This window comes from Ambystoma mexicanum, chromosome 9 (assembly GCF_040938575.1).
Source record: "Ambystoma mexicanum isolate Mex_15411 chromosome 9, UKY_AmexF1_1, whole genome shotgun sequence".
NCBI classification, from domain to species: Eukaryota; Metazoa; Chordata; class Amphibia; order Caudata; family Ambystomatidae; genus Ambystoma; species Ambystoma mexicanum.
In genome coordinates, this window is record NC_090931.1 from 1,425,319,743 (window position 1) to 1,425,391,831 (window position 72,089).

The following is a 72,089-nucleotide window of genomic DNA, read 5'->3' on the forward strand; positions in this document are numbered from 1 at the left end:
GGCTAGATCAGGGATGATTTTTAGTTTGTTACAGCATTTGCGGTGAAGGGCGGAGGCGGGGTGGGGTGTGGGGGCAGGGTCAGGGGAGAGGAGAGGATGGAGAAAGGGACAACAAAGCGGTCGGACCAGATGAGTGGTAAGGGAGGGGGGGGCTAGATGTACCAGGTCACGGGAGCTGAAGATAGCATCTAGGGTGTGCCCTTTAGAATGGGTTGGACCGTTGATGTGAAGGGAGAGGTTGAGCGCATCAAGATTGTCGACCAGTGAATGGGTCATGGGGTTGGTGGGAATGTCCAACCAGATATTGAAGTCTCCTAGGAGAGTCAGGGAGGGGTGATTCACTTGAATGGTGGCTACAGAGTCATAGAGGTTGGTTGCGAAGTGTCTGTCGTAACCTGGAGGTCTGTAAATGATTAGGCAGCTATGGGAGAAGGTCAGAGGTAGTGAGAGATTAACAAGGAGGGATTTGCATGATGGAATGCATGTCTCAGAATCAATGAGTGAGGCAGAGAAGTGATATTTGAAAAGGATTGCCACGCCGCCTCCTCTTGAGGGTCTGTTGAGTGCGATGAGGGAGTAGCTGGGGGGGGGTGCCTTGTGTGCAACAGGGGCAAAGTCGTTCGAGAACCACGTTTCAGTGATGAAGACTAGATCAGGTTTGTCAGAGGAGAGGAGGTTGAAGATGCTGTGTCTGTTTTTCGCTACAGAGCGGGCATTAAAAAGGATGCACTTGACATCGGAGTGGGTGGTGGTCATGGAGGTTGTTGGGGTGTGAGTAAGGGGTGCATGAGGGTTATGGGGGGAGGGGAGTGGTGTGGTTCTCACGGTCCGTAAGGCAGAGAGAAGAGGGGTGGTGCTCAAGGTCCGTGAGGCAGGGAGATGAGGGGTGGTGGGGAGGAAGGGTGTCAGTGGGTTCTGGGTGATGAAGGCTGGAGATCAAGTCCATGGCGGCTGGGAAGAGTAGACAGGAGGAGAAGGATATGTGAGGGGTGTGGGTAGAGATTAGGGGGCACAGGAGAGTGGACAGATGGTCATTGGGTGAAGGGACATTTGGGGGGGAGAGTCTCGGGAGAGCCTTGAAGGATTGGGGGGGTCTGGTGTGAAGGGCGAGAAGTCAAGAGAGAGGGGGTGGAAGCAGGGGTGAGTAGCGGGGATGGGGATGGAGAGATTGGGAGGCTGGGTAGAAGTGGTGAGGAGTAGACAGTCATGGAGGCGGACCAGGGTCGTTTTCTACTTTTCGTGGGTTTCTGTGTGGTAGGGGTGTGAGAGAGGGTGGGGGGGTCGTAGGGTGAAGAAGATGCAGCTACTGTTCTTGTGAGGGCAAGACGTGCTGCTTTTAAAGAGGGGAAGGGATATGATGGGGGTGCTGTTGGCAGGTGTCGAGGAGAGGTTAGCGGGGGGCGGTGGACGGGGTTATGGGGGGTGCTGCGCATTTCTCTGATGGGATAGGGGATAGGGTCTCTGAGGTATGGGGGAAAAAGGGGAGGGATGATTGCTGTTGGGTGGGAGGTAGGGGTTGAAGAGGGTGAGGGTTTGAGGTGTTTGGAGCGCCAGCAGGATCCTCTGGCTTGGGTGTTCGATAGGGGGTGGGGTGTCATGGCGAGTGGTATTAGGGAGTTCTCAATAGCGGTCAGGGGGAGTGTGGGGAGTGAAGAGTTTGGGTGGGAATGGAGGGGTTCAATGGGGTTCATGGGAGGAAGGTGGTTGGCGCACCAGAGTGTGGCTCTGATTTTCGAGTTTTATAGGGGGTGGTGGTAGGAGATTAGGCGAGTAGCGTTATGCTGAAGTGAGGTGGATGGGGGGATTTCGGCGGGTGTGCTCGGGAAGGAATGGTGGGGGGATCGAGAAGGTGCGAGCTAGAGCGCGGGTGGCGAACCGCGGGGACTGAGTGTGGACGGGAGCAAGGGAGCGCAGGGTACTAGGAATCTGGACGGGTGTGAGAGGTGGATATTTGCAAGACGGGTTCGCCATCTAGATGTGACAGAGTCTTACTAGATAGAATTCAACAGAGTAAGCTTTCAGTGTGCTATCTATGTTTGAGATAAGGCTAAGAGGGTGGAGTGCAACACAATATCTCTTGGGCACAATATCTAGATGTGACACAGTCACAGTAGAATACTATTCATTAGACTTTCAGTGTCTTTGGGTGCACTGCCTGGATCTGACACAGTCTTAAGAAGCAGAGCACAACACAGTCAAATTTCAGCACACAATCTAGATGTGATACAGTCTTAAGAGGCAGAGTACAACACAATAAACTTTTAGCGCACAATCTAGAAGTGACAAAGTCTTAAGAGGCAGAGTACAACACAGTAAACTTTCAGCGCACTATCTAGTTGTGAAAGTCTTAAGAGGCAGAGTAAAACTCAGTAAACTTTCGAGATTTGAGGCTAAGAGGGTGGAATGCAACACAATGGCCCTCATTAGGACCCTGGCGCTAAGTGTTTAACAGCGCCGTAAAAGGCTGCGGCGCCTTAAACACTCAGCGCCTTACTACGAGGTCCCTTTGCGGGACCCGACCTGAACGGCTGGTCTAGACCAGCCGTTAAAGTAGGGACCCGCAAAGGGACTCTCGAGGTAAGCACGGTACCACAATTTGCGGTACCGTACTTACTGCCTTCCCCAGTCCCATTGAGCCCTATGGGACAAAAATGGGAATGGGGAAGGGCCAATGTTCAATGGGTAATTACCGCCCCGCCAACCTTGGAATGGGGTGGTAATTCCCCATTGAACATTGGCGGACTCGTTACGATACCGGCACCAACCATGGTGCTAATAGCACCATGGTTTAGCGCCAGTATCGTAATGAGGGCCAATATCTCTTGGGCACAATATCTAGATGTGACACAGTCACAGTAGAATAGCACTCATTAGACTTTCAGTAGTCTTTGGGCGCACTATCTGGATGTGACACAGGGCCTCATTACCCGGTAGGCGGTGAGTCATGGCGCTATTAGCGCCATGGCTCATGCCGGTAAAATACCGGCACCGCCTTGGCGGAAAGGGGATTTACTGCCCCATTCCAAGGTTGGAGGGGCGGTAAATCCCCCTTCCACCATTGCCCTTCCCCATTTCTGCCCCATGCTCTATGGGAATGGGGAAGGCGCTAATTACGGCACCGCAATTTTGCGGTGCCGTAATTAGCTCCGAGGTCCCTAAGCGGTAAAAAGCAGGCGTTAAATCCCCCAACCCGCAAAGGGACCTCGTAGTAAGGCGGTAAGGATTTACCGGTACCGGTATTTTACCGGTACCGGTAAATCCTTACCGCCATCCGTGTAATGAGGCCCACAGTCTTAAGAGGCAGAGTACAACTCAGTAAAACTTTCAGCGCTCTCTCTGGATGTGAAAAGTATTAAGAGGCAGAGTACAACACAGTAATCTTTGAGCGCACTATCTAGAAGTGACACAGTCTTAAGAGGCAGAGTAAAACTCAGTAAACTTTCGAGATTTGAGGCTAAGAGGGTGGAATGCAACACAATGGCCCTCATTAGGACCCTGGCGCTAAGTTTTTTAACGGCGCCGTAAAAGGCTGCAGCGCCTTAAACACTTAGCGCCTTACTACGAGGTCCCTTTGCAGAACCCGACCTGAACGGCTGGTCTAGACCAGCCGTTAAAGTAGGGACCCGCAAAGGGACTCTCGAGGTAAGCACGGTACCACAATTTGCGGCACCGTACTTACTGCCTTCCCCAGTCCCATTGAGCCCTATGGGACAAAAATGGGAATGGGGAAGGGCCAATGTTCAATGGGTAATTACCGCCCCGCCAACCTTGGAATGGGGTGGTAATTCCCCATTGAACATTGGCGGACTCGTTACCATACCGGCACCAACCATGGTGCTAATAGCACAATGGTTTAGCGCCAGTATCGTAATGAGGGCCAATATCTCTTGGGCACAATATCTAGATGTGACACAGTCACAGTAGAATAGCACTCATTAGACTTTCAGTAGTCTTTGGGCGCACTATCTGGATGTGACACAGTCTTAAGAGGCAGAGTACAACTCAGTAAAACTTTCAGCGCTCTCTCTGGATGTGAAAAGTATTAAGAGGCAGAGTACAACACAGTAAACTTTCAGCACACTATCTAGAAGTGACACAGTCTTAAGAGGCAGAGTACAACACAGTAAACTTTCGAGATTTCAGATAGGGTAAGATGATGGAATGCAACACAATGGCCTCATTACAGGTTGGGCGGTCCGGAAATAACAGGGCCAATATCTCCTGGGCACAATATCTAGCTGTGACACAGTCAGAGTAGAATAGCACTCATTAGACTTTCAGTAGTCTTTGGGTGCACTATCTGGATGTGACACAGTCTTAAGAGGAGGGGTACAACATAATAATCTTTGAGTGTACTATCTAGATGTGACACAGTCTAAAGCGGGAGAATGCTACACATTAAACTTTCTAATATTCTTTGAGCGCACTTTCTGGATGTGCAGAGTACAACACAGTATAACTTTCAGAGCTCTATCTGGTTATGACACAGTCTTAAGAGGTAGTTGCTATCATTGATGAATCTGTCTGGGTCCGACGCAGGCCAAACTTCGCAAATCTATCTATATCTTTACAACCTTCATGCGAGATAGACATATTGGCATCCCCCAAGAAGTACAATGCCATCTGGGCAAAGCTAGTCCCTTCCTCTTGGACCAGTAAAATTGGCCTCTCTGGCCAAGTTCATGCTCTTCTCCAATGGGTCTGTTGTGTTAAAGACTGTTCAGAAAAACTTGAAAGGCTTTATCAATGCCTCTCTTGATATCTCTGCCATAACATGTCAAGAAAGCAGCGATTTGGGTTCTACAGGAGGAGTAAGAGCAGACGCTTATGGGCGAAGGTGCCTGGGACATTCTGCCTCCCTCTTATTATATCTGCATGCTCACCCTTTGTAGATAGAGGACCTCGGTGTTATAGGTACATATGTTGATGTACACCTTGCTCATTCCAGAACGGAGAACCCCCATCTCCGTTCGTTCCACTACGGAACGTTTTTCCTCATTCCCTTCCTGACTGCTCCACCTTCCGGGGGCCTTAAATAAAAGCTCCTCCTCACCTCAAATAATAGTCGCGCTTTATTACAATTGGCGACGAGGTTTCCCCTTCCTCGACACCTGGCCCCCGGAACTCCTTTCCCGGTGCCACAGCCCCTCTCTGGCGACAGCGACGGCTCGGCAGTTTGTTCCCTTTCTGCCGCCGCCCCCGCCACCCCATTATTGCCATCAGTGGGGAGGGGGCCCATCCGGCATGCCACCCGGCTGACACCAGGTACCAGATCGCCAGAAAAAGGTACAGATTTATTTTCATTACTTACAAACTGACGCATGCCAACAGCGTTAGAGTGCATTCTTTGAGTACAAACTAACGGCCGTTCGAGGAAAGGACCTCGCAACGTGCCCTGCGTGCGGCCATATTACCCAGGCCAGCTGTAGCTTTTCGTATCCTGGCAACCTCCACAAGGCCACTCATCATAACGCCCCGCAGGCCGCACGAGGCATTACATAACTCATCAGCTGTTCCAGTCGCCGCCTCAAGGCCGCGTCATACAGAGCAAGGCCGTGTCCTACAGCGCCCCCACTGGTGCTAGGTACACAATACTTTTAAAAAAAAATGTTTTTTCCATTCTGGAAAAGCACACAAGATGTGTGTGACAACCACAAAAAGTTCTTCCACCTATTGAAATTGACAACCGCAAAATTTCACTACCCCAACACTCCAATCTCATAAAGCAGTGAACATCACTCTCAGCTAAGCTTTAACATCGTACTCATTACAAACCCTGCAAAACAGAATCCAGTTACTTCCATTCCCCAAACATGCAGAATGTGCCGCACCCCACCAAATTTCTTCCTTGCCCCGGAACCCCAAGTTGCCCCTGGGAGCAATGGCTGGACAGTTTCCAAATATACCTCAGGGCAATTGGCGGAAGTAAATTTAACAACGACCTTAAGGAAGCGACCCTCTTAAACTGTTTAGGAACCGAAGGCCTCAGGATATTCAGGGCGCTCCCAGAGCCAGACGGCGCAAGTGGAGATGGCACCAGGAAGTTTGACACAGCACTAACAAAACTCACCAAGCAAAAAATGCCCCCCAAAGCATCGGGAGAAGTTCAAGGACCAGGAGGGGGGGGACATCAGTGTACGATAATCAAAATCCTACGAGTTGTCAAAAGTGTGGATGGTACAAACGCCATATTCCTGGGAGGATGTGCCCTGCCAATAATGTTGTGTGCTACAAGTGTGGTCAATTAGGTCACTTTGCCAAACTCTGCCGAAACACCCGCGGGAGACCACATGGATCTGGCAAAGGCAGCAGACCAGCCATCAACAGATATGGGTCAGTGAAAACAGTAGATTATGAGCAAACGCCAGACAGTATGCTATCCGTCAATCAAACGCATCCGCAGGTGCAGATCCTCACAGTCACTTCATTACATGAGGCGAATGGTCCATGGGTTAACATGTGTGTCAATGATACAGTTACATATTTACACATAGGTGAAACAGAGGACAGGGTCTTAGTTCACGACCCGGACAGGTAGCCCGCGGACATATTATTCATTCACGTGTGCGGAGGTCACCATGGCCGAAGTCTTACTCGCAATGTCATTCGGCCTCCATTTTGTGATTCGGGGTGACTTCCACACTGCAAGAATACCTAAAATGGCGGCTAAATCTAAGATGGCGGCTTACACGATTCTTTAAGGTCAAGACCTTGCCACGGAACCTATGTATACAGTATCCTTTTAGACAGCTTGGCGTAGGCCAACATACATTTAAACAATGCGATTGGGGTCACAATATTATATCGATTTCCACAGACCCTCCTTTTGGCCTATGCCAAGTGCTAAAACATAATTTCCTAATACTTTTGAAAATACACAAAGGCATTATCATCCGTAGGTTCCGCATCATTATCTGAAATGTCAATAGCCATAAATTTATTCATGAGAACTTCTTGCAACATGAACTCTTTAGATACTGTCTTCGGGGCGTATATTTTACGCCCTATTGCGCTCATTACCTGGGCACAACAACCCCCCATCATTCCGCATATACTCGGGAGGCATTGAAAACAACAACAAAGAAATAACATAATCCCTAAAATTCCTAAAATGACAGAAAGCACCTTCCACCCCCAAGATCGTAGAGAATCCCAAAACCAAGTACTAAGGTTCCAGTCTCCTACAGGGATATGAACTTCAGAACTAAGAGTGTGTAAATTCTGAATTGCTTTAAATATGGTTGGTGAAGAATCTGGTACGAAAACACAGCAAGCGGACCCTACTAATTTACATACTCCACCTCGTTCAGCTAAAATGACATCTAATGCCATTCGATTTTGAAGTGCTACCAATCTTATCGCCTTTTGCTCTAAGGTCATATTGTAGAGTATGTCCGTGGTCCGGTTGATCGTTTTCTCCAATACCCTCGCTAATCCCCTAATGTTTTCTGAATTTGCTATTTGTCCCCAGAAGGGGACTACTGATTTGGCTATATCCCCGAATACTTGTCCAGGGGTATCCCCATCATTATCTCGTCGCGGGCGAGCCTTAGATACCTCTAAGGTACTGGCTATAGATACACCTGGTAACAAGATCCCTAAATAACAAGTCCCCTGCCAATCCTTGGGCAACCAGGGAAAAGCTAAATTTCCACAAACAAAATAAACGGGTCCCCCTACATACAAAGGCCTATTTTCCCCAGTCAAATTTACAATATTCACACAAGGCTCAAAATCCCCCATTGGCCTAGTGCCATTTCTTTGTACACAGAAAGGGACAGAATCAGGACTGTGATTTACAGAATAAGAAGGAGGCATGGCATCCTTATTGCCTATCGGAGCCATCTTGAAAGAAACTAGATTTTGAAAAGGAAAAGAAAGTTTATCAGACGGCCTAATAGAAGCGACATTTGGTCTACTCCTATTTGCGAAAAGCGAGCATCCCAGGGGAGTCAATTCACGTTTCTCAAACTCATTCAGATTAGTGCCATCGAAGTTCCCTGAGATGCTATCATTCCATCGGCCAAAGAAGAGTGCTCTAAGAGAGGCATAGCAGGAAGTCATTAGAGGTAAGGGATGTATATACCATCCCAGTCCCTTGTTCCCATGCTGAGGTAAATGAGTACAAACCCAACAATTACTCTTATTAAAAATAGCATGCGTAGCATTCATCACTATCATCAGAGTGTTATTATGATATTTCTGTCTATGCCGAGAGTCCCTAGGGGACAGAGTGTGTAGGTGTACAGAGGGAGTTAAAACAGTTGGTACAATTTCGGTCGGTAATAAAGGCTTCATAGGATAAATTTCTTCAAAGTACCAAAGTCCCACGGCAGCAGTTGCAAAACTAATAATAATCAAAACAAGAACACAACAGTACGTTTTCAGGGCCCAGGCACATTGTCCATTGTTCGAATTGGTCACCTCCTTATCTAATAGTTCATTACAAGGAGTAGCGGTGAAGGCGGCAGGCGTCATAGTTATCCCGATCGACGACCCCAATGTTAGTTGCTGGCGGCACTTCGGCCGCGCGACTTCTTAGTCCTTCTCAACCCTAGCCAACAGAACCCTCCTTTTCTTTGTTCGAAAAAAGGAAAAGACAATAGTATTTCAATCACTCCTCTTTTTATTCCAGATGCACGATACTCGTGCGGCGATTCTACTTTCGTGGTCGAAGGTTGTACCTGATGGTACCCAAGTTTGCTGAATCCAAAAACAAAGTATCGTCGCTCCCTAAGGGGAGCGTCGCGTCGGTGGCGACGGAAGTCGCAGAACTTGAAGCAAGAGTTTCCGGAAGTGATTGATCAAGAGAGTGTGGAGACAAAATGGACGGCTCCCCAAGCTCCTCGGGCTCAGAGAACTTCTCCGACACACTCACAGTGCTGCCTGCTACTCCGAGGTCAGAGATCGTAGCATCAGCAAGGGGTTCTGTTTCTTCTGTAACGTGTGGCGTCGGGTGAGGGATCTTCTTTACATGTGTTGCATGTACCCAACTCTTCTTGCCTGCTACCCGTACCGCCGTCCTGGTGACCAACAGAACCTGATAGGGTCCCCGCCAGCGAGGCGCGAGACAGGAAGACCTTTCGTAGGCCTTTATCAGGATCCAGCTGCCTGCCAATATATTGTGTCCTGGGCCCGTAAACCGTACAGGTAAGGCGGCATTCACCTGGTGGTAAATGGAATACAGGTTTTTAGTCAATTGATAACAATAATCTATGAGCAATACATTCTCCACATCCCTCAGGGCTTTAGGTTTAGGGAGACCCCAAATATTAGCAGGCCTTCCCATCACTACCTCAAATGGAGAGAGCCCAGTTCTAGTCTGGGGTGTGGTGCGCATGGCTAACCGTACAATAGGTAAAGCATCTGGCCATTTTAATTTAGTATCGGCACATGTTTTTGCAAGTTTGTTTTTCAAAATACCGTTGTGTCTTTCTACCAACCCCGCACTTTGAGGGTGCCTAGCTGAATGAAAACGCTTTTCTATTCCTAAGGCAACACATATTTGCAACATTACGGCTGCGATGAAGTGGGCACCATTGTCCGACCAGATTATCCTCGGGAGCCCAAATCGAGGAAAGAACTCTTTTACCAAGATCTTTGCGGTCGTCATGGCGGTAGCATCTTTGACAGGGAAAGCCTCGACCCATTTGCTAAAAGCACAAATGATAACAAGAACATATTTCAAGTTACTACATCGTTCCATTTCAATAAAATCAAGGTGAATGATTTCAAAGGGGACAGAGGGGGGCCCGAAACTTCCCCTTGGAGTCACCGCCCCTTTACCCACATTGTGTTGCAGGCAAATCATACAATTCTGAACGTATCTTTTCGCAGTTTCCAAAATTTTGTCATTCACCCAAACCTGTTGTAATATCTTCGCAATTTGCTGGGCACACACGTGTGTTGGACCGTGTGCCATCGTGACCATTGCTAATACATAAGAATCAGGAAGCAACCATTTCCCGTCAGATGCGTCCACCCAACACCCTTCGTTATCCAATTTCCCCATGCCTTCAGCCCATTTCCTAGATTCTTCAACAGAGGCATCAGTCTGAATATCTCGCACAGACCCAATGCCTTCATCTATTATACAACCATCTCTCACTTCCCTCGAGGTATACATGTCTGTGCTAAGGTCTGTGGCTGTTTGTCTAGCTATTGAATCTGCAAAAGCGTTGCCCTTGCCCACATCGTCTATGACCTTCCGATGTGCTGCACATTTCATGATCGCTAGTTGTTCAGGGAGTGAGAGTGCTGAGAGTAGTTGTACTATTAAGGGGCCATGCTGAATCTTGGTCCCGTGTGAGGTCAGAAACCCTCTTTCCGACCATAGTTTTCCGAAATTGTGAGCCACCCCAAAGGCGTACTGACTGTCCGTATAAGTGTTAACTCTATGCCCTTGGGAGAGCTCACAAGCACGGGTCAACGCTATAATCTCTGCGGCCTGCGCAGAGTTATGCAGAATCCTTTTAGTTTCTACAATCTTGTTCAAAGTAGTAACTGCATAAGCAGCTGTAGATGTGCCATTCGGAAGTTTAAAGCAGGAGCCATCACAAAACAGCTCCCCTTCCGCAGTCTCCAAAGGAGTATCTGAGAGGTCTATTCTGCCCTTCGTTTCTTGTTCGGTGGCATACAGGCAGTCATGTGATCCATCATCACCGCAAGCTGTAGTTTGCGGGAGAGGCAAAAGTTCGGCCGGATTGAGAACACAACACCTTTTAATTTGGATATGAGGAGCAAATAGAACTAATTCATACCTGGTCAACCGGGCAGAAGTAAGGTGTTGTGTTTGAGTTTTATTCAATAGAATATCAACAGAGTGAGGTACCATCAAAATCAAATCGTGGCCTAGGACCATCCCCTCACTCTGTTTTACAGACGCAGCGGCAGCAGCAACAGCGCGCAGACATCGCGGCAAAGCGCATGCAACAGGATCGAGGGCGGAGGAATAATAGCCGCACGGCCTATTCTTCCCTCCATGTTCCTGCGTTAACACAGACAAAGCACATCCATTACATTCATGCACAAACAACACAAAGGCCTTATCGTAATTTGGTGTACCCAGAACCGGTGCTGAACACAGCGCGGCTTTGAGAAGCTCAAATGATCGTTGATGTTCCGATTCCCATGGCAGTGGCAGAGAAATGCCCTTTTTCGTCAAAGCCAACATCGGTTTTACCACTAGGGCGAAGTTCGGGATCCACATTCTACAGTAGGATGCCATCCCTATCAGGGCTCTGACTTCCTTCTGCGTTTTTGGGACAGACATGCCAGAAATGTGTTTGATTCGTTCAGGTGTCAATCTTCTCCCCTCCTTTGACAGGAGGTAGCCTAAATAGGCGACCTCCTGGCAACAATATTGAAATTTCTTAAGAGAAGCTTTGTGACCATTCTCAGCTAAATGAACAAGCAACAATATAGTGCCTTCCTTACAAGCTTTCTCAGAGTCTGCGGCCAGGAGCAAATCGTCTACATATTGAAGCAGCGTGCAAGTAGGTGGCAATTCAAGGGTATCGAGCTGCTCTTTTAAAGCTCTACTATAAATACTAGGACTTTCAGTATACCCTTGAGGTGCCCTTGTGAATGTAAATGAGCGTCCCCCCAAGGTGAACGCAAACAAATACCTGCTCTCCTTATGTATCGGAATACTAAAGAAGGCATTTTTCAAATCCACGACACTAAAGTGTGTAGCCGTAGCAGGAATCATTGTCAATATTGTTGTTACATCAGGCACGATTGGAAATTGTGGGGCCACTACCCTGTTAATAGCACGAAGATCTATAATAAACCGGTACGGAATTGCATTGTCGCCTTTCTTATATACCGGTAAGATCGGACTATTACATAAGCTACCTGTAATCTCTTCGATCACTCCACGATGTACAAAATCAGAGACAATGCATTTCAGGGCGCGCTCACCTTCAATCGAAATTTTATATTGCGGAATGCACGGTAGCTTAACCCCATGTTTCAATACTATCTTAACAGGGTCGATGTGCAATATCCCGACATCATTGTCGTCTATTGCCCACAAACATTCTGGGACAATGTCAAATTCGGGAGGTAGAGGTCGGGTCAAGTACTGGGAGTTAAGGGGTTGCTGTGGTGAAACTGTTAATCTTATTCCGTCAAGGGAACAATGGATCACTGCATTCAGTTTCTTCAACAAATTCAACCCCAGCAAGTTTTCTCCACAGTTCGAAGTAAGAAGAAAAGGGCACTGGTCTGTAAAAGGACCCAAAGAAACGGATACCGGCTCAGAAACCGGACAAACAGTTGGTATACCAGAGAACCCTATAGAAACATTTGTTTGCCCTGACAGGGGGATGTTTGGAACCCGAGAATGGTCGATGGAGCACTTCTGTGCTCCAGTGTCGATCAAGAACTGATGTTTCCTATTCCCCACCAATAGTTCAACATAGGGGCCCTTCTGAATAACGGGAATAGGTAGAGGTTCCAAACGCTGCTTCGGGCAATCCTAATAAGGCAGAACTTCATCAAAGGGAAGCTCTTCAGAAAGGTAGGCAGCGGAAGGGTGATCAAATATATTTCTCGAGTCCATACTCGGAGTCTGATTTTCCTGTGAAAAAGGTTGCTGGGGATCTTGTGGAAGCTGGCCCCTATCAGGGCCCCCTGCTCCAGGGCGGCCCTGTGGTCGCCTACCCATACCTCCGAATGTGCCTCCTGACCTCTGACGGAGGGCAGGGCACTGTGCTCGCCAGTGACCTTCCTGGCGGCAATAAGCACACTGATTAATATTTATAGAATTTGGAGGAGTATTTCCTCTTGGGATGTACTGACCTCTAGTTTGTGTCGTACCTCCTCTGGGGTTTCTAACAATTTGCTGCAACAATACCTTAGTTTTTAGGTCACCCCTTCTTTTCTCTATTTTCTCCTTTTCATTATTAACCCGATTCTCGTAATACTGAGCCATATGCAAGACCTCTGACTGAGATTTTGCCTGCCAAGCGCTCTCTGAGGACATAATTTGTGACTGGATGTCGGGCAACAGTCCACGCACAAATTTATCCACAAACAACCTCTTCCCCGACTCTGTACCTAAATCCTGTCCACTAAAGTCGGAGAACACCTGTTCGAATCTGTTAAAGAATTCAGTAGTACCTTCAGTTTTCCCTTGGACACAGGCCGTAAGCTTGTCCCAAATAATCCTTTTCTCTGGGATTATAGTTTTTAATTTGGCAACTATTCTATCGGGTAAAGTGAGTATTACCTGGGGTGGTTTCTCACCAGCTGGTCGTTCCCCATCTATTCTAATTAGGTTTACCCATGTATCCCCTAACCCCGGCACATCATCTATTGTTCGTACCTGTTTCCATATATCAACAGGTAAAAGCACTGGAAACAATAAATCCATGTCACTTAAGGTGAACACAGAAGACTGCAAAACGGATTCTATTTCTTTGTAAAACCCTGTTGGGTTCTTCCTGATATCAGGGACTGATTGTCTAATCGTGTTCACTTCCTGTCGAGAGAACGGGACGGAACAAACTGTGATACGTAATGTGCAGGGATATCCACCGCGGGAGTACCAGCCACCGCGTTGGCGGGGATTTCTACTTTTGGGACAAGGGTCGGAGGGACCTCTCTCATAGGCAACTGAGATATAGGGACCTCCGACCGCTTACTGAGTAATAAGGCCAAATCGAGCGCTAAAGCAGCTGTAGAAGTGTCGGGCGAAAAGGCTCTTTTACAAATACCTAATAACTCTGTGGGGCAACCAACCTTCCTCCTTATACATTCTTCCTGTAAGTGCTGTACCATCACTTGGATCACCTTCCTTTGCATCTCCACCGTGTATTGACTATATGTGTTGTATACCTCATCCGGCGGTATCGATGGATCCGAGATCCATCGAATCGCATCTCTAGTACAAATCCGTACTTCCTCAGGTGCTGATCTTCGGCACGAAAGGAACCGTTTCTGCATATATATCCTATCGTCCTCATCATCCTCATTTTGTAACCTTTCAAAATCCCTTCTAAACTCAAACAATCTATCAACATGCCCATATACTTTCTGCTCGGTATCCCTTGAGAGTGCCAAAGCGTTCAGATCTCTCACCCCTTGCGGGAGATCCGAAGTCTGCAGTCTACCCCACATTACACCTAAATGAATCCCCAGTCCTTCAATAAAAACGTTTTTCTCAGGAAAATCGTGCAAATTAGATAATGTTGAAAGTACATCAGTTTGATCACCTTTTTCCATGCAATGTTTAGCCCAAGCAAATAGTTCCTGTTTCCTGTCTGCAGGAACAGTACTACGAGTGACAATTTTAGACCCTGCACCGGGATCTGATTTAGTGAACACAGGGCTCCCCGGAATCGAAAGTATAGGTGAACCTAACAAGGGTGCAGGGGAAAGAGGAAACGTAACGGACGGAATAGACAGAGGAGCGGCAACCAAAGAACTAGGGGCAGTAGGCTGCGCAAGAGGAGTAGGAATAGCGATAGGAGCAATAGCAGGAATGGGTAAAGCACCCACAACGGGAGCATACGGAGGTGGCGCTGAAGAATCAGGCCTCCGTTCGTTTAATATTTTCTCAATAAACTCCTCGGAAACATGAAAATCTTTAGAGGGGTAAATTTTCTGGACTCCAAGCGAGAAAGCTCTATCCATCTTCTGGGTCTCATCTAATCGTCTTTCCTTGTCATACAACAATGCCTTTTCGGCATTTGTTTTATGACGTCGTGCATGTTTATCCCTACTTTTAAGCTGCTGTAATGCTTCCTTTTTCCAATTTTGTAACACATCGAAGGCTGCTGGCCTAGCCTTCTTTTTAAGCAAGATCGACTCTAAGTATTCAATACGGGGGATCTCAAAACTACCATTGATTGGCCACTGAAATTCGGAGGCATTTCAGGTCTGTCTGTGCCAAATGTCATTAAATACAATACTACCAATGCCATACTTACAGTACATAGTACACGCCGGCGACCCCTCCTGTGGTGCCGGACGGCTAAATTCCAAAGATTGTCGATCGCTGCGGAACAGAGCCCTAAAGCAGCTAGACAATTTCCCAGGCATTTCTCAAAGAATTGGTGTTACCTGGTCCAATAATTGTGTCTGCAGATACAATACGCCAAATTCAAATTGTCAGGGTTAAATTAAGAGCCGGGTCACGACTGCACCTGACCAAACCTAAGGAGGACCGTACGGTTTACAAAGGACTTCAACTAACAAATTTTACCTGCGTTCAGTGGTTTCGGCAAATCTGCCCGCCTCGGATTTGGACCCTCGTCAAGATGCCGTGTCAGACCGCACGACTATCACCCAAGGATCGGATCGTGCAGCGCTGCCGAGGTATCGCGTCTCGATCGGTCGGACCCGCAGAATCACACCGTCCGATCCCGATTCGATAGTCTGCGTCAACCTTCAATGATCTGGCATCAATCTTGAGGGTCCCTATTCGGGCGCCAACTGTGGAAACAGAGAAATTGACATGAGGCCGGGAAGCCCAAACGGAAACACTCCAACACAGGTTACAAAGGACCATACAAAGCGCTTTATTTCAAAGTTACAAAGTTACCAAGTTATCAAAGTCAATTGACATGCGAATAGCTATTCGGCCCTCTGACTGTCACACGAACCTTCAACGTAAGGTTCGCATTGAAAGTGGGAGAGACCGAACATCGGGATGCTCGGGTTTTTATACAGTTTGTACTACATTGGCCAGCCCTCTTTCAAGTTAACCATTCTTGGAACCATGGCTAGGGTTCGTAGCCAGGTCGAATACTCAATTTACATATGTTAGATCAGTTTCGCTGATACAGTTACATATTTACACATAGGTGAAACAGAGGACAGGGTCTTAGTTCATGACCCGGACAGGTAGCCCGCGGACATATTATTCATTCACGTGTGCGGAGGTCACCATGGCCGAAGTCTTACTCGCAATGTCATTCGGCCTCCATTTTGTGATTCGGGGTGACTTCCACACTGCAAGAATACCTAAAATGGCGGCTAAATCTAAGATGGCGGCTTACACGATTCTTTAAGGTCAAGACCTTGCCGCGGAACCTATGTATACAGTATCCTTTTAGACAGCTTGGCGTAGGCCAACATACATTTAAACAATGCGATTGGGGTCACAATATTATATCGATTTCCACAGTAGGATGGGAAGAACAAGCGGCTCTCCAAGTGAGGATCCATCCCGGGGAAGATGTCCCCATACTGAGTGTGCTAAAAAACGATACCAACATCAAAAGCAACTTGGCCGAACAATTTCCCAAGGTGTTCTGTGATAAGATCGGGTTACTCAAGGGCTTCCAACACAGAATAATATTAAAAAAGGGTGCTGTCCCTGTGGTCCATCGGGTGCGTGGAGTGCCTTTTGGGACCAAGGCGGCACTCAAAGATGAACTCACACGTTTGTGCAATGAGAACATAATACAACCCATAGAAAGTTCTGAATGGCTTGCACCCATCGTCCTTGTAAAGAAACCCGACAATTCCATACGCATGTGCGTTGACCTAAGAGATCTGAACAAAAACATATGGGTCGACAGACACCCACTTCCCAATATATCGGAACTTCTTTCAACCATGGAACCGGCAAGTTTTTTTAGCACTTTGGACCTCTCATCGGCATACCACCAAATTGCATTAGATGACAACTCGAAGGCCCTCACTTCCTTTGTCACGCCTTTGGGAGCTTACATGTTCAATAGAATGCTGTTCAGGCTTGCTTCGGCTGCGGCAGTGTTCCAGAGACTCATGTCACATCTCTTTGGGGGTCTTGATGGAGTACAGTGCTTCCAAGACGATATTCTTATATCAGCCAGAACCGAGGAAGATCATGATGCCAAACTGATGGGCGTACTACGGATAATCCAAAAGAGTGGACTCACTCTCAAGTTAGAGAAATGCAACATAAAATGCAATCAAGTCTCCTATCTTGGCCATTCCATCGATGCCAGAGGCATCCGTCCAAAGAAAAAACTCCTAGACACAATATTGAACCTGACCGATCCCACCAACAAAGATCAGTTGAAAAGTTTTTTAGGAATGACGGAGTACTACTCCAAATTCGTCAGTAATTACGCTAATAAGACAGAGAACATGAGGAAGCTCATGAAAAAAAGTAGCAGATTTCAATGGTCCATGGATTGCAAAAAAGAGTTTGAGAGTCTCAAGTCTGACATCAACCAAGCTCCAGCTTTAAGTATGTTTGATTACAAGGCCAAGACAATAGTGTCAGTGGATGCCAGTAAGATCGGCCTTGTTGCAGTACTAGAACAACAACAGAAGGGCAACATCGTGACCATCGCATTCGCATCGAGAGTGCTCAGAGATGCAGAATTGAATTATTCTACCATTGAGAGAGAAGCCTTGGCTGTCAAGTGGGCTCTACAGCACTTCAGAAATCTAATTTGGGGTCTACCCATCCTCTTAAAGACTGATCACAAGCCTCTTGTCAACATCCTTCAATCCAAAACGCCGCACTTGATATCCCCTAGAATAAGGCGCTGGTTCCTGGATGTGATGCAATATAATCTTCAAGTTCTTTATAATCCAGGCCCACTAAACCAAGTGGCAGATTGCCTTTCCAGACTAACCACCAATCAAGACAAAACAGGCACTGAAAATGAAGTTCAAGATGAAGATATCATAGCCACCATCCATTCTAACATCCCCTCCAAGGAGTGGACACACACCACCAAAGCCGACACGGAGCAGCAAGAAATCAGAAAAGCCGTAATGAATGACTGGGAACATGTCGGGCAAGACTTGGCAAAATTCACACCATTTAAAGACGAAATATCCATTAAAGACAACCTTATCTTGAGAGGTAACAGAATTATTCCAGCTGTCGCACTCGGGAAAAAATTACTTGAACTAGCTCATGAAGGACATCTGGGAAGGAGTATGACAAAGAACAGGATAAGGAGCAACTACTGGTGGCCTAACATGTGGAAGGAAGCAGAAGAAACAGTAAAAAACTGTGGTGCCTGCGCTTCCAGCGACAAATCGAAGATCTTAAGAAAAACACCTCTTCAGCTGGTAGAAGCTCCCAAACACGTATGGTCAAAGCTGGCCATAGACATCATGGGCCCTTTTGAAAATCTGGAAGCCGAAAAAATATTCATCATCGTGATCGTGGACTACACATCCAAATGGACCGAATGGGGTGTGGTAGAGAACAGCGCGACCACGAAAAAAGTCATTGACTTCCTTACAGAAATATTCAACAGGGAAGGTGACCCCAGAGACATAGTGTCAGACAACGGGTGCCAGTTCACTTTGTCGGAATTCCACTAATTTCTTACGAAGAAATCCATCAACCACATCACCACATCGCTCTACCACCCAATGTCCAATGGATTGGTGGAGAGAATGAACAGACTAATAAAAAGAGTCATCCAACTAGCCACAGCCAATGGCATGCCATGGAGGGAAACCCTCAAGGAGTCCCTGCTTGCCTACAGAACAACGCCACATTCCACCACCAACTTAGAACCATTCACCTTGATGCGTGGAAGAACAGCAACCAACCAACTGAGACCAGCATGGATTTTCCTAGATACTGGCGAGGCAAGAATAAACACAGAGCAGAAGGTGGATATGGAACAAATCCATAGAAACATAAAAGAGAAACAAGGGAAGTACAAAGACTACTACGACCAGAAGAATGGAACAAGAGAAATGACACTGCAGGAAGGTGACTGGGTCTGTGTCAGAGAACCCAAAAAGACACTCAAGGGCGAGTCAAAATTTAGATCCCCACAAAAGAATGCGCGCTGCCATGGAAAGTCAGTCACATTAGAGGATGGAAAGAAATGGTCCCACGATGATCTTGTGAAAATAACGAATGACAACCACAGAGCAAGCACTTCCAAAAACAACCACAACAACCACATTGGTAACCAGACAAGAGGAGAGGTGAAAAGAACAATCACTGACAGTTACAGACCCAGTACTTCCATAGACCCACACGTCGGCACAAAAGGGCACAGCGAGCACCGTTCCAATGATGAGAGCTCCACCACCAGAAGTCTGTCGAGAAGGAACCGCACCATCATCCAGAATTTCAAGAATGAATTTGTTTACTATTGATCTTTATATTGTTCACCCATCCTTCCCTCCACTTTTCCTGTTTTTCCCCATCCATCCCATCCTTCCCGTTTTTTTGTTTTTTTTTCTCTTTTCGGAAAAGGAGATGTTATATGTACATATGTTGATGTACACCTTGCTCATTCCAGAACGGAGAACCCCCATCTCCGTTCGTTCCACCACGGAACGTTTTTCCTCATTCCCTTCCTGACTGCTCCACCTTCCGGGGGCCTTAAATAAAAGCTCCTCCTCACCTCAAATAATAGTTGCGCTTTATTACACTCGGTCACTACAATTAGGAAGAGCCGTGGACTCCGGTCAAATGATTGGCTTGTGATTAGCATCAAATAATCCAGATGGGTCCTTAGCCCGGTTTGCCTAGGGGGTCATCATCAATAAAAATGGGCTTTGCGCTGTCATCATAATCATCCTCTAGGAATAAGGGAAGAGTATCCATGACGGGACCTCTGGGCAATGTGCCCAGAGCCACTGCACCCTCTGCTCTCCTAGCCTTCTTTTCTCTATACTCAAGGCAAGAGGGTCTAAGGAGTACCCATAGCAACTCAATCATGGACGGTCCCAGCACTGTCTACGTCCAGGGGTAACTGGGCTGAGGAAATGTACTGCAATTATCCACATTCTGCACTGGATGTTTCCTTTTTTAATGGGGCTTTCTTTCCTGCGGACGCGCACCCCGCGTCGCCTCCTTGAGCCCTGGCCTGCAATTGGGGCAGAGGATTATGGGTATTCCTTTGTGACAAAGTGTAGTTGTTGCTGTGTTGAAGGAATAGGAAACAGAAGAACTTTTTGATGAACAAGTTGTAATGCCCACTTGAGAATTGGAGACCTCTATGAACCAAACCAATTCTCCCTGCCACCCCATCTATCAGATTCAGGTTCTAAATTGGAGTCCCATGGATGGACTACTGGCTCGTGCAGAGCAATTGTTTCCATGGGTGTATCGAAAATTGATGTCCTGATTTTGTCCTACTGCAAACCAACTAAAATAGCCTTCAGCCGCTGAAGAAAGGGGATCTTCATCCCTGTCCTAGTTTGGTCTGATTCTCCAGTGAGGCTGCGAACAGCTTGTATGAGCTAAGAAAAGCGAAGCGCTGGAGGCTTTCCTCCAACCTTTCAGGGCGCCCCCTTGTCTTGTTCGCTTTCTGAACTGCGCAGTCGGGTGTGGTACGCAATGAGCTAAGGGCTTTTCTCTAGCCCTGCAGCTCTTCACACAGCAACCTGATTCAAGTCTCTCTAGAACATGGGAAAAGTACACCTGGGCCTATCTGATTCCCTTCCCAAAGCAGGTGGTCACAGTAGCTAGGAAATTAGCGCAATCACTAACATTAATGCCAATCTGATTTGACATCCTAGGTCTATAGCACAAGCAAGATTATAGGTCAACCCGTACATTAAATCCTTATTATTGTTTTTTTAATTATTATAATTTTTTTGTTCTATTATTAGGGTATTTATTGAGCCTAGACCTAGTGTTACGCTCACCTGGCTCCCACAGAGGCATCGATCTGGACTGGACTGCTGCGGTCTCCCCCAATGTGACGGGTAGGGCCGAGATGACGGACTGGACTGGCCCACCTAGCTTCGGGAACAAACAGAGACCATTACAAATCATGGGTGGTAGGACACAGCCAGGGAGGCAGAGATGTAAGGGAGCAGGGAGCTTACAGGGTGGGTAGCAGGCAATTTGTCAGCAATGGGTCTAAAATCAACCAGGGCAGGGAACCGGGGGAGCCGAGGTTGTGGACTTAGGTCCTTATGCTGTAATCATAACAGTTCCAGTACAAAAGAGGAGGTTATACTTATATTTAGGAAGGATTAATAAGAACAGAGGACTTGGGGCCCGATTAAGGGAAAGGTGCACAGAGATTCCACAAAGCCCGTTCACCGAGAACGTCTCTGAGCGCAGAGGTCTTTCTGCACGCTCTGCGTAATCATGGAATTGTTCATGCAAAGTAACTGTATATGCAAGTCGCTGCTGGAATGCCCTGACACGCCCCCACGCAAAGCAAAAACAGACAGAAACAGCTACCTTTGCGTGCTCCCGCAGGCGCAAATACATGCACCCTTTAAACAGTGCATGGGGACCCCCACAAGCAGGACTGCATCTCGGGGACCCTGGCTGGGGTCCCCCATAACCGTTACTGGCACCCCGACAACATGCATATGATTTATCGTAACTCGGGTAAAACTCTGAAAATCTGCATGCGAGCCCCCGTAAACCATTCCTGCACCCCACTATAGTGCAAACGTGCACCCCTAAGTTAGAGGGGAACCCTGGCTGCGTACACGCACCCCTAAATCTGACACTTAATCTTACCTCTGCACAGTGAATCCTATGCGCAAGTGTCTGTACGCCTGCCTTCAGGGATCGGATAGAATGAGGGCTTTGCATGGGCATTTCCCCACAAAGAGTTTGCGCGGTCGGATCCATGAACACATATCGTTCCATGCAATAGTGGGCGAGCGATGGACTGCCCACGGGCCGCCCCTCATAAAGGCCACATTTTCCCTTGTTCTTCCTCATTTTCCAAGTTCCGCCCCCTACCCTGCCCTCTGCGCAAACTACTCCCATGCTCTGTGTTGGGTCTCGTGCAAGGCACTCAGCCTCTCGCCGTGACATGTCGACCCTGCGTGAAGTCCCCGAAAAGTACGAAAAAGTACAGTGAAGTCGATTCCATGAATCGACAAATGGGATTTCGCACATGGTTTGGCGCGCAAAGTCCCTATTTTCTGCACAGACAATTCCATGAATCGGGTGTTTAGTGTTTAATTTAGAGAGTGACAATGGACTATGTCGTAACGTGAACTGGGCAAAGGACTAGAGACACTAGGGTGGTTTCGTGGGAGAGTTACTTTGGGAAAAATTCACATGTTTCTTGCAGCTGTGCAAAAAAGTAAGAGAGAAGTGCACAGGAAGAGGTGTCCAGGGGTTGGCTGGCCAGTAGGGAACTCTGGAGATTTCATGGTAGGCCTCTGCACACTAGGACTCTTTTGTGTGGTAACCTCTTTTATTTCCAAATGATCTCACAGGAAAGGGGTTGGGCTTGCTGAACATGTGTAATATGGGGCCACTTTTGAACATTATTTCCATGTCCCCTTTTGGTTCCCAGACCACCCATGGAGGCGTAAGTTCTTTTATTCTATTTAAAGTAGTGCAGTGCATAGATTCAATAACATTAAAACAAACCAGCTCATTTTAGGCTGACTTTTAAATTGGCTTTAATCGAAGGTTATTTGCTGTAGGGTGGGTTTTACAATGGTTTGGTTGAACGTGTCGTCATTTGGGGCATTTGAAGCACAGTTGAGCGTCATCACTCTAGTTGTGTACAGTCCCATTTTGAGAGGTTGACCTTTGAACATGGAACCAAAAAAGAGCCTGCACGTGGGGCTCTCGTGACCCCTATGTTGAGTAATTGCACTTCTGCTGTGGAATCTTTGTAAAGTGCCTCGACTCCTGTCAGGGCAGTTTACTATGTAAGTACGGCTAGTAGCCGTGCATGTAAGAAAGGTTAATGTCAGTGTAAACATAGGCAGCTGCTGAGCATTACGAGGATGCTGGAGCTGGGCTATCTATAGGTTTATGGAGTAAAATTGGCCTTCTGCCTGCATTCTGTTTGTGTGAAGCGTCCCTTTGCTTCACGTGACACACAGTATCAACGGAAACCATGCGGTCATGAACAGGCAGATAGCAGCGTGGGCGCTTTCTAGGTTTTTTGCTGGTAGTGGAGATCATAATCGCCTTCCGCCTTACTACAGCCACGAGGAAAGCGAGTAAAAAGCACACATTTTCTAGTTCAAGCTCTTGGCCTGGACAACGTCAGAAATACCTTGTATATCCTGGAACCCGGAAGTACAGGCATCTTATGGACGCACTGACCCCCTTAGTTATTTATTTATTTATTTATTGTAATGTGATACAGTTTTAAAAAAATTAAAACTTTACGCATTTAACACAAATTTACAGGAAGGCACAAGAAATTAGAATACTTACTTAATAATGAATACATCAGTACATCAAATGTCAATCAATTCATTGGACTTTCTCGTATAAATACATATACTTAATATGTATATTGACAGAAGAAAACCTTAGTAAAACACTTAATAAGCAAATTTCCCTGAAGGGGGTGTTCAAATTAATCAGATCTTAGGTCAGGTCATTAAGATCAGAGCGAAGAATGATACCTCTTACTGATCACAACTACTCATTTGTTTTTCGGCAATTAACCAGATGTTAAATAGTGCGATATGGAGCCTAGAGTTTAGAGTGTTAATACAATAATTCCAGAACTCATGAGATCCCAGATGATCCATTTTATGTACATAGGTTCTGAAATACTTGGAATAATGGTGACTCATCGATGGGCACTGTGTTAACACATGTCTTGCTGTTTCAGAGTTGGATGAAATACCACAAACTCTGCAGTTTTTTATAGATTGTCGAGACACATGAACCCAAGGTCTATTTACTAATGTGGGTAGATAATTGATGCGCAGGAGCAAGATGAAACGTCTCAACGCCGGGGAAGGGCAGAGATTGAGATATAATTGACTCTTCTTGAAAGTATAGAGGACATAAGTCACAAAACTATAACTTTTCAGGGTAGCCAAATGCACATAATTCTCCTGCCAGTCCCAAAGTGCGATGGACTTCTGCAGGCAGTAATACATCTTTTGGTTATCTTGGCCCCAACACGGGGACCAGCCGCTTCCCTCACTCAGCGCCAACATATCTTGCTCCAATTTAAACTGTTTACAGCCTCCCATATGATCTTTTACACATTTCAATAAGGGGTTAGTTGGATTGTTCTTAATCTTAATGTAAAGCTCAGCTCTCTTACGCAATACAACAGATTTAAGGGAAAGAAGCCCTAGTTCTAAACGTAATATTGCCACCGGGATGCATTGGGGGAGACCAAGTATACGTCTCCAGAATTTCCCCTCCAAGAGCTGAAGCCAGTCTAGATGCATGTTAGTCAATGATTCTAGCCCATAGGTGACCATAGGTAGGAAACACTGCACATAAAGTTGTCTTGCACCCCAGATTGAATAGCCACTCTGATCCTGGGTAAACCTACATATTAAAGCTGTAAGTTGAGCTGCTTTTATCTTTCTTGCCTGGATACAGAGTGTATAGTTACCTCTATTATCAAACTCCACTCCTAGATATTTATAGGAGTTTGTGTAATTAATTTCAAGCCTGCCAACATACATAGTGGGGCGTGCAACTTTACCTGCAGTGTATAGAAGTACTTCGATTTTATTCTGATTGATGGTCAATTCATTCGCCTCTGCGTATTGCCACAGCCTAACCGCTGATCACTGAAGTCCACTGAATGTGTGATAAAAAATCACAACATCGTCGGCGTAGGCCAAGATGGTACACTGGGTCTTACCCACTTATGGAGGACAATTCTGTATGCCCCGAAGGTATTCAGGTATGTCTGAGACAAAGAGGTTGTAAAGCAGGGGAGCAGTAATGCAGCCCTGCTTAACACCCCTTAACTGTGTAACTGGGCGTGTTAAATTACCTGTATTATCTAAGCGTAGCTGTACCAAGGTGTTTGTGGGAAGTAGCTCTAAATAGTAAATGAGAGCTGGAGGACAAGACCAACTTTTAAGTTTGTGCCAGAGTAGAGCTCTATTGACTGTGTCGAAAGCTGCCCTAAAGTCGACATAAAGAGCATATAAAGGTGGACTATTGGGCTGTAATGCCTTGTTCCTAAATGAATCCATGACTAACAAATTGTGTGACGTTGAGTAACCAGGTCTAAAGCCACTCTGAAAATGGTCTAAGATCCCCGTTTTTTCCACCCATGCTTGTAGCTTTTTTAGTAGGAACGAAGCAAATAATTTTCCAGTGCTATCTAGCATTGAGAGGAGTCGATAATTAGAAGGGTCCAGTCTGTTACCCTTTTTAAAAACTGGTATCAGAATGGCCCTTTGCCATGTGGTCGGCACTCTACCGTCAGCTAAGACTTTCTCAAACAGTAACTTCATTAAGTGTGCCCAAAATAGGGGATTACTCTTTAAGACTGCGTTGGAAAGTCCATTGGGTCCCGGGGCACGAGAAGCTTTTAAGTTTTTGATGTTACTTAATAGATCATTAATAGTGACTGTAAAGGGGGAAGGTATTAGGGAGATATAACCAGATGACTCTTCGAACCCAGCGCCACTTCCATTACGCATTTCAAGAAAGGAAACCCATTCCTGGGCACCTATTGGGTTCAGCATTGGGATTCTCCCTTTACTCTTTGCTCCCCCTAGGATTGCCCATATATTACGGGAATTTCTGGAGCAAAGCACACTTACTGTTTTACACCAGTTGCCCAATTTCAGATTTTTTTTATAGTGTTTTAACCACGTATGGTATTTATTTTTTAATTTTCGAGTATTGAGGGCAATTAGATTTAAAGAATGGTTAGTGGTTCTGAGTTTCCTTATATCTCCCCTAAGTTTACGTTTTGCATTGCGAATTATCTTATCAAATGGGGGATTCGAGGACATTTCCTTCAGTGCCAATGGGCGTCTGCATATCGCATGTTCCCCCGAGAAACTGGTTATCCAGTTTTCATTTTCATCGGGCGACATGGCACCTAGTTTTGTTGCATAGTCTAAGTTCCACTGGTCAGTAACCCTAGAGGCCTTAATAATATTATTGTCAGACCAGATAATTCGGTTTGCTGGATAGTTTACAATTAATTCACCGCTATGGATATTCTGAGGAATGGAAAGAATAGTTTCTATGGTCAAAATAAGCGGATTATGATCACTCCAAGGGCTCTGGGTTACTGACATATCGAGGACCTTATTTGCCACTTCGGTACTGGTGTAAATATAGTCGATTGTACTCTGGTACAATCCCTGATGCCAGGTACTCTTTCCTGGTCTATCACTCTGGGTTCGCCCATTCATTATCTCCAAGTCCCAACATTTGAAGAATAGACGCCAGCATACACCCTCAGTATCCTCTAATGCAGTCTCCATTCTGCTGTCTTGGTGTAGGCCAGACCCCCTTACGTATAGTAAGATAGTACGCAAATGCACACATGGAGCTATTTTAGGTCCAGCTAGAGAGTGCCTGCTCTCTCTCCCAGAACTCCAGCAGAAGTATGGAAGTATGTTTGAGGGATCAGTAAGATGGCCAGCGATGCAGGTAGTGCCTTTGATTGGCAAACTGCAAGAATTCTTTCACGTACAACTGCCATAACTTACAACAAAAAACGGTTCTTTTTGTGAAAGTGTTTTGAAATGGAATGTTTCATCTAACGGAGCCAAAGGATGAGGCACCTGTGATTGTGAAGGTGCCATCACCGGATGCCCCAGACTGTTTTTGTAATGGAGTCAGGGCAAGAGGAGGTAAGGCGGTGAGCCACTCAACCACCAGTGGCTCTTTGTGTAATTAGGTGATGTGATTGGTGGTGACAAAAGTGTCTTCTATGCCTTCATTTCGGCTGCAAAATGTTCAAGATATATATATCGACTTAATCATTTTGTATTCAAAAATTTCGAATTTCCCTATATGTTAAAATGCACAATAAACAGTTGATGTAAAGTGTTGGAAGTCAATTTTATTAAAATTGTGCATTTTCTAAAAGCACACTCGAATCTGTTGTGGAAGATGCAGTTGTCGGGTTCGCCATTAGTATGATGTTGCTTTAAAATAGTATTCTAGGGCATTCCAAGGCTTTGTCTACGTCACTGGGCTGCATTAGCCACGTCTCAGCGGTTTGACCCCTGAAGTCAGTTCCAGTACTATAAGGAAGGCAGTTAACATGCATTTAAGAATGTTTTGTAATGAACACATGTTCACTGGGTAAGAGGTTCTGTAGAATAAATGCCACTTGAAGTACCCCAGTGTGAACACAAAAGGGGACATTTTTTTAAATTTATATATTTACAAATATTACAATACAAAACACATCATTTGAAACATATAACAATTGTCACAAAAATGCATATAATGAGAAAACATTTAGGCTGAAAGATGAGAAAGAAAAAAAAACACTCAGGGGACATTTATGAAAACCCTTTGGCACAGAGATACAAAGGTACTTTACTGTCGCGTCTTCCCACCCATAGAATTTTATGGACGTGTCTCCAATGCACGTAGTAGACTTTCAAGGTGAAAGGGGGCATGGCTGTGTATACAAGGGACCCTCAGCCAACCACTTCAGGCATCTTATTATTATTCTTCAATTATTGCTAATTTCGCCATAGCCCACAGGCATCAGGGTGCAACATTTACTCAAGGACGAATCAGAGACAAGACAGAAAAATCAGGGCCAGGAGGTGAGAGGAATCAACTTCCGGGGCACCAGTGGTCCAGAGATGAAAATCGGTTTCTAAAATATCAATCAGCCAACACCTCTCGTACACCAGAAGGGATCCGAACAGATTGGAATGAAAGTGAATTATAAACCCCCTTGTCCGATTTTTGGTAGCGCAGATGGAATGGCAGGCTTATCTCTGCAAGGTGGTGGATCGTTGGTTAGCTGCAATACAACAAACATACAATTATTACACAATGATAAAATGGGCTGTCCAAACAAGGTTTTATAAAAATATCTACTTTATTATTAATACAACAGACAGTTCTAACACACTACAAAATACAACCAACCCTGCAAAGGAACCCAGAGGACAGACAGTTTCACGAAGAAAAGGGATGCACTCTGGATACTGACATGAGTCGGTAAAGCAATCAGTGTTACCTGTTCAAGGTTATTTGGTTTCAGTGCCAAGGGAGCAAGGGGTAGCAAGTGTCACTAGGGGCCTTCGGAGAAGTACCAGGGGGACAGAACTACAAAGTACTTGGTGCTTGAGATGTTCTTGATGCTCGACAGCGTTGAGTCAGTTCCAGGACACTTTGCAGCTTCTGCAACAGAGTTCAAGATTTGTATTTGTATTTATTTTATTTATATAGCATTTTAATTCAAATCGCTTTAATGGGAGACAGCTGTGGGTATCAAGCAGCAGGTAGTTTGGCAAGCGAGGCTGGATGGATGGCTGCAGGCTGGCCTACACAGCGGCTTGAGATTAACAATCGCTGTCTCTGTGCTGGTTGGCGGCTTTAGTGACTTCAGTGTAACAACAGTCAGTGGTGCAGCCGGTCGGGGTTCGAGGGCTCGACTGCCTTGAAAATGTCCTTAAAAGATGGACTCTGGTTGATACTTGTGTGGCACTCCTCCTATCTTCTTTGCAGTGCGCCTGGTGTTCTTTCAAGGTGACTGGCCCAAAGCTGAGGAGAGTGTTTGCAGGCACTGGACTTGTCCTTTGTTCAGAGACTCTCTGGCACTTCCCAGCTAGGAAGTTTGCTGCAGAACCTAGCAGGGCGCCTTGTGGGCTGGCTGGGTACCGGTTGTAGAGCTGCTGGATGGGTTCTCTGAGTCCGGTATCTCCCTATTTTCCCCGGGAGATGTTTAGGGGAGGGATTTTGCTTCCCTCTTGGAAATCTTGGCTTTCCTTCACTGATGGAAGCTGTAAGACAGACTGTACCTTCAGCCAGGGTCCATATGAGTCCTTCTTCTAACTCCTTTCAAAGTTGTCAGATGATCTGCTAAGTGAGGGGCTCAGCCCTCTTTTAAAGCCAAATGGGCCCCAGTGATTGGTGCAGGCTAAGCCTACCTTAAGGAACGGATCTGTTGTCCCCACCAACAATCTTCTGTTATGCGTGAGGTCAGCACCAGAGTGCTTTGCAACAGGAAAGGTAAGAGGTGACAACATGTATTCCTAAGTCCCACCCATCTTCCTGTCTGTTGTAGATCAAAATGTCTCTCTGGTTAACTAAGCCCTCTGTGGCTCTTGATTAAAGCACAGATCTCCCTTGACGTTTGTGGTGAGAACATACTTCTGTCTCCCTCAAATCCCATACTTCGTCCCTCTGAAAGAGAGTTTGCCTACAGTATACAGTTGTCCCAGACATGGCATTCACTGCCCTTTGTGCAGGGGGTGGGAGCTAGCTTCAAGGCATATCAAAGAGGTGTTAGTTTTCCTGCACATTCTTAAGTTCTGTGGCCAGGCCTATTCACAGGCCTGCTTCAATTAACTCTCATCAGTATGCGCTGCCACCACACAGAACTTAGACAATTGACAACAGAACAGGGCGGATCCATGGAGCCTTTGATATTTAATTAGGCTTGCCATGGGAGGAGGAAGGTGCTGCCCTTCTTCATGCAACCCTCGCTGTCACCTGTCAAATAAATGTGACAGGGAGGACTGCGCATGTAGGCTGTGTCTCCAAGAGTACACTGGACTATGTGTTTGTTGTTAGGCGAGCAAAAAATCCAGAAAGCAGCTACAAGGGAACCAGTAGGGCTGGAACTAACGCTACATGAAGGGGATGAAGCGGGGATGAACTATACAAGTTGCTTGACAAAGCTCAGTTGAGTGACACCTTCCCATATTTGGATAACTGGGCGAAAGACATAGGCGAACCCATCTCTGAGGAGGAATGGTCCCAAATATGGACAAGAGCACGAAAAGCCTCCACATGCACAGCGGTTAGAGAAACTGCACACAAGATTTGCTTTAGGTGGTACTTGACCCCCCCACAGGCTGCACAAAATGAACCCCGATTACCCTCCCACATGCTGGAGAAACTGTGGAGGCAATGGAGATCTATACCACATGTGGTGGTGCTGCCCGAAGGCGGCAATGTACTGGAAGGAAATCCTGGGCCATATAAAAGATATCACAGGGAAGCAGCTGCCAGCAGCACCCAAAACTATACTCTTGGGCACAACAGTGGAAGACATATATGCGGCAACAGGTAACAACGCTACGCTCATTACCCACCTGCTAATGGCAGCTAAGATGACTCTGGCACAGGCATGGAAAAACCCTGAAGGCCCAATAACAGCATGTTGGTGGGTAAAGTCATGGAATGTAATGGCCATGGAGAAGGTGGGGGCCCTGAGAGACGGCAAGTACCTAAAATTCAGAGCTATCTGGGAGCCCTTCTTCGACTATGTTAGAGACAGAGAAGCATACTTCTTCAGGCCAAACCTGCTGAGAGCAATTCACAACTGAAGATGGACAAACTAAGCACAGGAGCTGCGATGCTACGCAGTGGTCCCCCACTCAGAACACAACGACTCTTACCGACGTCAGAGGAACTGATCCATGCCAATGGGAACTGGGAGGGGAGAGGGGGTTAGGGGAGGGGTTGTACGGTTGCAGTTACGGTTAAGTTATTTTCTGAAGCTATACCAAAATTGTAATTCCTAAAATGGAGATTGGGCCACAATAATTGACTTGCACTAAGACATACCACTGGCCTAAGATAACGCCTGAAAAGAGGGTATCTTCTTTCTTTCCTTCTTTCTGTTTCTTCTCCATTGAATAAATAAAGTTGGCTGGAAAAGTATGGGATCTACAAGGCCTAGGAAAACTAATAGCTATGCCGGAGGGAAAACTCCCAAAGTTTATGGAAACTCGGAGCCCATTTTTGGATTATATTTCGCACATAGAGCATATGGGTTTATTTTTTTTTGGTTTTTTTTCTCCCTTTCTCCTTTTTCTTTTCTCCTGGTCGTATCCCTTCTCTTTCAATACTTTTTGCCAATTAATTAATTCTTCCTTTCGTCAATTGTGGTTGAATAATGAACTTTGGGAATATCTGATATGTTTTATGAAATTAAAAGATGCACTGGGAAAAGAAAAGGGGAATGAATTACGAAGGAGTATGAATTGCTATATGTTATGAATTTATTTGTTTAAAAATCAATAAAATAAGTTATTAAAAAAAAAAGAAAATGTGTGTGGATTAGCCCCACACATTGTCAGAGGTTGATCTCCTATCATTCCATTTCCTAAAAAAACATTTAAAAAAAGCCCAGGCAAGCGCACACTCCTCATGCAGATGGTTGAATTCCTCGCAGGAGGACTAACTAAACAGTTCCGTTTTTAGCTTTTTCCTGAAAACATTCAGCATTTCCTCCTTACAAAGGCTCTCCAGAGGGCGTTCCATGCCATAGCAGCTGTGAGTAGGTGTGCTGTGCTGGATCATAATGTTGCGCTTGGTTTGTGCCTAGTTAGCGAATCTATTAGACATTCCGGGGCCTTGCCATATAGGCATTTATGGGTCAGGGAGATGATTTTATGTTGATTCCTTTTTTCAACGGGCCGCCAGTGGCGGTCCCTTCGATAGCTGGTAACATGCTTTTTCCTGGGGATCTTGTGTATTACTTTGACTGCGTTATTTTGAATTATCTGGAGTCTACGTACATTCTCCTTACTAGCCCCACCAAGAAGAGCGTTGTAATAGTCCAGGCGAGTCATGATAATTGCTCTGACCAGAGTTTCACAATTCATACATGAGACCAGGGGATTTATTTGATTTATTTGATGCAACACTTTAAGGTGCTATTGAGGGTTTTTAATGACATTGTTGACATGTGCATCGGAGCCCCATGCTGCTTCCACCACTGTGCCCAGGGTCTTGACTTTTTCCGCCAGTGAGATGAGGCCGCTGTCTACTTCAAAGTATGCTATGCTTAGTTTGTCCCTTGCTTATTTTATGCCAAAGATCCGTTTTTGATAAATTGAGGCACATCTAGTTTTTAACCATCCATTCTCAGATATGTGAGTAAATGGAATTGAGGTTGGCGAAGTCGGTCAAGTAATCTCCACAGAGGTCCATTATCCGCTGGAAGTCATCGGCATAGTTGGTGAAATGTATGCCCTATGTTTCCAGTTATTCACATAGTGGTTCTAGAAATATATATTAAAATGGGCTGGTCAGATGCACTCCCCCCCGAGGAACTCCGTATTTGATAGGGACTGACTTGGAGCGAGCACTTCCCCAACACATTTTAGAGCATCTCTCACTCAGGAAGGATTCTATCCACTCAATGGCATCCCTGTACAGTTACCTGTAGATGCTAATGCTCTGAACAAGTGGTGGTGGTCCAGCAAATCAAAAGCAGCTGAGAGGCCCACAAGGATCAACAGCCCATTTTTGCGTTCCTCCACCCTTTACAGCATCTGGGATTGTACATTAATCAAGGTACTTTCTGTCCCGTGATAGCTCCTAAAACCTGACTGTTTAGGGTGAAAAATCGCTGATGCCTCAAAATGGGACTGCAATTGTAAGGCAGCGACTTTATCTAAGATTTTCAATAGCAATGGTGTGTTTGTAATTGGTCTCAAGTTTCCCGGATCCTTAGGATTTAGAATGTGTTTCTTTACCAGTGGGGTGACTGCCACTTCCTTACCAGCTGTTGGTACAATGTTATGTGTAAAGGAGGCATTGACAAATCTAGTCAAGAAAGGGGCAAAAAGTTTCTCGTTGGCTAAAACTATTTTAGATGGTAGTATGTCTCCAGGGCAAGAAGTGGGTCTTAATTTGGATACAATTGCTTCCATTTTTTTAATAGTGATGGGCTGAAAGAGGAAACCTGGGCGTATGCCTTCCTTCCTGAAGTTAGCCAGGGGGTCTTGTTCGGGTGATATTGCTACCTTACTCTGCCAGCTTTGAATCTTATCGCGTGCCAATACGACTTTATCCTGGAACGCTTTTTGAACATTTTCACAGTCTATTGTCTCTGGAGCAAAAGACTGGGTTAGGGACATTGGTTTTTCCTCAATTCCTGTACATTTCGAACAGCTTCCTGGTGCAGTTGCCTGCCTTATTTTTTGCTCATCCCAGAAATGTTTTTTTGTGTCTAAGATTCTAGCTTTATAGATTTTTTGCCAGCATTTCCATCTCTCTCTGTTTCCTGCTGTTTTACCTTTGCCCCAAGTACGTTCAGCCTGTCTTTTCTCTTTCTTTAGAAAGCTTAGTTCAGGGGGTAACCCAGTTTTGCTGATTTGGACGACCCCGGACTGATAGAGGTCTCAGAGGCCTATTTTTGTCCAGTAATGTGGAAAAGTGCTGCGAATAAGCTTCTACTAATTGACATGGGTGATCCACATCAGAAGAAGATGTTATGATAGACTTGAGGCAGATTTCTAAGTCTATAGCCTTCAGCTTGTTAAAGTTTCTGCTTACGACTTTTTTTGTAGGGGCAGGTTCAGGACCAGTCGTCTCTGGAAGGCTCCCAGTACAGTCTAGAATGGAGTGATCTGATGTCACTTATGTAAATGTTACACGTTACACCCAGTCCAAAGTAGGTCCCTTTATGTGTGTAGGTTCTTTGTTATCCAATTGAAGTTCCAGTTCAAGGGCATCTTTATCCTTTAAGTCTCCTTTCCATCGTTTTAAATTCCCTAGAAAATGGTGGAAGTTTTAGGTCGATTCAATGGGGCTAGAGGACGGCATGTCAGATGTTTGGGCGGTAAATTAGGACAAAATGCACCCAGGTATTACTAGTCGGAGTAATTTTTACATGAAGAATTTCACAGCCTGTGTACTCGATACTGGATTCAAAAAGTCCAAGTTCCTTCTTACTTATAATTGCCATCCCTCCCACCTGACTATATCGTCTTTTTTTTACAGAAAATGATGTACCTTGATGGAGTAGCTAAATCGGTGCTTGCGCCATTTTCTTTTTGTAACCAAGTGCTGGGCTTGCTCCTGGCACCTAAGTATGCATAGGTTTACTAACCCACGTGGCTGAGGAAACATGGCATTGTTTCCTAAGTAAAATGTATTAACCTGCTCTCAAATACATTGCCCAAATATAGATGTGACAGCAGTCTAAACAAAGCTATGGCAATGTTACCACAGTAAAACCTATGTTCATGCTAGCATGATCATGTGTTTTACCGGGACAACACTGGCATGGCATTGTTTTGAATAGGCACCACAATTCTGTGGGGGCAATCTAGGAACAGCTGCATTGTCCCATGAAACGGTAAAGCCAACCACATTAATATTATGCCTGCAGTGCCACTGTTAAGCACATTGACAAGACAGCATCTATATTGTGGCCAGAATTGCTGCATGTCGTATCTCATTGCCTCTGAATCACCCATGTCACTCTCATCACAACAATAGCCCGATATCGTGTCTCCTTGCCCTCTGAATTGCCTCAGGGCCCTCACATTGTCCCTACAACTGCCCTGTGTCACATCCCATTGATTTGCCCCGTGTAGCTCTCTTTGCTCCCAGGTCTTCCCTACTCTGCCAGTACAGGTCAGTGGATGTCGCCTGGGCTCGCTGGAAGCAGCATCAGGCAGATTGTGGCGGAGGTTGTGGCACTGGGTGTGAATGCAGAGGCACCCGTTCCATTATGATTTGTGCTCCCAGCAAAGAGCTGGATCTGGCATGCACATTGTACATTGCCCTTTAACATCATTGATCTCTGTAGCCTCAAGGTAAGGCTTGAAGTGCAGCAACATGCTGCTGCGTTGATGCTTGTTCTTGTCTTGCACACAGTCTTGAGGTCACTGGCTTTCTTTCCAGGGTAATGCTACTCATAGGTTCTTCATCTTCCATGGGATGGAGCCAGGCAATGCTTCCTGTGCACCCACAAAGTGGTGCAGCAGTGCTTTCCAGCACCATTTGATCTGCTCACCCCCATCGCCAGACAGAAGGACAGTGTTTTTCAGGTCTCACGTTTGAAATCCTAAATTCTTCCCTTCTTAAAGGAAATGGCACACACAGGGTTTCCAGGTCCAAGTGGATTCCAGTGGATTTAAATGTGAAGCCTCCACACAGGTCAGTTACAGGAGGCCTCAGCAATCAGGAGACTGACACTCCAAGCTCTGGTAATGGACCCATAACTCCACAAGGTCATTGCCAGTTGATCAGCTTCTTTTGACCTTGAGACTTACGTCTCCAAGAGTTTTCTGGGGGGGGGGGCAACGACCTTCACAGTTGTGCCAATGGCTGGCTCACTAGCTTTGAAGTATGCTAGTATTTCTGGCCACGTGATTGGAGAGCTTACCAGCCTACCTTACTAAGTAAAATCGTATGCCTACAAATTGCCACCCACATGTCGCAACAGAGTGCCACCAGGTAATCTGGAAATGGTTTTTGACCACACTAGCCTGCAACCTTCTCAGCGTGCCTCTCGTCACCATGTCAAGCAAAGTGGAGTCAAAGCCAGAAATGTGGGCATTAGACCAGGTAACAGGAAATCCGGAGATGGTTGCCTAGTGACATGCTCAAATCACTGGCTTAGACTCCTCTTGTCCTAACATTGTGACCAGAGGCACGCTGAGAAGGTTGCCCCCCTCAGTGCATTATTTGCCCGTTGGCACAATGAAACGGTCAGAGTGACACACATGTGGCATCTACCGTCTGCTGGCTAGTAGCCTGGAGATTTAGCAACTCACCATCTGTCTGCCCTTTCATAATAGCCAAATCCTTTTTCTTTCTATGGGGGGAGGGGTCAACAACCCACTCACATAGGGGACCTGGTGCTATAGGGGCTCGCACGGGACTCTGACCTCTGATTGGCTATTCCAGACAGCCCAATGTACTTCAGAGTGAGTCTTGTGGGAGCAGGTTATTCATACTTGCTTGCCGGGTACAGATGCATTCCATACAGTACACACCAAATCCGATCTTTATCATTATTCCATCCAGTTACCTGAAGGATTCCTGTAAGAGTCCTGCCAGCCTCACTTTTTTATACCAAGATCAATGTACAAGCAGAGAAGGGGGCCAAGAGTTACCCTTCTCGCTTCAGCTCTTCGTGCACAACAGCGTACATGCAACGTATGCAGATCTCACACCTTGCTGAGTGGATAGCACAGTGGCCTGCAGTAGGACAGCTGGCCATGCCCCCTAATTAAGTTGCTACCATGCTTCCACCTAGAAGATACTCGGTATCTGTGCCGGCACTAGAGAGGACCAAAGCCTTCCCAGCAAAGGCCTACAGAATTGTACACATTTTCAGTGTGTTCGCGGCTGAGCTCAGTCCCCAGGGGTACATAGTTTCCAGTCCATGGCCAGGGCCAATCAATGGATGTTTTCCATCTAAACAATTAAGTTGCCCTTTGTTGTGCAGGTGGGTTTCCTTAACATTATATCAGAATGATAGCCAGCTCTCCTTCAATATTCAAAGAATTGAGTTTATAACCATGTAACGGAGAAATCCTCTTTCCTGACTATTCACAGGTCTAGGAGTTTTCCTGTTCCTCAACATAATCATATTTCTTTTCATCAGCATTTTTATTTGCCTCTCTTGAAGCTGTTTGCTCCACTCCCTGTTACAAGGAAGCGGCTCATCTCCCCAAAGATCTTCCTCTAGCACTGCAACTTTGGGCAAGCTTGAGACTTGGCTTTATTTGAAGGTCCTTCAGCACACCCAAACCCTACATTGAATATCTTGCAAGATGGCTCAACTTTGCTTTGAAATGATAAATGAGAGAAGACAAAGGTGATGGTAAAACCATGAGCCAGTGCTTCTTAATAAAGATGGACAAACCCTCTTGAATCTAGTTCAGACCTGTCTGGACAATGGGCGTTCAAATTAGTTTCTCTAGTCATTTGGAGCTGGAACTTGCAATGATGTAAAACATGTTCCCATCAATTTCAGAAGTTTTAGTAGACAAGAGTACGTTTGCTCTCCACCCAGCTGGAACTTTTGTCCCATGTGTATGTTTTCATTTAATTTGACTTTCTATCGTTTGTATCTGGTTTATTAGACTATTAATCAATTAGGGTGCATTTAATCAGGTGCAATCGATTCAATTTGATTTGAACCAATGCCTGCTTATTGATCGAATTCAGTTGAATCAATTCTAACCATGAACTTGGTAAATTGGGCATTTTGAGGCTTGGTGCTAATCCAATCAAGAGTCAGACTTAACAGGGGCTCAACTGATTCAAATGTATTTCAACATTATTTGAAAGAGTCAAACCATTATTAAAAGATATTTTCCTCTATTTATACAATCAGAAAGTGTGGTTTCCAGACACTAACCACAGTAGAAACCTTGAGCTCATGCTTTCCTTTGGTCTTCTGAAAGCTTCCAGTGCTCTACCCAATCAGGAAGCTTGAAATGGGGGCACTAATCACCTGTAAAGGCTGCATTTCAAGCTTCCCGTTGTGATGTTTTCACACTGGCAGTGGTCAAAGAGACATGGACAAGCTGTGTCACACAGTCAGTCTCAGGCGAGGCTTCCCTTTATTCCCCCTGCACAGTAATGGTGTTAAAGCCCTTACCAGAAGGCAGAGGGCTCTAGTGTGTGCAAGGTGACCTTCTTCCTCATTAGAGGCCCTCGGCTTTGGATCGGGAACACTTACTTTGGTGGAGATCACCTCCTGAACAATAGAGCCCTCTGCTCTGGACTCGAATGCTTCATTAAAGTCAATAATTCGAATGCTCAACTATCCCTAGTTTTTAACCATTGACTATATATCATCTCAACAACATTCACTAAACCTACTGAGCTACCTATGCAGCTCTAAAGAATCCTTCTCGGATGTGAATCCCTGATACTGCCAAAAATAAAATCACTGCCTTAGGAATGGTTCAGTTCATGTACATGACTTACAAGTTAATAGTGTTTGATTTCCAGCGCCTTTATTTTATTTTTTGAATTTGTAAAGCGCACTGCAGCCCATAGGCATCGAGGCGCTGTTGTAAGCAAATGACTTAGTTACAGTTTTATGGAGGATCGCTCAAGGGTTACAGGGAGCCAAGCCTGTCATAAAGAGCATGAGACTGATTACATGTGTAGGAGAAATAGCGAACAACATATACAGTAATGTAACAGTACTGGAAAGCAATTTGCAGTGAGCCAGTGGCCAACTAAGACCAGGGGCAATTTATACGAAAAGCCAGGTTTTGACGGCCTTCCTGAAAGCTGTGTATGACTCAATGCTCCTTACGTTTGCGGGTAGTGCCTTCCATTGAGAGGTGGCAATGAAGGGGATGCTCGAGCCACCTGCGCGAGACCTGAAGATTGTGCGAACTGTGACCATGTTAGAGTAGGCCAATCTGGTAGGCCTGTCCGAGATGGGTTTGGCAAATCTCTGGGACAGATATAAGGGTGCCTTGTTGTTGAGACATTTGTGTGAAAAGGTGAGAATTTTGTAGGTGATGCGTTCCTTGATGGGGAGCCAGTGAACTTGTTTCCTGGTGGCAGAGATATGTTCCCTTTTAGATATGCCAGTGGCTTCACAAAGGGCGTCATTCTGTATGGTTTGAAGTTTTCTGATGTTTTTTCCAGAGGTGCCAGCCAGGATGCCATTGCAGTAATCTAGCCTTGATCCAATTATAGCTCTTGCTATAGTGAGGCAGTTCTCTTTGAATAAGAACGGTCTCGCTGCATTGATTAATTTGGCGTGATATGACATTGCGGATGTAATTGCATTAACTTGTCTGTCCATGGTGAGATTAGAGTCTAGGTAGACCCCCAGCGTTTTTACCGCCTGCAGCACCGGGATAGGCGTGCTGTCAATGGTGAAGGAGTTGTATCTTTCCTCCAGTTTCTTCAGTGTTGCTAGGGATCCAATAAGAAGCAGTTCTGTTTTTCCCCGTTGAGGCAGAGCCAATTTTCTGCCATCCATGTTTGAATTTTAGAGTAAATGGAGTTTAGCTGTTCCAAGTCAATATCGTAGTCACCGGTGAGGGGAATGATTACCTGCGTGTCATCCGCGTAGTTGGTATATGATATACCTAGCTCGTCCAAATATCTGAACAGGGGATTCATGAAAATGTTGTAGAGGGTGGGACACTACTACTAAAAAAAACTAACCTTGGCCCCGCCATACCCACTAATTACAGACCTATAACCATGGTCCCTTTTTTATTTGAAAATCCTGGACAAAATATCGAATAACCAAGTCCAAGCACACCTAGAACAGAATCAACTCCTTGGCACCAGACAATCGCGCTTCCGCCCCAACCACAGCACGGAAACAGCCCTCCTGGATCTCAAAATGCAAATGAACGCCATCAGAGATTCAGGAAAGCTCTGTATTCTACTCCGATTAGACTTATTGGCAGCGTTCGATTTGGCGGACCACAATAAACTCTGTGCAACCCTAGACAAAGATTTCAATTTTTCCAAAAACGCCACTATGTGGATCAAATCTTTCCTGGCCGAACGCACATCTAGAGTGTCCATAGGCAAAGAAGCCGCCGACCCCATACCAGTCCCAATAGGCGTCCTGCAAGGGTCCTGTCTATCACCCACACTCTATAACGCTTACACCAAGCTGCTATTCTCAGCATTGGATAACATGGGTGTCAACTACACCAACTTTGTAGATGACACCCAGATCCTGATCGCTCTATCGGGGAACTATGTACAAGACACACTAGCCATAAAGAAAATCTCCTCCATAATCCAAAATTGGATGGCCTTTAACAACCTCTGTCTTAAAGATGACAAGACAGAGATTCTCATTGTGGGCCCCAACCCAAAATAAATATTCTTCATCCCGACTACGCTGCCATCAATATAGACGGAACCATTATTCCAGTGCTCAAACAGGTAAAAACTTTAGGAGTCTATCTGGACTCTAACCTCACACTAACCCAACACATCACCGCATTGTCATAATCCACTTCTTACACTTCAAAACGTATCTGTCTCAGCCGTCAATTTTTGACACCCAACAATTGCATCACTTTAGCCAGGGCATTGATCCTATCAAGACTTGATTATTGCAATGTACTACTCCTTGGCACCTCCACCACCAACCTTAATAAACTGCAACTGATACAAAATAAAGCATTAAGGGCTGCCATCGGAATACGTAAATCGGATCACATATCCAAAACTAGAAGACAGCACCATCGGCTACCCATCAAAGCCAGAGTCATATTCAAAACATTATGCATTACCTTCAAATGCCTCCATGAAAATGTTCCCATCTACCTTAATCAGGTAATGTCTAGAAAAACGAATACCAGACCCCTAAGATCCAACAACCAGGCACTACTGGCTTTACCTCGATTTAAGAAGACTAGAGCAAGTGGCACTGGCTTCCATCACCTTGTCCCAAAACACTGGAACTCCCTTGCACTCACCATCAAAAATGAGCAAACCCTTACATGCTTTAGAAAAACTGCTGACAACTTCGCTATTCAACCAAGAACAATAAATATAGCCAGTTCAACACACTGTAAATAAAAGTTATACCTTCCTTCTACTATGTACATATATTACCCTGCTAATATGTTCCCCTGTGCTTCTCTGTTCCTTTTATTGTAATTCTGCTTTGATCACCCTGCGTCTATCTCTTATAACTATTGTCAATGTAACTTTGCCACATCGGCTCATTTAATGTATGCATGTTTAAGCTGTGTGTAACCTCGCCATGATACCTAAGGGTCTGGGCGAGTAACAAATGTAATAATAACAAAATAGAGATGGAAGCTTTGGCGTAGGTTCAGTTTGTCAAGCATGGCAGACTGGATACTATTACACCAGTCTACATTTTTGGGGTAGAGGGTGGAGCGGGTGCTTGTGATTCCAGTTCTCTGAAGATAGAGAAAATGTCTCTGGACCCTGATTTAGAATTTGCTATCCTTGTATTGAACGAGTTACTCTTGGCTGTGATGATGGCTTTTTTGTATTCTTTGGCTATGGACTTAAATGATGCTTCGGTGGCGTGACACGAATTGGCTCCCCAAGCAGAGTTGGAGGCTCTCTTTCTGGGCCGCATTTCTAGTAGATCAGAGGAGAACCAAGCATTAGTGTGTTTTTTCTTTACGTTTTGGCTTTTCTGAGAGTCAGAGGGGCAATGGCATCGACTGCATTGGTGATGATGGTGTTGTAGGTAACATCCAAGGTATCTCGGTCTTTGGGAAAAGGTGCCTTGGGGGCAGGGGATTGGAGATAGGGCAGGAACCTTTCTTTGGGTAGCTGTTGAGAACTCCTGCAGAAGGCTGGCTGAAGTGGTTGAACTGGACGCAGTGGTTCTTTGTTGGTGCTCAGCTTGAAGGAGATAGAATGATGGTCAGACCAAGGGATGGGAGAGATGGTTGAGATGATGGGGGAGTAGTTAAGATGGATGCCCCAGTCTAGGATGCAACATTTGCAATGCGTGGGGAGTTTCACCGCTTGTTGGAATCCTAGGGAGTATAAGGATTTGTTAAGGGCAGTGGCTTGGGAGTCTGCCGGGTCATACAGGCTTAGATTGAGGTCCCCAAGCAGGAGGTCTTTGGATGTTTTCTTTAGGATGTTGGATAAGACATGAAGGAGACCGTCTTGGAATTCTGTGGCTGGTCCTGGAGGTCAATATACTATGTGGAGGGTGATAGTGCAACTGGGAGACGGCTGAATTTTAAGGGGCAGGTAGTCGCTGTTGGAGCCAAAGTCTCTGCCTTGCACCTTTCAAATAGGGATGGTCTCTCTCGCTATAAGAGCTACCCCTCCTCCTTTCTAAAGGGGTGATACTGCCTGAAAATGGTGCAGCCTTGTGGGAGGGCTAGTGATAGAGCAGGCCCTGAAGCTTTGTGAAGCCATGTTTCACTGATGATTAATAGGTCGAGGTCCTGGTCAGTAATGAGGTCATGACTGTCTAGGGCATGGGCAGAGAGTGAGCGGGCATTTATAAGTGCGCAGGAGAGGGGGAGTGATGGAGTGTTCAAGGGTTTAGAGTTAGCAGTGGGCCCTTTCCTAGGTTTAGTTGAAGGGGTCTCTGGCAAGGGCCCTGAAATATAGGCAGAGGGCACAATCACATTGGACCTAGGCACATTGGTGGCAGTGGGTACAATCACATGCACATTTGACCTAGGAACATTGATAGCAAGGGGGAACAGTCACAGAAACTTTGGAGCTAGGCACAATGGTGGCAGAGGGCACATTCACAGGCACATAGGACCTAGGCACAGGCACATTGGACATAGGCACATTGGTGGAGGCAGATGGCACAATCACAGGTACATTAGCGCCAGGCATGTAGGTAGGGTCAATGGGACATATGGCTGGTATATTGGACCCTAGCAAACTGAGAGAGGTCACTGGCAGAGTGTCAGTAAGGTGTCCCAAAATAGGAGGTGCAGTAGTCGACAATCTGGAATGAGCTTCTGGCCGATGTGCTGCAGGCGAGTAAACGTCAGGGGGTGTCTTCGTAGCAGGCGGGACAGTAGGGCCGGTGAGACATGTGAGGCGGGGTGAGGCCTTTGGGTGTGCTCTCGAGGCAGGCCAGCCCTGCATGGTGACCGGTGGCTTGAGAGATCTACATGCTGCATTAGCATGGGCGCCGAGCAGCCCAACTCTCCCAGTGCTGTGCGCTCACTGCGCAGGAGAGAACACCAGCCCTCGTATGTGAAGGGAACAGGTGAGCAGCGCTCTGGTACGATCTGGCGGCGGGCCCTTGGAGTGGTGGGAAGCATAGCGGGACCACTTCAGGAGGGCGAACGGCGGGTAGAAGAGCCGCGCACCCAGCCGCTGGTTCCTAGCTTGGATTGACGGGGTGGAGGTGGAAAAGGGTAGGATACCTGTGCGGGAGCTGTGTCGCTTGGCCCTCATGATGAGAAATGATTGCAGGATGCGAGCTAGTAGGGATTTCCTACACTATTTTACTGAACATTGCTTAGCAGGGGGGCAAGAAGGAGGACGCTTGCCTTCCTCTATCTCTGAGGCAGCAGGGCTCACAGCATGCAGCATCTCCTTGAAGAGGAGAGCTGCAGAGAGCTCTGGTGGCCTTTTCCTTTGGTCTTCTCGGCTTCTCCTGCCGGCCTCCTCCCAATCCCTCTAAGGCAGGAGGGGAGGGGTAGGCAGGCAGGGGAGGCCAATCCGGGCCCGGGCTCCTGGCGGTGATAACTCCGGGCACTTCGATGTTGTTGGGGGTCACCAGGACAGCGACGGCTGCCATTTTAAGGTTACTGGGCACGACGTGGAGCGTGGATTTCGGCTGCAATGTCGGCGGCAATGATTTGGAACGCTCCAGTGTTCTACTAGTAGCAGGATCAGCTGACGGAAAGTCTGAAACTAAAAGCTGTAAACATTTTCACGGAGGAAAAGTGTGATCCTGGGAGAGGGTCACGTTATTCAGTTTTCAAGGGAGATCGGTCAATACTGATTGTAGAATACCCCGGCTAAACGCCCTTCCTTACTCTGGGCCGAATAGGTGACTCAGGTGTCCGGGAGCACTTTATTTGAAGCACTATGAATCGACTTTCACTAGTGAAACGTGGCTAGTTTTTAACCACTAAAGGTGTTTTTTGTACATCGGTAGGATAGCATCCCATCAATATTTAGCATGTCTGTGCCTTTGCAGAAGGTAGCTGGCCATATAGAAATGTATTTAATTTCAATCCTCAAGAAAGGTGAAGCTGGGTTGGTAGGTCATGACCTTTCCAAAGAGATCCAATCAAATCATCAGCACTAGCTACATGTCTATGGGAAGGTCAGATTTAAAGTTCTCGTGCCACCATTTCACAGCCCTTCAAGCTCCGTTCCTGCCTACGTGAGAAGCCACTTTTCCAGTAGGTTTCAGGGAGGACCCACTGCTGGATAAACATTTTTAGTAATACTGAGGGCTTCCTTGTTCACCCAGGAAGGCTTTCATTTTTGTTATGACAGGTCTCATGGAGAAAACTCCCAGCGGGCACTGGACAAGATGCGCCAAGATCCCTCTCTCCCGGTACCCTAAAAATCTGGCATACCCAGAATCCAATCCATCTTGCACCCTCTGCAGCAGTTGAAGGTCTGGAGTGACATGAGATCAGGGACTTGGATGGCATACGCCCTCCAAGAACACCCTCGAGCAGTGCACCAGTCATAGGGAGCGACCGCTGGGAAGAGAGAATGAGAATTACTTCCAAATCCAAGGAAATGGCCAAGAATTTAAGACTGAAGATAAGATTTGTGACGTTTATTAAATGAGTGTTTACAAAGTGCAGTGAATTAGCACATGAAGGTTTGGACTGCCCCCGTCCCTCCACCCCTAAAGGACAAAATGCTCTCAAGGAATGAAAAAGGATCAACTCAGAGTATATTTCCTCCAAAGTCTGACTCTTTGTGTGTTGCTAAAGGCAGCCTTCATTCCTTATTGAAGTCATTTCACTAGAGCTGAAAACTTATTTTTTATAAATGTTTTTTGGTCCTTAGGAAAACGTCTGTTAGATTTCACCAACGCTGCACATAAGTAACATCCAGACAACCTTCCAATCCATGATCCAGAACACCTTCCAATGCATGATCCAGACAACCTTCCAAAGCATGATCCAGGCAACCTTCCAATGCATGATCAAGACAACCTTCCAATGCATGATCCAGACATCCTTCCAAAGCATGATCCAGACATCCTTCCAAAGCATGATCCAGGCAACCTTCCAATGCATGATCCAGACAACCTTCCAATGCATGATCCAGACAACCTTCCAATGCATGATCCAGACCACCTTCCAATCCATGATCCAGACCACCTTCCAATGCATTATCCAGACCACCTTCCAATGCATGATCCAGGCAACCTTCCAATGCATGATCCAGACCACCTTCCAATGCATGATCCAGGCAACCTTCCTATGCATGATCCAGACCACCTTCCAAAGCATGATCCAGACCACCTTCCAATGCATGATCCAGACCACCTTCCTATGCATGATCCAGACCACCTTCCAAAGCATGATCCAGGCAAACTTCTAATGCATGACCCAGGCAAACTTCCAATGCATGATCCAGACCACCTTTCTATGCATGATCCAGACCACCTTCCAAAGCATGATCCAGACAACCTTCCAATGCATGATCCAGACAACCTTCCAATGCATGATCCAGACCACCTTCCTATGCATGATCCAGGCAAACTTCCAATGCATGATCCAGACCACCTTCCAATGCATGATCCAGACCACCTTCCAATGCATGATCCAGACAACCTTCCAATGCATGATCCAGGCAACCTTCCAATGCATGATCCAGGCAACCTTCCAATGCATGATCCAGACAACCTTCCAATGCATGATGCTATTTTCTCAGGTTCCATTTTGAGAATTGCAAAGTGATTCTTTTTGTGCCAAAATGTATTTGTTTTATTCGTGAATCCATTTGGTGTTTCATTAATTGACCCATCCTCTATTAAATTTTAATGTTTTATTTATAAATACCTCTGTTGCTCTCAGTGGTCTTGCTTCCAAGACCAGCACGTTGCCCCTGAGCTATCCTTCGTTCACAGAGGGTTATTTTCATTTGACTTCTTGCGAGAAGTTGCCTGCTCAACTCAGTCTGCCTTCCAGATATTTGGGACTACAAACCCCATGACCCTTTGACACTGACTATGCTGGCTAGTGATCCTGGCAGTTGAAGTCCACCACATCTTGCACATCATGGGAGATGTGGACCATGCCTTGCTTTAGGAGTAGAAATTGTCACTGAGTATTTCTTTTGGAGGGGTTGATGCTTTGAGAGTGAGGTGAGCCCCATTTCTCAGTCCAAGTAGGGTCCAGGGTCATGGTGGGAACCTGAGGCCTGTCGCTGTGCTCCCCAAGGCTGGAGGCTGGAGGAGTAACTTGCAGAGATTGTGATCGTATACCCACTTCCAGGGAAACCTATAGAAGAAGAGGGGAGACAACCACTCTGGCCGCCATTTTATTTGGACACACTTGAAGGCTTCCCAGGAGGGGTGCCTGCAGGGACTGGCGCTATCTTTAACCAAAATATGAGTCAGCCAAAGGGAAGGGCTAAAAGCCAGTACACACTGGAACGTACCATAACATCGACAACACCCTCTCCGAGTGAGGGAACGGAGTGGAACCTGGAGCCCTCTCCGAGTGAGGGAGTGAGGGAACAGAATGGAATCTGAAGCCCTCTCCGAGTGAGGGAACAGAGAGGAACCTGGAGCCCTCTCCGAGTGAGGGAACGGAGTGGAACCTGGAGCCCTCTCCGAGTGAGGGAACAGAGTGGAACCTGGCCCCCCCTCCGAGTGAGGGAACAGACTGGAACCTGGAGCCCTCTCCGAGTGAGGGAACAGAGTGGAACCTGTAGCCCTCTCCGAGTGAGGGAACGGAGTGGGACCTGAACCCCCCTCCGAGAGAGGGAACGGACTGGAACCTGGAGCCCTCTCCGAGCGAGGGAACGGATGGAACCTGTAGCCCTCTCTTCACTAAGACATTGTTTTCACCTGTAGAGTATCCAAGGGGGGGGGGGGGGGTCAAGTCAGATGCTTTAAAATGTCAGTGCATATGTTCAATGTTTTCAAACCAAACGACATCACAAGCCCTCTTTGTCATGGCATAGATGATGCTTTTAATGTATAAATCAACACACTTACAGTCCCTTTAAGACACGGGACTTTTTCAGTGAAGTAAATTATGGGAAAGCCAGGATGTGGAGACTTAATAAAGTGTATAGAAAAGTGAGTTTGATCAATTACGTATGACCCACCTTTTACCCCATGAAGAAGGTCCCATATCTATAACGGGAATGAAACACGTTGAAATAAAGACATTCTCTACCGCAACAGCCCGTACACTGGGGATGAATCTATACTTTTGACTGAATTGTTTTCCAATGTCCATGAGATTTGTGTTGTTATCTCATGCATTTGATAGACCACGGTGGCACCCACATGTGGTTTGAGAGATGTGAAAGATGCCGCTAGGTGGCTATGTGTGATATGGTGTTACTGAATGGCAACTATCAATTGAATACAAACCATCAGTGATTGTGGAAGAAATTCAAATGTTTCTTGAGAAAAACACAAGGGTGTTGTTTCAGACCTTAAATGTGCCACATATGTCATAACAAAGGGAGGTGCTAGGCATTGTTTTGTAGGTTTGGTACCTGGACTGTTCAATTTCATTAAACAGGGATCCCTCTATTTTCGTTTAAAATGTGATCAATGCTTTAACATGCTCTCAATCTGTTTCATCTCCAAGGCAGGGGGCATGAAATGCTGGTGGAGAGGTGAACCCATTGAAGTCAATGGAAACGAACATTTGATTTGCAGGGCGATGTAGGTTTGCTGGAGGACGACGGTCCCACTGAAGTCTATGGATGGTCTTGGCCTGGGATGGGACTCATGCTGTCAAAGTGATCCCATTGGCAGCTGTAGACGGCCCTTGTCTTATTGGAAGGGTGAAAATGAGCCCGGGGAAGTGGAGACGTATCAAAATGGGTTGGGGTGAGAGCAAGGGGAAAAGGGACGCGAAACGGAGATAAAGCAGACAGCAGCCATTAGTGCGGAGAGCTGGGAATGGGCGGAGTGGGGGAAGGAAGTGGGCCCTGGAGAGTTAACGCGCGTTCTATTTCTGAAAGGAACACTGGATGACACACACAGTGATGGAAAGTTTCACAACACACTGCCCGCAGGAAGATGTACAGTAAACACATGAGATAAGCGCCCACTGCCAGTAGCAGAGCTAAACAGGGGGAAGGGGACGTGGGGGCATTTTGCATCCCCTCGTTTTATCACGTGGAGGCGACAGACATGTAAGCGCGGGTAGGCTGCAACACCTGGCTATTTCCCGGTTAGGGTCAAGTTCTATGTGCATTTGAAGGCGAGATGGGGAAGCGCGTGGGGATGTCAAGAGTTGAATAGAGGATTGTTAGAATCAGGTTGGCTCTTGGACCAGAGGCTTGGAATGGCACATGAGACCATGGGAAAGCAAGGCCAGAGGGGTGGGTTGGGATAGGGTGCATACAATCTGAGGAGAGGCGGATGGGTGGTGGTGGGGTGGTATAGGGTGCATAGAAGCTGAGGAGAGGTGGATGGGTGGTGATGGGGTGGTATAGGGTACATAGAAGCTGAGGAGAGGTGGATGGGTGGTGATGGGGTGGTATAGGGTGCACGGAAACTGAGGAGAGGTGGATGGGTGGTGATGGGGTGGTATAGGGTGCACGGAAACTGAGGAGAGGTGGATGGGTGGTGATGGGGTGGTATAGGGTGCACGGAAACTGAGGAGATGTGGATGGGTGGTGATGGGGTGGTATAGGGTGCACAGAAACTGAGGAGAGGTGGATGGGTGGTGATGGGGTGGTATAGGGTGCACAGAAACTGAGGAGAGGTGGATGGGTGGTGGTGGGGTGGTATAGGGTGCACAGAAACTGAGGAGAGGTGGATGAGTGGTGGGGGGTGGTATAGGGTGCACAGAAACTGAGGAGGTGGATGGGTGGTGGTGGGGTGGTATAGGGTCACAGAAACTGAAGAGAGGTGGATGGGTGGTGATGGGGTGGTATAGCATCACAGAAACTGAGGAGAGGTGGATGGGTGGTGATGGGGTGGTATAGGGTGCACAGAAACTGAGGAGAGGTGGATGGGTGGTGGTGGGGTGGTATAGGGTCACAGAAACTGAGGAGAGGTGGATGGGTGGTAATGGGGTGGTATAGGGTGCACAGAAACTGAGGAGAGCTGGATGGGTGGTGATGGGGTGGTATAGAGTGCCCAGAAACTGAGGAGAGGTGGATGGGTGGTGATGGGGTGGTATAGGGTACATAGAAGCTGAGGAGAGGTGGATGGGTGGTGATGGGGTGGTATAGGGTGCACAGAAACTGAGGAGAGGTGGATGGGTGGTGATGGGGTGGTATAGGGTGCACAGAAACTGAGGAGAGGTGGATGGGTGGTGATGGGGTGGTATAGGGTGCACGGAAACTGAGGAGATGTGGATGGGTGGTGATGGGGTGGTATAGGGTGCACAGAAACTGAGGAGAGGTGGATGGGTGGTGATGGGGTGGTATAGGGTGCACAGAAACTGAGGAGAGGTGGATGGGTGGTGGTGGGGTGGTATAGGGTGCACAGAAACTGAGGAGAGGTGGATGAGTGGTGGGGGGTGGTATAGGGTGCACAGAAACTGAGGAGGTGGATGGGTGGTGGTGGGGTGGTATAGGGTCACAGAAACTGAAGAGAGGTGGATGGGTGGTGATGGGGTGGTATAGCATCACAGAAACTGAGGAGAGGTGGATGGGTGGTGATGGGGTGGTATAGGGTGCACAGAAACTGAGGAGAGGTGGATGGGTGGTGGTGGGGTGGTATAGGGTCACAGAAACTGAGGAGAGGTGGATGGGTGGTATAGGGTGCACAGAAACTGAGGAGAGCTGGATGGGTGGTGATGGGGTGGTATAGAGTGCCCAGAAACTGAGGAGAGGTGGATGGGTGGTGGTGGGGTGATATAGGGTGCACAGAAACTGAGAAGAGGTGGATGGGTGGTGATGGGGTGGTATAGGGTGCACAGAAACTGAGGAGAGGTAGATGGGTGGTGGTGGGTGTATAGGGTGCACAGAAACGGAGGAGAGGTGGATGGGTGGTGGTGGGGCGGTATAGGGTGCACAGAAACTGAGGAGAGGTGGATGGGTGGTGGTGGGGTGGTATAGGGTGCACAGAAACCGAGGAGAGGTGGATCGGTGGTGGTGGGGTGGTATAGGGTCACAGAAACCGAGGAGAGGTGGATGGGTGGTGATGGGGTGGTATAGGGTGCACAGAAACCGAGGAGAGGTGGATGGGTGGTGATGGGGTGGTATAGGGTGCACAGAAACCGAGGAGAGGTGGATGGGTGGTGGTGGGGTGGTATAGGGTGCACAGAAACCGAGGAGAGGTGGATGGGTGGTGGTGGGGTGGTATAGGGTGCACAGAAACCGAGGAGAGGGGGATGGGTGGTGGTGGGGTGGTATAGGGTGCACAGAAACCGAGGAGAGGTGGATGGGTGGTGGTGAGGTGGTATAGGGTGCACAGAAACCGAGGAGAGGTGGATGGGTGGTGGTGGGGTGCACAGAAACTGAGGAGAGGTGGATGGAAAAAGGAGAGGCAGGAAATGTGAGTAGCAAAGGAAGGCAGAGAGCATGATAATATAAGAGATGAGAAGAGAGAAGGGGTCAAAGGGGGGTAGCAGGTTAAAGGGCATCGGGAAAGAAGCGGGTGTGGAGAGAGAGAACAGGTTGTTAGTGGGAGTCTGGGGCACGGCGTCCCACTGGCCAAAAAACCGAAAGGCAGCAGGTACTCTGGGGGGAACCTTGTGCGGAACGAAGAAAACCTAGTAGAATTCCTCAACCCTTTTGCCCCCCCCAAATAGTTAAGCGACACTGCAGCTACCTCTCCCCTCACTTCAACCTCTCCCTTATCCTCTGGGATCTTCCCACCCTGCTGACAGGTGGCCTCCACCAAACCCGGTCTTCAGTGGTCCAAGAGTACGAAAAGAATTAGTGGAACTATGTTCCCTGCTGGCCCGCCCCCCGCTCCCCACAAATCCCATGCCACTGCCCTTTCCTCGCGCAAAACAAAACCCTTACCATCGTCTGGCTCTTCCTCCATCCCACCCCCACCACAGAACCTCTGTGTAAAGGCGGAAAGAAGCACGGTGAAGGAAAATGCACAATGCATTGCAAACAATCCCCATTACCTTTATGCATTGCCTTCCCTCTCCCCCGCCACAGCATGCAGCTTCACCCAGGCTCCCCTTTCTAATCACCCACCATTCACACCTCTGAAGGGGCGTGCTAGAGATAAAAGCCACCCCTCCCCCATCCACTAACTGCACTTGCAGCTTTGTCTGCAGCGTTTTCACGATAAGTTGCTTAAATGCAAAAGCAACATTCTGATGGGGCTTGGGAATGAGCTTAATCAGGATACTATAAAAGTAAGTGCAAGCCGACAGTTCTTTGATAGCTCACCATGATATGAGGTTGGAACTGATCCAGTAGGGCACGGGTTCGGCTGATTAAGGAAACGTTGTAGCTCTGGCAGCGTGACCCCGCTTAGACTTCCGCCTACACTTTTTTTTAAACTGAAACCTTTCCGGAACGGTTTCTTTTGAAAATAAAAGTATGGGAACAGTAAAACCGAATAATAAAAAATAGCGGACCACTGCTCCTGTTGTGACTGAAGCACTTCCTGGGCTCGTGCCAAAGTCACGTGTGTGGTGACATGTGGGCCACGTGTCACCAAGTTAATGAAAAGCACCAGTTAATACCCAGCAATGTGTCCCGGACCGGTGTTGTGTGTGGGCTCCTGGGTTTGACTCCTGGCTAGGGTGGCCAACTGTCCTGCTTTTCGCGGGACTTTCCCGCAATTAATCACTCTGTCCCGCCATTTGCAGAGTGGCTGTGCGGGACGCAGGTTGTCCGGACTTTCGTCAGGACAACCTGCATCCATCACAGCCACTCTGCGAATTGAAGTGGCCATTTAAACAGCAGGCGCTGCCGCCTGCTACTTTCTTTCCCTGGCGGCTCTGCAGCCCTGGCTCCTTTAGAGCCTGCAGGTCGAGTTGTAATGCTCGACATCTGGCTTTATTCCAATGCTAATGGTTTGTTCCTGGGTCGTGATGGTCATGTTTGCTGTTAAAAAACGTGACCATCACCTCCCAAGGACAAACCATTTGCATTTCAATTAAGCCAGGTGTCAGAGCATTACAGCTCGACCTGCAGGCTCTAAAGGTGCCATTAAAAAAATGCAAATGAAAAAAGGTGCGGGCCAAACGTGAATGATGTTGTGACGTCATCGCCGCCTTGTGGGCAAGTGTCCCGCAAAATACTATCAAAGAGTTAGCCACCCTACTCCTGGCCCGTCCTCTGCCAGAGCCCGTAACAAAATAACAACTGTCGACAAGGATGTCGGGATAGGGCCCCTGCCGATCCCATGAACAGGGGCACAGCTTGCTCCTGCTGCACCGCTGGCGCGTGGAAAAACTCGCTCTTGCTTGGAGTTTTGCGGCTCGGCACAAGGCCCTAGCCTCCCAACTGGAGGAGACGGTACGCTGTGTGACTTCACTGCCACCGCGTCAATTGGACGTAACTCCCTGCTTAGGGAAGTGGAACTGTGGCACGATCACCACTACCGCATGGGAAGGAGGGGGAGCCTCCTCCGCAGCCCGAACCTCGCCAGAAGAGGAGCGCGGTGGGGGAACGCCACCCAGCACTGCTTCCAGTAGCTTGGCAAGCGCAATCGCAGCGTGGCCCCCTGCCAGGCAAAGAAGAAAGCCTGCCAGCCTCAGGGAGAAGGTGTGTGGCACGGTTTCACTGACAAAGTGGTGATTTCAGCGTGCTCTTGCATGGGGGTAGCATGCTGTCTGCTGCCGCTCCAGCCCTCGACAGCTACAAAGATCATCCTGAATGGGGGAGAAGAAGTAAGCACCAACCGAAGTATTTGTCATGTCGCAGCCACGAACGACGCATGCGGAGCCTCGCTCTGGGTCACGCATGTGCGTTAGTAATAAAGAACATCCGTGCGGCAGTTGCCGCCGGGACTCCGGACGACACACACGCGTATCCTGTGTCTCCTTGTGCGAGTGCGTGTGCGCTCATCTTGGGCGGCCCGAGGCACGGGCTCGCCCACAACATCTGGCGACGAAGCGGGATGCGAACGGAGCGTTTCCTTCACAAAACGCTACGTGCCAACCGTGGCATCGTGATACCGTTGCATTCCAGGAATCCAACGCAAGCAAAACGGATGTGTTTCCAGGAATAGTGTGTGGCAGTAGCGGCCTGGAAAGGTGCTCGTGCGCTGCCCACATTTTGGAGGAACACCAAACAAACCGGAAGGTCCGACGGCTACGCTAATCCTTACGGTGCAGTGGGTCGAGGTACGTCCATTCGTGTGTCCAAGTCAGGTTTGCGGCCTCTGACCCAGGTAGGAGGTGCCTGTGCGACCTGTGAACATGGCGGAAAGTGAAGGAGAAGCAGAGGCAGCGCAGGTGGTGGTGCGTAGACAACAGGGGTCTTTGTTACCCATGCAAGAATTCGACACATCGGGCCCCCCCTCGAAGCTAGGCCCGAAATGGCTGTTGTGGATAAAGAAATTGGACATGTACTTTACTGCAACAGGAGAAACCGACGACGACGCAAAAAGGGCGACCCTGCTATACTCTGCAGATATGGAAGTTCTACGAATGTATGAATCTCTCAACCTGCAAGTGGCAACCTATGACGCAGTCAAAACTGCTTTAAAGAATCATTTAATTCCTTTGTCCAACGTAGACTATGAGAGGTTCCTTTTCAGTGGCGAAAAACAGCGGGAAGAGGAGTCTCTTGATCAATTCTGTGCGCGCCTCCGACAAATGGCCACGACATGTAGATGGGACAACGATGAGGCCATGATTAGACATCAAGTAATCCAGGGTTGCAGCTCAGGCAAGCTTCGCAGGCAGGTGTTGAGGGAGCCGGGTTGGACTCTGCTACAGATCCTGGACAGTGGGAGAACATATGAACTGGCTGAATCAAGGGGTGCCAAAATGGATGCGGCGGTGCGTCCCGGCAGGTCAGAAGAGGCATTCGCAATTGGGAAGCAGTCGTCGTCGAAGGCGAGGTGGAGCCAGAAACGCCAGGAGGTGGGTCCAACGCATGGGGCCGAGTCCATATATCAATACTGCGGGTATGATTTACCGCACTCTGAGGACTGTCCCGCCAAATCAAGATCCTGTGGCAGGTGCAACGGTCCAGGGCACTATGTGTATAGCTATACAGAGGGGACTGGGCAGGCTGGTAGGTGCCGGTTCCAGGAGGCAAAGGAGCATTGTGACATTGGAACAGGATGTGCAAGACCTAAATATTGCCGAAGAGGAAGAGGAGGAAGATGAAGTATTCTTCATTTCGAATATAGAGACAGGGACAAAGAAGAAGAGACAGCCCAAGTGTGTTGTGGACATTCAAGGGGTGCCGACACAAATGCTGATTGACACGGGAGCATCAGTGTGCTTGCTTGCTGCAGATCACTATCAGTCAATCCCGGGGCCACCTCCACTGGACACTTCCAGGGCGAAGATTTTCACTTTTGGCGGTGACACACCACTCCCCATTCAAGGTGTGTTCGTGGCGCCTGTTTCCAGGGGCAACAGGACCATAAAAGCCCGGTTTTTATTCACCGACGTTAGCCCCCACTCTCTACTCAGTTGTGCGGCGTCAGAGGCATTGGACCTTGTACACTTTGCGTTTGAAGTTTATCAAGTAGACATTGAGCAGTTGTTGACCAGATTCTCAGGCATTTTCAAGGGAGTGGGAAAGTTGAAGGCTCCTCCTGTACGGCTGCACATTGACGGGACCATCAGGCCTACAGCTCTCAAACATCGACGGATCCCGTTCCATCTCCGGAATCAGGTGGAGGAAGAGCTCTGCTCATTGATCCAAATGGACATAATTGAAAGGGTGGAAGGTCCGACGCCCTGGGTCTCGCCCATAGTGGTAGTTCCCAAGCCAAAACAGCCGGGAGCGGTGCGCATTTGTGTCGATATGTGCCTCCCAAATGCGGCTATCAAAAGGGAGAGGCATATAACGCCCACTCTGGATGACATTATTGGAGAGCTGCAAGGGGCAAGAGTGTTCTCGAAGTTGGATCTGAGGTCGGGCTATCACCAGCTTGAGCTCCACCCAGATTCACGTTATATCACAACGTTTACGACGCATGATGGACTATATCAGTTTAAGCGCCTGAGCTTCGGCATTTCATCTGCTGCGGAAGTTTTCCAAAACACAATCAAAGGGGCGCTAGCGGACTGAAAGGTGTATTAAATATGAGCAATGACATCTTGGTCTTTGCCGAATCTGAAGCAGAACACATGCGAAGATTGGAACACACCCTGAAGAGGCTGGAGGAGTTGGGTCTTACCCTACACCGTGAAAAGTGTGAGTTTTTCAAGGACAAGATTTGCTTTTTTGGTTTCATCTTTCATGCCAGCGGCGTGTCACCCGATCCTGCAAAGGTCAAGGACATCCGTGAGGCCACAGCACCCCAGTTCCCCATGGAGGTAAGGAGCTTCTTGGGGATGGTCAACTATTGTGGGTGCTTTATTAGGGGCCTAGCTTCCTTGTCGGAACCCCTGAGGGCGCTAACCAAGAATGACGCTGCATGGGTGTGGGACAGGAAGGAGCAGGAGGCCTTTCAGGCCATCAAAAATGCCCTGTCGGATGGGGATACTATGGCGTACTTTGATCCCACTGCAGAATCCGAAATTGTTGTTGACGCCAGCCCGGTGGGTGTAGGGGCGGTCCTGATGCAGGCGGACAACAGAGGGGATATGCGACCCATCGCTTATGCGAGCAAAGCGCTCACGAACACGGAAAGGCGGTATTCGCAAATAGAAAGAGAGGCCTTGGCGATTCTTTGGGGCTGTCGTCACTTTCGCCTATACATCTTGGTCAAGCCCGTTGTGGTCGTGACGGGTCACAAGTCCCTGCTGCCCATCCTGGCGGGAGTGTCATCAAAGCCACCGCCCAGAATTGAACGATAGATGTTGGCTCTCATGGAATATGGGGTCAAGCTCGTGTACAGACCGGGGACCAATAATCCGGCGGACTATCTGTCTCGCCACCCAAACCAGGAGGAGGCAGAACCGACCAAGGAGGCTTCTGACTGTCAAGGGCTGCTGTGTCACGTGGTGGAGGGTGCGTTGCCGGTGGCACTGTCCAGGCTCACCATAGCAACATCATCAGAACGGCAGTGAGAAGCGGTGACTGGAGAGAGGTGCTTCAGAACAACTCGAGGCGGCAGGCGGATGCCCAAAGAGATCTTCAGGCACTTTGGAGGGTGAGGGACGAACTGTCCATTTCAGACGACGGATTACTGCTGAGAGGGAGGCAAATCGTGGTCACACAGGTGCTGAGAACTCATGTAATGGAACTAGCCCACATAGGGCATCAAGGGGTCGCCAAGACCAAGGCGAGACTCCGACCCAAAGTTTGGTTCCCCGGCCTAGAGGGAATGGTTGAGCTCTTCGTGAGAAGGTGTCTACCTTGCCAAACAGCGAGTCCGGGGGAGAAAGCCCCGCCTATCAGCTCGATGGAATGGAGCGAAAAACCCTGGGGAACTGTCCATGTGGACTTTGGGTCGACGGGGCGCTGCATGTATTTTTTGGCTGTGGTATACCAATGGTCAAGATACCCCGAGGTGGAGGTAGTGGAAGGCACAGCTACTGTGTACACCACCAGGGCCCTGGACAGAATGTTCTCAACACATGGTTTCCCCGAACTACTGTGCTCGGACAATGGCCCTCCATTTACGGGTAGTCAATTTGCCAAATACCTAACCGAGAGGGGCATCAAGCACAGGAGGGTGTCGCCTCTGTGGCCTCGGGCAAATGGGGAAGCCGAGAGGCTCATGCGCACTTTGAACAAGGTGCTGACGATATCTGAAAGTGGAGGGGAGGACCTACAGAAGGAGCTAGTGGAGTTCCTGAGAGAGTATATGACCACGCCTCATCAGTCAACTGGTGTCGCTCACGCAGAAGCGCTCTTCGGGCGCTGTCCCCGCGGTATGATACCTGAAATAGAAGGCTGGGGACCGGGGGTCATTGACAACGATAAAGTAAGGGAAGAGCGAGCAGCACACAACCAGCGGGAGAGCGAACATAGGGGCCAACAAGACAAGGAAGTAGCCGGGGGTGATTCCGTGCTAGTACAGAACCGCCAACCGGAAGGCAAACTGTCCCTTCCCTATAAACCTCACCCGTGGACAGTCACGCATGTGAAGGGAACGATGGTCACGGCGGCCTGTGCACGAGGGACGGTCACTCGCAACAGGTCCTTCTTTAAGAAGGTGGACACGTCAACTGTCACAATACACAATAATAGGAGGAGAGGTCGACACTCTCCCCCGAACCACAGAAGCCGAATGAAGTCGACCCTCCCACCGTGGTTGGCACAGGTACCTGATATATATATAGACAGGACACCACGTGGCAGCCAGTGGGGGGAAGAGGGTTAGGGAGAGGTTGTGGATAGGGTGAGGGATTTTAGGAACACCGGATAGAGGGTAGAGGAGAAACCTAGTTTGGATAGGACTGGGGAAGTACAGGGAAAAATCCTACACTTAATAATACTTGTAACACCATAATCTGCAATACCTTGATTACTTGATTTCATATATGCCTGTTACCTGATAACCCCTACCTTGAGAACATCTTAATACATGTATCTCACACACTAGATGTCATTGACATTAAACAAACAAGCATGATTAGCAAATGAAACATACAATGGGAATACTCCCAAGGTGAAGACATGACACATGGCCCCTTGGGCTGGTATATGCAACACTTAAGCAACTAACAAGTACAACGAGCACAACAAGTACGTAACGTGTAGAACATAAAGATTTGTCAAATGCTTTCTTGCAGCATAACAGAAGAATATCCACAGTCTCTAAGTAGGTCGTTGTCCCCATACGCCTAACAAACACTGAGTACTTTTGTGAGCATGCTCGTAATCACATGTGCATTTCATCAATGACCAATAAGCCCTTCCCGCACTTATCTTGTGTCCGGGAAGCTCCTGAGCCTTCCCGGACGTTGAATGCTGTTGCCCGTAGCAGCCGTGAAGATCTCTCGTCTCCCCGCTGCAAAGTGCTCCCGCCTGCCGCCTCCGTGTTTCATGCCAATTTCATCGCGGGCGGCTCCTGACTCTTCCGATGCTGCTCCGACCGACGCAGCTTTGACCTCCAAACAAAATAAGCCACACCTGCCACACGCCGTGAGCCGCTCATAAACTGTTAGCAATCAAGATCAGCTGGCCCCACGCGCGCCCAGCAGTAAACTACCCAGCTTCCCAAGTACTGCCGGGAATTGTAGTTTTGTTGGACTTTTTCAGTGTTTTAGCCCTCTGAGCCCAGTGTACACATGTTTGCCCTTATTCCTGACATCAACTGACGTGAGTGATCCTGCCGAAGGCGCATCCTCTGAAACCGTCCAAGAGAATCCCGTGGAGGATGCAGTGCGGGACGACGCTCCGCTAGTAGAGGGTCCCAGCGCAGTCTCCTCAAGTACCCCGCGGTAACCCGCGCGACAAGACTGCAGACTGCCCGCTCGTTTCAAGGACTACGTACTGGACTCTGGAGACTGAGCCGAAGTTACAGCCATTCCAAAACCCACGTTGGGTCACATGTTCTGTATTACCTGTTTGCACTGTTTTTGCATTATTCATGTTTGTGTTGTTTTTGATTAAAGAAAAAAAGGGATGTGATGTCGCAGCCACGAACGACGCATGCGGAGCCTCGCTCTGGGTCGCGCATGCGCCTTAGTAATAAAGAACGTCCGTACGGCAGTTGCCGCCGGGACTCCGGACGACACACACGTGTTTCCTATGTCTCCTTGTGCGAGTGCGTGTGCGTGTGCGCTCATCCCGGGCGGCCCGAGGCACGGGCTCGCCCACAACAGTATTGTTGTTGGTTTGAATAAATTAATAAAAATTATTTAAAAAAAAAAAAAAGCAAGCACCAACCGAAGGCGTTCTCCTGCCAGGGGAGGGCACCCAGCCTGTGGCCCCCATCACTCCCACCTGAGGAACAGCCACCTGTGCGACACAAAAGACTCCTGGGGCAAACCTGGGCCTACCGCCCCACCTCAACAACTAAAATGTCTGTGGCTGGTTAAACCTCCTGCCTCGGGGATACATTCCTGCCTGGGGGGAGCCTAGACATGGCACAGCCCATGAGCCACCGTCTGCTACAACTTCCTGCTTAGTAGATATACTCCTGCATGGGGGAGACCACCAATGCCAACCACCCTGCCGGCTGGCCAACCATCATGCGTGCACTCACCCAGCCGCAGCCCTCCACGAAGAGGGAGGGTGCTTGTGCCGCTGGGCCTATATGGGGGTGAGTAACACTCTGCTACCCCAATGTCCTTCCACAAAATCGTGTCTCAGTCACACTACTTGTAGTCCCTTCTCCCTTTCCATGGCGGCCATTAAATAAAAATAAAAAAAATAAAAAATAAAATGGCCACCATGGAAAGGGGTGAAGGGCCTGCATGTAGTCCCTTCTCCCTGTCCATGGCAGCCTGACGAAGAAAGGGATGGAACTCTGAGGGACGCGTTGCCGTTAACTTTGGCAGGTGCGCCTTTGTCAGGCTGGTTGGGACCCGGGAAGGGCCGATCAGATCGTTTGTAATAATCTGATTGTCCCTTGCGGGGTACTAATATGTGTGATCGTGGGGTCATTTAGTAGATCTGATTGAACGCACACTTCCTGAAGAACTTCTTCATGGTTGTTACAGCAATCCTTTAGCCAAATATAAACAGCACATGATTAAAAACAAAAGATCTTGCAAGAAGCAAATACATAGCATTGTTCACACTAAACATTTTGTTCTCATGCTATACCAGTGCTGTATTATCAGCCACATGCAATATGGTAAAACACATGCCGCCCTAACGTCTGGCTGGTCTCCAGAGGTCTTGATACACAACCCAATTACAGAAAGTAAATACAGCTCTGAAAGCTGTCTTTTGCTTTCTCTCCATAGGACTGTTCCTGCACCCTCTGCATGACCAAGGTGTGACAGGAACAGATCCATGTGTACCAAAGAGGAAGCCAGGGGTAGCAGCTGCTGCTACTGGTGACCGTCCAATGGCACAGAATGGCTAACCACGCTGGTGTGGAGGGTTGCCCAGAACAATGCCAGTGGTTAAGATTGATTCATAACCTTCCACCCATCACATTCCTTTGTTTGGTTAGTGTGTGGATCCCTAAGTGAGAAAAGGTATGCCCAGATGTGGGCCCTTTGCTGGTTCCAACCTAAGAAACAAACTTGCCCCTCAGATGAGTAGCAATAAGGCCGAACCATGTCTGGGGTTGTTTGTGTTTCTGTGGAGTGGGGATATGTCCTAGCACTTTGGTTTAGACGGCTCCCAATGGTGACAGTACCAAGAGTGATCAGATATGGCCTTCTGAAATGGTGCAAAGGGGCTACAAAATGGTGGTGTGCAAGGTTGCTCAGAGCAATGTCAGTGGTTAAGATTCATTCATAACCTTCCACCCATCACATGTTTGGTTTTGGCGTATTTTGGTGGTGGCAGTGTTACAGAGAAAAGAGAGAAAAGAGAGCAAACGGGTGTTGGAAGCAGAATATCCGGTTAGCATGACAACTGGCAATACTCGTGGCATCATTTTTTACCGGCTCACTGCTATTTCTTGTCTCTTTTCGCATATCCGCCAATTAGGAGTTTTTAAAAAACATTCGGGCCAATTAGGTGTTCTATTGCATGAAAATGTGTATCTGGGCATTCTGGTCCCAGGCTGCTCAGTGATTGCTCCTTCCTGACCAAGCAGCCCAAAGTGAGAGGGCTCGGCATACACTTGGACCTAATTGCCAAACATACAACACAGGAAGAACTGCTTGTGCTGTTTGGGAAACACAGAGCTCTACTATTATTCATTTTGCCTGGCAACAATCAGTGCTGAGCTGTTCCGCCATAACGCTTCAGGAGATTAAACGAGGGGAATGAGTGATAAGAAAGAGAGATATTGGCCCTCATTACAACTCCGGCAGTAGCCGTGCCCTTATTAAGGGCATGACTGCCACCGGAGTTGCATTTTTTCCGGCACCCGTGAATGGGCAAGAACCGGTCATGCCGAGTTTGGCGGGCCCGGTAATTGGCCATTTGCAGGTGCCATTATGGCCGGCCTCCCGATCCCCATTCTGCCTCAGATGGCAGAATGGGGGTCGGGAGCATGGTTGCACCGGCACCGTTAATAACGGTGCCGGTGCAATCATTAGTTCTGCTCGCGGGCACCGGTCTGCACACCTGGTCAAACCAGGCATGCAGTCCGGCACCCGAGAGCAGAACTCATAATGTGGTGGAGAGGTAACAACGCTGTTGTTGCCTTTCCGCCACACTCATAATGAGGGCCATTATTTCTCTCTGTGCTTTGGGAGAAGCTTAGGGGACTGAATGATTGAACAATCGCTATGAAGCAATTAGGGAAATCAGACATGCTTCTCTTTTCAAATGTAACAACCAAAGCCTCACACCTGGCAGTCTAAAATGTGCAGACATTGTACTGCTAGGGTGTGTATGGTGGCAAAGAAATTAGCAAAGAGCCCAGTGTGCATTACACGCCCAGAAGGATTTTATGGTTGAATCACTATCACAAATATAGGGGCTCATAACGGGTTTGTTGGTAACCCACCAGTTATTTCGGTAGGTTATTGGCAATATCGCCTTACCGTTACTGGCACACGATATCCCAGTATTACTGGGATAGTATGGGTGCTGGCAACTGCGGTAAAATCTGATTCCATGGAGTCCAGTGGGACTCCATGGAATGGGTTTGTCGCAATCACCAACACTGGTACTACCGGTGCCGGTGATTGCGGTAATTATTTGTCAGTAGGAGCCTGAACTACCGGCTGATCAGGCCTGCCGGTGGATCAGAGCCCGTACTGGCAAATTTGCAGTGTGCCAGTCCAGTAAAAATACCAGAGCTGGTTTGGCCTGCTTTTTTCCAGTATTTTTACCAGACTGCCACACTCATAATGATCCCCAAAGTTTGAATATAACATTTCATCATAATCCCTACATTCTGCTGGGGTGGTGAAGGAGGGTCCCCATTATTACTAGGGATTCATGCTGCGCACACCATATTGATGACGGGGGGATGGCAGCGAACTGGGGCAGTGTTGCAAACCCATATGAATCGAATGGAGGTAATTACATGTTAATTTTAGTGTGACAATCATTTAGAATTTATACATATTAGATCTTCACGCACGTAGAAAGATACAATATTAAAACTGCCAATGCAGCACCAACACAATCCACACAATGGGGAGCTTTGCTCCACAGTTAACTGTTGCACATGAATTCTAAGTAGCAGGGACATTCTTGACGGAAAGAAGAATGAGTTACCTAGTAAGAAGGTCAGCGTATGAACAGTACTAGGTTTACAGTCCTGCAAGGGAACAGATGTTATCACGCCCTTTGTAATTAGGGGGGTAATTCATGGAGTTTCGCACAAAAGTGGTGCACGCAGCTGGCGTATTCATGGATTTTAGCCTTCAAAACCAGCCGTGGCGCAGAGTGGTGCAGCGATCCTGCAGCAGCGCCAGGTACGCCCCCAAGAACACCCTTGCGCAAGGAAAATCCATCAAAAGTCCCAATTCAGCACAAAGGGCTGCGCTAACCCTGGACGAGTTTACAGGGTTGCCAAACAGCAAACGCCAAGCGGGGAACGTGTGTTTCAGGGGTGCGCGGGAAGTTGCACACGCGATTGTGCTGGGTACGTGTATTTCAGGGGTGCGCGGCGGGTATGTGTATTTCATGGGTGCGCGGGAAGTTTCACGCACGAATGTGCTGGGTACGTGTATTTCAGGGGTGCGCGGGAAGTGCCACACGCGATTTCAGCAGGGTACGTGCATTTCGTGGTGCGCGGGAAGTTCCACACGCGATTGTGCTGGGTACGTGTATTTCAGGGGTGCGCGGGAAGTTTCACACGTGATTGTGCCGGGTACGTGTATTTCAGGGGTGCGTGGGAAGTACCACACACGATTGTGCTGGGCACGTGTATTTCAGGGGTGCGTGGGAAGTGCCACACGCGATTTCAGCAGGGTACGTGCATTTTGGGGTGTGCGGGAAGTTCCACACGCGATTGGGCTGGGTACGTGTATTTCAGGGGTGCGCGGGAAGTTTCACACGCGATTGTGCTGGGTACGTGTATTTCAGGGGTGCGCGGGAATTTTCACACGCGATTGTGCTGGGTACGTGTATTTCAGGGGTGCACGGGAGGTTTCACATGCGATTGTGCCGGGCACGTGTATTTCAGGGGTGCACGGGAAGTGCCACATGCGATTTCAGCAGGGTACGTGCATTTCAGGGTGCGCGGGAAGTTCCACACGCGATTGTGCTGGGTACGTGTATTTCAGGGGTGCGCGGGAAGTGCCACATGCAATTTCAGCAGGGTACGTGCATTTCGGGGGTGCGCGGGAAGTGCCACACACGATTGGGCTGGGTACGTGTATTTCAGGGGTGCGCGGGAAGTGCCACACGCGATTCCAGCAGGGTAAGTGTATTTCGGGGTGCGCGGGAAGTTTCACACGCGATTCCAGCAGGGTAAGTGTATTTCGGGGTGCGCGGGAAGTTTCACGCGCGATTGGGCTGGGTACGTGTATTTCAGGGGTGTGCGGGAAGTTTCACACGCGACTGGGCCTGGGAGAGTGGGCTACGTGTATTCCTGTGGTGGGCGGGAAGATTTACACGGTCGCCTACAACACGCCAAAAAAGACGGTCCAATCCGGAAACACGTACGCCAGCATGAAGCCGGCGTAAGTCGACTCACAGGAAGCAGGCGTACGTCGACACGCGCAGCATAAAAGTACGCGCAAACAACAAACAAGCTCATACGCCAGGATGAATATACCGTTCCTAGCAGCAGTGGCCGTGGGATACCGCAGGAGGAGGAGGAGGATAGTCAGGGCCAGAATCTTCACACCCAGAACCAGCCTTTTTGGGATGCCTGATGACCAGGTGTATGGGAGGTACAGGTTTCCACCTCACATAATACTCGACCTGGTCAGTGAGTGGGAGGATGACCTCACATCACCCACCCTCTGCTCCCAAGCACTCACCCCCCTGGAGAAGGTCCTCAATGTACTGCATTTCTTGGCTACCGGATAATTTCAGCGGACAAGTGCCATAGTGGGGGGGGTGTCACAGGCCACGCAGTCACAGTGCCTACACCAGGTGTTGGCCATCATCACTGCACACCCATCAGTCCGCAGGCACATATACCTGCCCAGAACACCTGCAGAAAGGCAGGCTGCCGCCCAGGATTTCTATGGGGTGGCACAATTCCCCAAAGTGCTAGGTGCCATTGATTGCACCCATGTGGCTCTACGTCCCCCCAGGGCATCTGAGCACATCTATAGAAACCGCAAGCACTGGCATTCCATCAACGTCCAGGTAGTATGTGATGCCAAGGGAATCATCACCTCAGTATATGCCAACTATCCAGGGTCCACCCACGACAGCTTCATTTACAGAATGTCAACCCTAAACCGGGACATGGAAGCTGGGCGGCATGGTGATGCATGGTTGCTTGGTGAGTATAAATGCCACTGCACATGCATGCATGTCAGATAAAGAGTAATGTCACTACCCCACTAATGATACCCATCACCACCTCCCCAGGGGACAGTGCCTACCCTCTGAGCACCCACATGATGACGCCAATTCAGAACCCCATCACGCCTCCCGAGGTAAGATACAACACAGCCCATATTGCAACCCGGGGCATAGTGAAGCGCACATTCGGAGTGCTCAAGTCACGCTTTCGCTCCATTGACCGTTCTGGCGGGCAGCTGTTATACTCTCCCCCAGTAGTGTGCAGGATCATAGTGGCAGCATGTGTCCTGCACAATGTTGCAACACGCCGGGGCCTGGCTGTGGACATGGTGGTGCCCCCACATCCCCAACCACATGCACGCCTGCTGCGCATGGGAGGGGAAAGGGCATGGGGTGAGGCAGCCCGTACGCAGCTGGTGGCTAATTACTTCACATAGAAATCACACCCCTGTGGAGTACACACAGCCCTGGCACATACCATCTGACAATCAATGATGCCTCAATCAGACAATGATGATGAATGAAGGGACAGTCAACTGTCACAACCATAGCAGCCTGAGATTGTTCACCTGGAAGTGTTACAATGTGTGCATCCCTACCTACACAAACACCACCAATGCCGTGTCATCAAAAGACACACTTCTATGCAGCAAAAATGAATACCCACTTGCAAAATACAACATGAGAACAGTGCCATGTCACCCAACCCCTCCCCGGCACCACCACACAACACACCATGGCATGTCATGCAATGTGAGATCAAACAAAGTAATCCCCACAACATGACACAAGTGTCACAAAGTTCAGTGTCCCTAATGGAAACTGGCCACACATGAAATGCTCACAGTAATGCAGGACCAACAACACACATGAGCAAATATTTAGCAATAATACAAATCAGCTACACAACCTCAAGCCTCCCATAAACATGACAGTACGAATTTCAAAAAATGTGTAGTCTCACTACCTGATAATGCCAGCACTTCGACCACTTCCAACTGTACTGTGTTGGCGCCACGCAAAAGTGTAGGTGCACTGCTTACAACATGGACTCCATCTCCAAAGTAGACGGCCTTGTGAAGAAATGAGGAATGGACCTGCAAATCAGGAGGATGAGATGGATGCAGAGGCACATATCAATACACCATGCAGTGTACAATACAACAACAATATGCACTAGGAATGTATACACAGCATTGACTACAGACTGACCACACAGCACATGGGAGTCCAACGTCACTGTGTAAGTCAATGTCACTTGGGTTCACCCTTTGCAAGCCCATGGAAACGGGAAGCAGGAGGGGTGTGTGTCTCACAAACCCAAGCATCTAACCCAAATTCAGGACAAGCCTGCATGTGCCCAGCCACAATACAGCGGATGCCCACGGGAGCCACACAAGGCAACACACTAAAAATAAAATCAAAAATCAAAAATCAAAAATCAAAAATCAAAAATGGCCATGTATGGGCCAAGGGGGGGGGGGGCACCCTTGGAGGTCCGAGGACAGGGTGCACACCAAAACCCACCTGTGTGGATTCTGCGAGAAAAAAAACACCTCCATGGGCTCATGGCCTGCACGGCTACCCTATTGTTGGAGAATCGCTGCTGTCGCTCTCCCCACCCTCTGCAGCTGCATGAGTAGGTGGTGGCACTATGGGAGGCAGCCCACGCAAAGTCCTAGTCTGGTCCTCCATGGCAGCAAGCATGTGGGTGTGGAAGGTCTGGTTCTGGAGGATAATCGTGCGCAGGTCCCCATGCAACAACTCACAGGATGCCCGGACCTCCTCCCAAGTTGCCTGCATCTCAGCTGAGAGCGTACGTGTGAGACGCCCCAGATGCTGTTCTGTCCTCGTGTCAGTTGAAGCCTCAAGCTCAACAAGAGTCACCCTGAGGTGACGGAGTTCCACCCTCAGGGCTTCCCTGTGGCCCTGGGACTCTATAGAAATGGCTTCCCGCAGAGTCTCCAGTGCCGCCCGTCTGTCCCTGTTGGACGCCAACATGTCCTCCCTGTGTGACTGGCAAATGGAATCTGTTGCCTGCTGTAGTTGCTCCATCAGCCTTTCTTGGGGGACAATGGAAGTGGCCACCCTATCCATGGCCTGAGCCATCATCTCAGCTGATGCTGCCTGTTGGTTTGCCATACAGTATATGGATTGCTCCCATGCGGTATTGCCAGGTGGCGTACGGCCACCGCGTCGGCGGGCACCACACCTGTCTGGGGCAAGGCGAACTGCGCCTTGCTGTGCAGGCACTGCCTGAGGCTGCAGGACTGCATTCCCCCTCTGATCTGCTGGCCTAGGAACAGGATCAGATGTTGCGGAGTGTGACCCTGCATCCGTAACCACCAAAGGCGGACCTACCAACACTGACATCCCCATTGAGGGTTCTACCCCTGGTGCAGGTGAGTCGGACAGAACAGAATACCTCACAGAAACACTTACCTGCGACCGCACATATGTCTCATCATCTGAATCGACACCGGAATAGATCTCGCGGGAGGTGCACCCAGAGTCACCCCTTGAGAGAATGGTCTGCAGCAAGTATGGGTTCTCACCCACCACCACACCACGTCCCTCACTGGTGCCGGGTCGGCCCTGAGACCCCTCCTGGGTCTGCACCATCTCCACAACCCCAGCAGTATCAAGTGCGTCATCCCCTTCAAAGACATGAAAGAAAAGAAATGGGAACAGACATTAGCACCATGGCACACAATTAGGGCTGAGAAGCAACAGAACCAGTACTTCATTGACACATGTCCCACATGACTATAACCCTCCCATGCATGCACCGTCACTGCGTATGAAGGGGAGGCAAATGGCACACATTGATGACACCAAGATGGAAGATCAACACATTTGCTGCATGCTGGCTAGCAGTGCCATCACACATTGGCCTGTGATTGGCATGTCCAATACACATACATTACACATGCCATCACACAGATGGCAAGTACCATAGCCATGTCACACATGTGACAATAGGCCTGAGAAATGCCTAGTGAAAGTGGTGGAATGCAAACAATCAGCCTGAATGAACACAGAAAAATATGCAACAATGTTGTGGCAAGATGACACTCCAAGGGCAACTGGCGTGATGTTGGGCTAAATGTCTACTGTTGCCAGAAGGGATACTGCAATACCCAAATCCTGGTGCGCAAAATGTATTGGATGAAGCACATGGGTGACCCAAACCACTCAGGCATACACACCCTCACCTGGCACTCAATCAGAAGCCCTCACACACACACCATGCACATGGATGACACACACATGCATGTGCACTCACCGGACAATGCCTCGTAATCTAGCAGGTCTCCCATGCCTTGGATCTGTTCCTCCGTTACGTAGGTCCCAGCAACATACTCATGTGGAGTGAGTTCAATGTCCTCTGCTGGAGACCCACCTCCAGTCACTAGAGTAGCGGCATGACTTGAGGCCAGCTTTTTCTTTGCCCTGCGCTTCAGGTCATTCCAGCGCTTGTAGCAATCATTAGCTGTGCGCCTCACGATTCCAAGGGCACTTATGATGTCCGCGATTGTCTGCCAGTGTGCCTGACGTTGAGCAGGTGTCGTCTTGCACCCTGCAGTAATCAACATTTCCCGGTCATGTGTGGACACATACTCCACAAGTGCATCACGTTCGGCCTCACTGAAGCTAGGCTTCCTCGAGGTGCCGGACTGTGTAGCCGTGTCTGGGGCATCAGCCTGTACTGGACGAGCACTCTTCCTCTTCTGCTTGGAAGGTGGTGGGGATCCTGAGTGTCCTACGCCGCTCTGGACAGTAGGGGCAGGAGCCCCGGTGGACTGTGTACTAGGAGTGTGGGAATAAACACTGAGCATGGGACATGGTGCAGGCATTAGCTGAAGTGTGATGTAGTCAGGGGGAACGTCAGCAGGATGGACTGGGACCGACACTGTCCTGGCTGGGTGAGTGAGAGCTGGGGTAGATGGAGCCGCAGCTGCCCCTGCAGCCTCCACACCCTGCCTACTTGGGGCAGCAGATGACATAGCTTCCCCTGATCCACGTGGCCTGGTGACACCAACGTGCACCGCCACACGTGGCCTAGACCTGCTGACCTGGAAGTCAGCCTGGGAGTCACCCTGTGCCAGGTCTGGTGCCACAATGGGCTGGTCCAACAAGGGCTGAGCAGGGATGGTGTCAGCCACGTTACCCTCAACCAGGGGGGGGGGCATGGGTGTCCCTGACTGGTCCTCCACACATGGGGGGCTAGGGGCACCCTGCAAGTCCCAGCCACGTCCCCTACCGTATCCACCACGCCCACCTCTTGAGGCTCGGCCACCTTTGCCACCCTTACCGCGTGCTCGCCTCCCAACCATGGCACTGATGTTGTTGTGCGTATGGGAGTTGCAGTAAACTATTGTTCTGGGCAATTGGGGGTTATAGGGGTAGGGTACTAGATGGAATTCATACCCCAGTGCTCTAGCAAGGCTGTATGTGACCCCTGGGGAAAGATGACGGGTCACACAATGCACAGGCACCCCAAAAAAGGGAGATAACGTGCACGCAACCCCTCCTAGACCACGTGCGTGGAAAAATAAACCTGCACTACGCTGTGGCACCCAGAAACACAAAAATGAACGTATGCATGTCACACGCAGCCTAGAATGACCTCTGAAGGGGTACGTGACACACGGGGCAAGCACAGATGTTAAATACGTGCGCGACTCACTGTCTGCCCGGAAAAATAGCGTGAAAAAGACACGCGCTGGCAACACCCCCGCCAAAAGAAGAATTGTACGCTGTCTGAGGAGACAGGACAACAGAAGAAGTGTACGCTGTTTGAGGAAACAGGCCCAGAAAAAAGACAAAAATAGAAAAAGCTGTCAGAGGTAACAGGGATTACGAACTTGAAACGCTGTGAAGTAAATCGCGTGTGAACCGACAAGAAGTACAGATTTCACCCACTCGCTCTCCACGAAAAGCCCGTACAAGGAAATGGCGTCCTACACGTACCTTTTAAACATGCCCACACGTCCAGTGTCACTTCCGCGTGTACGCACTAAGGCCCTATCCTCCAATTACACGAGCTGACACTCTGACGTGCAGTCATAGGACGTGTAACATGCACCCGTGTACAGGGTAACGCCCACGCACGCACGTCACAGACGCGCATACGCGCTGAGGCCCTTTCCACCAATTACACGCTTTGACACTCGGACGTGCTTATTTTTTCCACACGCCATTGAAAACGCCCGTGCGTGTAACATCATAGACGCGCCTACACGCTGGGGGCCTTTGTGCCAATGAATTCGCGTACGTGTGCTGACGCGCTTACGCGCTAAGGGCCTTTCCTCGAATTACACGCAGACGTGCTGGATTTTCACGTGCCAAATCACTCCGTATCAAGCTGGCCACGCGTAAGCACATGGAAGACCACGCTCCTGCCCAGAAGGCCAAATCACTGCCCCCCAGAGCCCCGAGCACGCTCCCACCTGCCATCTGCTGCTGCCTGACTGCCTGCTGCCCACGTGCCCTGTCATTTGCTGCCTGCACATGAGCCAGGGGTGCTGTTGCTGTGACCACCCCTGCTGGAACCGAAGACTCCCGACTGGGATTCCATCACTCCACAGCCCAGCCCTAGGACCCAGTTGCCCACCCACTCCTGCCTCTGGGGTTGCCATGTCGGGCACTACACCATCTGGCACCACTGGCAACCCCCAGCCAGAGAGGCAGAGGGGCACCAGCTTCACTGCCACCGAAGTTGGTGTCCTGGTGGAGCTAGCCCTGGGGCAGTATGATGCCCTCTTCGGAAGGTTGCGCGCCGACAAGGAAGGACGGACTCGGATCTGGACGGACATCGTGACTGCCATCAACACGGAGGGGGTGGCAGTCTGACAATTCCATCATGTCAAGAAGCGCTGGGAAGACTTCAGGTCCAGGACCCTGAACAAGGCCCGGCGCCTCTTGAAGGCAGCGGATGCTAAGGGGCGCCGGGGCCACTTGTCGGAAGATCAGATGAGGGTCCTGGAACGCATATCCCCAGCGCTCCACGTCCAGGTCCTTGAGAGGCAGACCCGTCTGGAGTCGAGCGGTAAGTGTACATGCATACTGATTGTAAGCTGTGCGTGTGGTGGTGTGCCAGTAGTGTGCAGGTTGCACAGGTGGTTTTATGGGGCCAATTATGGGTGTGTGTGTACAGGGCCGTGAGGCTAACACATGCGAGGGCTCTCATGTGTGAGACATGGATGGTGCTTGTGTGTGTAGGCTTGCATGCCAAATGCAGCTGTGTGTGCACACATGTTTGAATGAATGTGTATGTAAGTAGGCATGGTGGTGATGTCACACATGGATGTTGGTTTCAGCTGTATGTATCTGCACCGTGTACATGTGCATGTGTGTGTATTTGACAAGGGTGCAACAGTGATGCAACATGGATGCATGTGACACTGGGATGTGGAAGACTGATTAGCAGATGTGACATGGATGCCGATCGCAACACTGCGACAGTTGGCGGAGGTGTACACATGCATGCAAGTGTGGTGGTGTGTGTGCATGTATAGTCCACTCACTGTGTTGCAATGTGATGTCTGGCTCACCTTTGCCTGCTCACGCTGTTGTATGTGTATGAATGGTGCTGGGTGTTGCGATATGGCTGTGGTATAGCTCATGTGTGCGAGTTGAAATGATATGTGTGTTGGTGATTGTGATGCCATGTCTGAGGTTTGCCAATGCCACTCATGTACCACTGTCATGTGTGTATGAGTCCATTGTACAGTGCCCTGATGCCTGTGTTTTATTTCTCCCTGTCTGCAGCGTCAACTGATGAAGAGGGCGGAGAAGGTGCTTTGGAGCACAGGCCCCGGCTCCTCTCCCAGGTTGTCATCTCATCGGGGAGTGAGGAGTCCGGTGCCGCATCCCAGGCCGCAGCTGCTGCTGAGGGGAGGTCCAAGAGGCGGAGGTCGGAGTTGGACTCCTCGGCAGCAGAAGGGACAGCTGGGACCCCACAGGGCCCGACGGGGGAAGATGGCACGGAGTCATCCAGGTTGGTGGGGGGTTTGGTGGAGGAGGAGGCCGTGCAAGCGACAGAGACGGGGTCTGGAGGTGGGGATTCCACTGGTGCTAGTGGTGCAGTGCAGGACCAGGGACAGGAGGCAGCACAGGCCGCCGTGGAGGTGCCTGTGTGCAATCCTGTCCCTGATCCTGTCACTGCATTATCTTGCACCAACAGGGATGCCTACGTCCAGACCCGTTTTCAGGCAGGGGATGAGCTTACAACAACTGGCCTTCCTCTGCCTGCGGACGTGGCTATCCAGGTACGGGTTGAGCCTGTCCTGACTGGTGTGGCGTTGCGTCAACGGGCCATGCGAGGTGACCTGCAGTCTTTTCGTGAGGAGACTGCACGTCATCTCGAATAGCTCGTTGACCGCGTTGGCCTACTGGGACAGGTCACCCAGGCCAGATTCCTCCGTTTGCTGGACCTTGTTCCGACCCCCTCACCAACTGAACACCCTATGCGCCAGTCGTCCTCCGTGCCATCTTTCCACCCATTTGTCACCTGGGTGCCCTGTGGAGCTGCCTCTGACCGTGCGGCCAGGCTGGTGGAGGACACATCCCTGCCACAGTCGGGAGTCGGACGTCCAGCAGGGGTAGCCACATCAATGACTGCACCCCAGCCGGAGGAGGATGTGCAGGCAGCAGGAGCACGGGCACGGACACAGGCACAGCAGCAGCAGCAATGAGGTGGGAGCCATGATGGCTCAGGGCCTTCGGCATCGGAGGGGCAGGCATCGGCCGGAGGGCAGGAGGACCCAGGACGGGAAGTGTCTTCCGTGTGCCAGCGGTTGGCCCATGCCATAGATGCGGAGCGGCAGCGGGCGGAAGAGGCACGGCTCACAATGGTCAGGGCGGAGAACTCCATGCGGAGGGCCCTGAGGCGGGCCGAGTGCCTCGGGGCATCCGCAGGGAGTTGGAGCAGAACATGTCGTCGTCCCTGCGGACCCTCGGGGTCATGGAAGAGGACCGCCTCCGGGACATTGAGCAGGAGTTCGATGATGCCCTGGCCCGGAACATCCAGAAGTGAGCCGTCGGACTAGCCCGCTGCCCTTGTAAATAGTTCTTTAGGGTTAAGTATCCTTTTTTTTTTTTTTTTTTTTTTTTTTTGGGGCGGTTGGACAATGCCCAAACTTCTTGTATATAGTTGTTCATTAGGTAGGGTTTTATTTCATAGGTTTCATTTTAAGGATTGGGCACATGGACCCTGGATGTTCACTTTGTAAATAGTTTGACAATGGATTTGGATTATTGATTTTTTTTTCCATGGGTCAATGGTTTTTTATTACTTTTGCACCTTGGATTTATTTTCTCAGACTAACACTTTGGAGACTTGCTTTTGGATTGCTTTTCATTTGGATTTCATGCATCTTTTTCATTTATTGGACATGCAGGATTTCATTTCTTCTTTCCATTTTCT

The 72,089-nt window shown here is 48.6% G+C and overlaps 1 long non-coding RNA gene across 1 annotated transcript; it reads right to left on the reverse strand.

The window, feature by feature from the left end:
- Positions 1–26,958: 26,958 nt before the first annotated feature.
- On the reverse strand, positions 26,959–50,715 carry LOC138489808 (uncharacterized). Its single transcript, XR_011274917.1, has 2 exons — positions 50,507–50,715; positions 26,959–27,593 (listed from the first exon to the last, which is right to left on the reverse strand). It is a non-coding gene; the product is annotated as an uncharacterized lncRNA (long non-coding RNA).
- Positions 50,716–72,089: the final 21,374 nt, after the last annotated feature.